The following is a 72089-nucleotide window of genomic DNA, read 5'->3' as shown; positions in this document are numbered from 1 at the left end:
AACCTTACTTAACTCACTTAATAGTGGATTCCTTAGGATTTTCTATAGAAAATATATTCCTTAGGGTTTCTATATAAAAAATAAAGTCATTTGAAACTAGACTTAGTTTTATTTCTTTCTTTGTAAACTGGATGTCTTTTATTTCTTTTTCTTGTCTAATTACGCTGTCTAGAACTTCCAGTGCAATGTTAAACAGAGATGGTAATAATGGTCACCCTTGTCTTGTTCTTTATCTTAAGGGGTGAAGCCTTCATCATTTCACCATTAAGTTATGACATTTGCAGAGAGTTTCTCCTTTGAGAGATGATACCTTTGATGAGATACAGGAAATTCACTTTTATTTCTAGTTCGTTGAATTTTTTTTCCACAAAAGGGTGTTGAATATTGTCAAATGGTTTTTCTCCATTGACACTGTCATGTAGTTATTTTCCTTCTACATTATTCAGATTACATAAACTCTTGATCTATCTCAGGCATATGCACAGCCTCTCTGGTCTCCTTCCTTGGGGATAGTATGGTTTTAGCCAATTCTCTTTAACTGAACTGCCCATTAAGCTTCAAGCTGGTTACCACACCTAGCTGCTAGCCTCCACTAAATTAATTGCTAGCTGATTTCTCTACTGTTTTTGACAACACCTTTGGTCATACATTGCTCCACAGTCTGATCCAATTAAAGCTGGGTCTTTTGCAGGGGTAGTCTTTGAGGCTTGAATTACCCCCAGGAGGGCTCTTCTTAGCTATCTGTTCTCTGGTTTTCTCTGTTGTACTTCTAGCTGCTCAACCATCTTCCTTGTTTTTATCAAGGACACTCCTCTTAATTGCTCACCTCTTGAGAACTCCACTGTTTTCATCAATTCACCATCAAGTTCACCTCTTGAGAACTCTACTGCTTCCCCACAATCTGTTACAAATAAAGGGGTGCTTTTCCTGATTTCTTTATTTAAGCTGACATCACTTGTCACTCTCTATCCATTTGCCTTGCTTCGTTTTTCTTCTTAACCCTTACACTGACCCAATGTTACATTACATATGTGTTTACTTTATTGTCTATCTCCACCATTGGGATGTAAGCTCCCCGAGGGTAGCTTAATGTCATATACCTAGTTCCTAGAAGAATCCTTAGCATACAGTAGACATAATACATAATGGGTGAATATGTGATGCAGTGAATAGTGAAGGAATAAATGTCAACAAATACCACTATCTATCAAAAGGAAAAGGGAAAATGCACAGAGTTCAGTATTTGCATACAGATGACTATTCAGAAAACCTTTGAAGTCTATGATAACACAACAGTGTTGAGAAAATGAAAAGTAGAGTGGGATAAGCAGGTCTAACGCCCCAAATGAAGATGAACTAAAAAAATAATAATGATTATAATACTAATTACAATAACAACACAGCTAACACAAACAAATGCTTAAAGTGGACCAAGCCCTATGCTGTGCTTGGGTCCTTGATATCATTTAACATTCACAATGACACTTTGAGGGACGTATTATTTTGCAGATGTGCATAGTGAACACAGAAAGGTTAAGGAGTAAACACAGGGCACAACTAGCAAATGGCAACATTTTGTGTCCAGACTGCACAGTTAGACTTCAGAGCCTATTTTACTAAGTAAGCTGTACTACTCTGTCTAAACATACATGGTACTAGGAATGGGGAAAATGACTGAAAGTAAAGGAAATAAAACCAGAATCTTCAGAGACTCTAACAGCTGCAGATAAAGGTGAGGTCATGTTAATATTAATTCTCAAATTATTTTGGCTCATTACATTATTTCATGGAATATGACTTCAGTCTCCCATGAAGTCCACTTTCTGTAGCCCCCCACAAAAGTTCTGAGGGATCCCCCTGAGGTATGTCACTTGTCTCACAATAATTCCAATTTCTGCACAGGTATTCACCGGGCTTGCACCACCTCCTGCTGAACTTCCTGGTCTTCATGGGGGTCCCATGCTACTCTGTGGTCTCCATCATCAATGCACTAATTCACAGGGCTAGAATCATAATGGTTAATGGGTCTGGAGCAGAAATGAAGACCATGCTCATGGCACTCACTCTGTGTTGCATTTTATCTGTAGTCAGGGAAGCCAAGCAATGCTGGTCATGCCCAGTTCTGAGAGTGTTCCTTGTAAACAGATCTTTTACCCTCCATAGGATTTACAACCAGGCCCATGGACCCAATCTTGGAAAGATACTTGAAGTTGCATCCCATTGGCCCATTTTCAGCCTTTATGTATTCATATAAACCTGCATGCAAGTGCTCCTTTCTCCTCTAAAACCAAAGCAAAAGCACTAGCACAGGTGTATCTATGGGAACAGATGTTCTTTAAGTGCTGTTTACTAATCATGATCAGTGTTGGATTTCAACACTGGTGCAGCCTCAGCTTAAATGGATCGCCCCTCTTATCTCCAAAGCTGCTGCTCCTGACATTACATTCTATTTTCACATCTTGTTAATATTTCCACCTTGTATATTATCTTAAGTTTGTGGCACCAGGGAAGCAGCTAGAAAGACCAAAATGGACACATGCTGCTTGTCCTTTCTAGGGTTCTAGTTTCTAAAACTCACTGCTGAAGTGTCCTGTTCGGAATTGTTACTGACTATGCAAATGAGCCCTTGGGAATATGCCTCAGGCTAGAGGAAGGGATTGCATGAGAACGCAGTTTCCTTACATTGCATACGGAGAGAGTAGCGTCTTAACTCTGAAGAATTAGAGCAATGTTAGCTCTGATGATAGAGTGTGGTAAAAACAATGTAAGTTCTGAAATTCGACGCACTGGGTATAGAATCCTGGTTCTTTCATGTCAACTGAATTCAGTAAAGATGCATTGAGTGCCTACTGTATATGCCAGCTACTACTAGGCACCACTGACAGCAGCAAGTGGCGGCAAATCACTTTAAAATAGATAAAAATAGACAAAAGGATGTACTAGGTCAAGTGTAGTACAAGTTTCCTACTTATTTGAAATTAGATCAAGTTAATCAAAAGTTCTTAAGCTTTCACTGAATTTCTTCATCCATAAAACTGATGACCATAATACTTTAAAAGATTATTTTAAGGTTTGGAAAAAATATATCTGTATATATATGTGTGTGTATATACACATGCATGCTTATACACACAGAGACAGAGAGAGAGAGAGAGAGAGAGGGAGAGAAGCAAACCCATATATCTTTACCAAGATTTGCCTTTTGTTAACAAAGTTAAATAACCTCTTGGAACATCTGCTGTAAGTCGAAGGATGCAGCATTTGCATCTATCTCCTCTTCTGTTTCAAGTTCCATTGACGGATGTGAAAAATGTATTTTAAAAGAAATAATTCCTAACAGTGATGGAAGAATATGAAAGTCTGCTATCAGTGAAGCAGAAGTCTTAAGGCATTGCAATTACAAAGGAATCAGAACTAAAAGAATAACCCAAAATACAGGTTAGAGACAAATGTCTCAGATGGAATCCCTTCCTCTCCAAAGAGAAATTTTAAAGTCAGAGTCCACAAATGCAGGTAAGACAGCCAGCAGAGTAGTTCATTAAAGGTCTTCCTTCAAAACAGCTGGGCTGGTTGGGACCTACTGCTTCTCTGCTCACACTGCCCACTGGGGGTGGGGGGAGCCCTGGGGATACTGTGGGCTGGACCAAGAGGCAGAGCAGAGGTAGAGATAAAGCTGCACCTTTAGGTAACAGCCAGGAATTAAAAATGAAAAAGGAGCAGTAGATACCAGGCTTTTCCCATAGATAGAAGCCAAGGCATGAGTTTTTCAGAGACAGTTCTCATACAGAGACCCTCAGAGAAGCATGTGGTTGAAGGAGAAATGAGGAACCCTACTCTACTCCCTTGGCCTTCTGCACACTCTGCCCAGCATCATCTCCAGACACCCCTCTAAACAAATACTACTAGTCCCACAGCCAGGACTTCGAGTCACAGCAGGGACACAAGAATGCTCCTTTGGGAATGAAATAGACTCCTAATCAACAGAGCTTTAAGTCTAAACCCTCAACTCAAAATAGGAACATAGAATTTCAAATCTTCAAAAATATCAAGAAAACTAATAACATGAAACGGAGGCACTGATATGAAAACACAAGAAATACACAAGGAAGCAGAGTTAATGGTGGGGGGGGGGGACAACGAAACACATTAACAAAAGAAGATTCATTGCTGTTATAAATCAAGACAGAGTTCCTGGAAATTAAAAAGAAAACAGTAGATGAATTAAATTGTGAAGTTGATATGAGTGATACATGAATTAGTGGTCTAAGAGACTGAAAGAGGAGTCTCCCAGAAGTCATTGCAGAGAAGAGTAGGCTGACATGTTTTGCAGAGGATGGCTCTGACTTTATGCAAAAAAAATTGTTATGTGGGACATTGCTACCATCAGCAAAACTAGTGTTCACTTTGTGTTTGGGAGGGTGGAGACAGGAGGGGTTTGAGACCCCAGTCGAGGTGTGTTTTAGTACTAATAGGGTTAGCTGTGTATTTCATAGGAATTCATTTTATTTCATGTTGTTTCCTTCTCTCTGTTGAGGTTTCATGTCTAAGAGAATGAGGGTATGAATCTGTCTGCCAATGTGAAGGGACCATCAACCTCCACCATCCACTGCTCAAAATGCTTTTCTAAGATCAGTGAGGCACTGGGTGGGATGGATGTGAAAGGCTTCCTGATATGAGTTGAACTATTTCTAAATATCTTCTGATGGATGACTGTAAATATAATCTATATAATCGGGAACTCAGAATAGGCTTCCTGTACCTGGTACCTATTGAGGAGGGGAAACAAAAGCAACATCTCTGCCGGGGCTGGAAACTCAGTGGATATAAGTTGCAAATGTTGTGTTTTATTAGAGAAATTGCTAATTTTATGATAGCAACTCTGGACTGTTTATACCATGAAAAACTCATAGATTGGTTTGCCACAATTTCATACCCTAGTGATGCCTCCACAGAGGTTATGAGAGTGTTATGTAAGATCATTAAAGCGGAGCCAGTTGGAGTGTGTGTCCCCAGTGAGCTTCCTGCCAAAACAGCCAAGTTAGAGACTTGTCTGAACCTATGTCCCCAAGATAGGTATTATCTGAAAGAACTTTCTCTGATGTGATAAATATGTGCTTTCTCCCCAGACTTCGCTTATGTGAATAAAGGTGATTTTTTTTTATTATGACAAAGTTTTCTAAAATGACTACGGCACAGAGAGTTTTAAAATAGATTTTACTACTCCAGGGAGCTTTGAGTAGCCAAAAAAAGGGGTCACTTCATTTGGGGATATTTTGAGGAAAGAGATGAGAAATTGATCAGGCAATAGGTTTCAAAAATCTCTAAAAGCATAAGTTTTTGTGAGATCATTTTGTTTGTAATGATTCAGTTAAGGCAGGAATTGTTGACTGGCTTAATGAGACCCTAACATTTTAAATGAGTGAGCATACAGCTTAAAATTCATTTCAGAACAAAGTGCCCTTCAAGATTATAACTGGCTACAGGCATTCATACTTCCAGGCAATCTGCAGTTACTCAGGCAAATTCCTGAGGAGTGTGGGAGATTTTTATGCACTGTGGCTGGCAAGAGAACAATTGTGAAGCCCACTATGTACCAGTTGAATAGATGAGAGTCTTTGAGTTAAAAGAGAAATTTGGGGTGCCTGGGTGGCTTAGTCGGTTGAGCATCTGTTGGTTTCGGCTCAGGTCATGATCTCATGGTCCTGGGATCCAGCCCCCCATTGCCTCTGTCCCCCGCACCCTCATTGGGTGTGTAGCTTGCTTGGGATTCTCTCTCTCTCTGACCAGCATTCAAATAAGATGTTTATTCTGGAAAAAACATTTAAATTAGAGGCTCTGTCCAGTTTACATACTCAAAGACAGTGCAGGGAAAAACATTTTTTTCAATCTGGTGAATTTCAGAATATCTATACCTACTCTCCCACAATCTTCCTGGTCAAGAAGTCAGAATGTCAGTGCTTTACTGAAATGTCTGAGGTTGCCTAAAGAGTTTAACAACTGGATTAAGATTCCAATGATTTGAAATCTTTAGCAGTCTGAACATGTATAAAACTGGATCATATATTACACTCTCCAGAACTGCTTCAACACTTGTTTGCTCTAGAACTATGTAGCTAACTACAGTTGTTGTTGTTAACAGCATAAGTTCACAAACTACATCCCACAGGCCAAATCTAGCCTGCTGTCTGTTTTTATAAATAAAGTATTATTGGAACACAGCCATCTGTGTATTGTCTATGACTGCTTTTGACTCCTAACAGCTGATTTGACTGGTTGTGGCAGAGCTCATAGAGCTTGCAAAAGCCTAAAATATGTATTATGTGTCCATTTACAGAAAAAGTTTGCTAACCTGGAACTAAAGCATCCCATAACAGGACACAAGCTTCCTGAAGTGCTCATTTAAACGAGGGCACAAGGGTGCTGGAGAATAATGTGCTACAAAATATGAATAAGCGCATCAGTGTGGACAACACTCAAACTAAAGTAGACTTTGTTGTGAGCCCATCCAGGGAAGATCCTAATGCCTGCTGGGGTCACTAGTGTGTGACCACCAAAGATACTGGCCACATTATGGAGTGTACCCACTGACATCCCAGTCCATTGGCACCATAGCTATAGGAGGTTTAATTCTCTGTATGTCTACATAGTTGTGATGCAGCATTGGCTGGTTGCAGACCAGTCTGTGCCACTGAGGAGGTGTGCCTTGGGCTACAGGAAGAACCTTGATGTAATGGGCATCATTTTTCATAAGTCCTATCCAAGCTGGAGAGCAGCCGCCCGTTCAGCAGCATTACCATCTGGATAGAGGCCAAGCAGGACCAAGATATACCACTTAGATTCGTATTTTCAAAGAAGGTGGACTATTTAATAAACAGAAAAGAAATGTGATTTATCTACGAAGGAGAGTTGTGGATTGACAGGTTTTCAGTGGAGCTCCCATTTTGTGTGGAGCTGGTATCAGATCCTAGAGGCCTGTTTTGAAGGGACATGCAGAGTGACTCAACATCCCTGCTTTCTGAGTCCTGAGGAGTTTTCTGGAATGTGGGATTTTCATGCTAAACTACGAAAGTTCTGGGCATACCAAGAAAAATTAGTTATCCTAAGGCTATTGCTCTTTAAAGGAAAGTTCTGGAGGAGAGTGAGGTCTGTATCATGGCAGTGTGAGTCGTTCCTTTTTTCCCTCCCCTTTGATTTACAAGTAATGGGGCATCCAGAACCAAGCAAAAGTGCCTCTGCACAGTATGCCAGGACACCTGGGACATCCACCCACATGTGCATCAAAAGTGGGTGGAGATACACAGATGATGCTCTGTATCCACGGGACTCATGAGCGTGGCCCACCCCCACCTGCTTCTATGGGGGAGGGGAGAAGTAACCTGGAGAGTACACAATTGGGCACTCATGGGAAATAGGGAATTTGTGGAGGGACAAGCCCACCTGATGGGAGAACTTGGCAAGCCTTTGGAGTTAGATAGAGACAATTCTGCAGTCAAAGAAAAGGGAGGAATGGGTGAGGCAGCCCCACTCCCAAGAGCTCACGCTGCCGGGCCCTGGGATTGTGCTGGTGGCAGCGTGGCAGCTGGGAGCAGCTACCTCTCCGGGCAGGGCAGAGGAGGTGGAAAAGTGATCACAGTGTGCAGTGTGGTCAGCCTGAGAAGAGAAACCAAAAACTTGTGTTATAGCACCACCTTCTGGAAACAAAAAGAAAGGCTTCTAATTGACCACTTGTTAAGCTGTTAGAATCCAAGAAAATGAAGCCTTCCATAAATAAGAAAGGAGTTTCCTGCTTTAAATGTGACAGCACAGGCACATTTCATCCAACGCTATGACAAATCACAGCAATATGGTATCACAAAAGGAAAATGATAATTCTCCAGGAACTCAACTCAAGACACGGACTACTGCAATATAACCAATAAAGAATTCAAAATAGCCGTTATGGAGAACAAACTGATGGTTGCCAGAGGAGAGGGGGGTGGGGATGGGCAAAATAGGTGAAGAGGAATGCAAGATACAGGCTTCCAGTTATGGAATGAATAGGCACAGCATAGGGAATACAGTCAATGATATTTGCAATAGCATCGTATGGTGCCAGATGGTAGCTACACTTGTGAGCATAGCATAATTTACAGAGATGTTGAATCACTGTGCAGTGCATTTGAAACTAATGTAACATAGTATGTCAACTATGCTCAGTTAATGAAATTTTAAAGCAAAAAACAAAACCCAAAATTTCCAAATAGCTGTTATGAAGAAATTCAATGAACTACAGAGAACTCAGGCAATTCAATAAACCCAGGAATAAAATTAATGAACAGAAGGACTACTTTACCAAACATTGAAATTATATTAAAAAAAAAACAACAACAACAGAAATTCTGGAACTGAAGAACTCAACGAATAAGATGAAGAATGCATTACAAAGCTTTGGTAATTGCGCAGATCAGATGAAAAAGAAGAATAAACAACCTGAAGGATAGGGATTCCACAATTGTTCAGGTGGAAAGGAAAAGAGAACTAAGATTTTTTTAAATGTGAAGAAACCCTACAAGAGATATCAGACTTATTAGGAGAGCCAATGTAAGGATAAAGAGTGACTATAGTTGATAGTACTGTATTGCATCTTTGAAAGTTGTAAAAGAGTAAATTTTCAAACTCCTCCTCACAAGAAAAAAATCTGTAACTGTGTATGTGGGGAAGGATGTTTACGAGACCTATTATGGTGATCATTTCACAATACATACAAATAGCAAATCATTACGCTGTACACCTGAAACTAATATAATGTTATGTGTCAATTATGCCTCAATAAAAAATTTAAAAATAAAAAATAAGTCAAGTCAGGAATGATGATGTTAGATGAACTCAATTTATAGTTGGGTTCTCTGATAAAAACACCCCCTTTAGCTGGCTATTTAATTGCCTGGGTGACATGTAAGAGAAAATAAATATATAGTTTTATATTTATATTTATATTTATATTTATATTTATATATTTAATATATATGTTCAATATTATCATAGCATGTCCAAACCTTGAGGTCCTATCCTAATGCCTATCATTAATGGGAGATAAATTCAGATTAATTTAGTTATGACAATTTAGCTATCTGGATCACTGTCTTTCTAGTAATGAGGAACTGGAAGAGCAACGGTAGATACTTACTGATTTTATTTATGTTGGGTAACACTGTTTTCAGGAAAGCAGAAGCAGAGGTTCTTTGTAGGTTCCACTTCCTCAGTTGGCCATGGAGACAGAAGTGTGAAAAAGTGAAAAGATAGTATTTCACACTTCTCATTTACTTTTATTTTTTACTTTCATTTTTAAGAAAGAGAAGGGGAGAGAGAGCTTACAAGCGGGGAGGAGAGGGGCAGATGGAGAAGAGAGAGAATCTTAAGCAGGTTCCACGTACAGTGCAGAGCCCGACACGGGGCTTCATCTCAAGACTGTGAGATCATGACCTGAGCTGACATCAAGAGTTGGACACTTACCCGACTGAGCCACACAGGCGCCCCTCACACCTCTCATTTAAATTGTCATGCACGTATAGGACGCTTTGGGTGTGACAGTAAAGACTAAATATAATGGGCATAATAATGGCCCTATCTTACAGGGTTGCCTGAGGACTATATAACATAATGTGAGGAAAATACTTATTGAAGGCATAAGTGTTCAAAAGATGGTAGCTAACAGGTTTATTAATCATAATCATTAATGCAACTCTAACAGAATACCAAGTAATAACAGTATTTTTTAACAATAGCCTTGGGAAAGCTACCATAATATTTCTGAGTTTTCTTTCCCAGCTATAAAATGAGACTAATGATTCCTACCCCTAAAAATTGCTGAGGGGATAATATTTTAAAAATTATGAAATTCTTATTTATTTATTTAATTGAGATACAACTGACACATACCATTATGTTAGTTTCAGGTCTACAATATAATGATTTAATATTTGCATATATAGTGAAATTATCACAATAATTCTAGTTAATATCCATCAAACACATAGTTATGAGTTTTTTCTCCTTGTGATAACTTCTAAGATTTACTCTACTAGCAATTTTCAAATATACAATACAATATTAACTATTTTCCTTATGCTGTACAATACATCTCCAGGAATCATTTTATATGAAATTTTTTCAAGTTTATTTTTTTATTTCAAGAGAGAAAGAGAGAGAGAGAGAGAGAAACAGAGAGAGAGAATGAGAGAGTATGAGCAGCATAGGGGCAGAGAGAGAGGGGAGAGAGAATCCCAAGCGGGCTCCTCACTGTCAGTGCAGAGCCTGATGCAGGGCTCAAACTCAGGAACCATGAGATCATGACCTCAGCTGAGATCATGAGTCAGATGCTTAATTGACTGAGCCACCCAGAAGCCCCTATGAAAAATTCTTAACATTAGCCTGGAACATACTAAGCATCCATCCATCCATCCATCTATCCATCAATCCAACCATCCATCAATCTACCTGCTAAGCAAACATTTATTGAGCATTTACAATGTGTTTTGTGCTATTGGGCTAAGTGTTGGTCAGTCATTGTAGATAAACCATAATCCCTACTTTCATAGATTTCATCTTCTGATGAACTATAAACAAAACATAAATATTGGCTCAAATATGGCTTTATTAATGTAGATAAATTAAGGTTTTTATTTACAAGTTGGGAATGTTAGCAAATGAGAGATAGTGTGTGAATAGGAAGACTTGTGTACCAAGGCAAAGGAATTTAAAGACAAAGAGGTACCGCCTAGCAGAGTGCTGGCCAGTGTGATGAGACCTACAGTGTTGCACAAGCAGTGGACAAGTTCCCCAGCAAAGGTGGAGTCAAACTAATAGTTTCTGGAGCTATGCTGCTAAATACATAAGTACAATGGTACAATAGATGATTGCTGAATAAATTAATAAATTCGTCCTGCAAGAATAAATGCACCGTGGAGATGCAGTAACAAAAATACAGGACTAAAACACAAGTGTTGAAAATACAGGAAAACATGGAATGAATTTTTTTTTTTTTAATGACAACAAAAATTTGGGGGCAGCTAAAGTAAAGGCCCACTATAACTGTCTCTTAAGTTTCTCTGGCAAGAGCTCACCACTCTTAGGAGAATTCTCTGTACCTCTCACTTGTGGAGTGTTAAGTAAACAAGGAAACCATCACTGATGATGAGTTCCAGGCTAGAGCTCCATCAGGTAGGTAGGCTATCCGGAACTAAGAAGTCAAATCCACCCTCAACTACAAATAGCAAGCATAAGGTCCAAAGCAAAGCAGTCAAGAGCTAGATGGATGTAGAAATGGAAGGTATGCGGGGCACCTGGGTAGCTCTGTCAGTTAAGCCTCTGACTTCGGCTCAGGTCATGATCTTGTGGTCTGTGAGTTTGAGCCCTGTATTGGGCTCTGTGCTGACAGCCCGGAGCCTGGAGTGTGCTTCAGATTCTGGGTCTCCCTCTCTCTCTGCCCCTCCCCCGTTCACACTTTGTCTCTTTCTCAAAAATAAATAAACATTAAAAAAATTATTAAAAAATAAATGGAAGCTAAGCAAAGAAATTAAGGTAAAGGTCAAGAGAAAATGTCTAAGACTATTTCTGTGAACAGGATTGGGATGTTTGAGGCTTATAATTGGGTGCTGGCCTGGCTTAGCCTGGAATAAAAGTTTTTGCCTGGTGATTCAGTTATTAGATCTATTTGGGGTGTGTGTGTGTGTGTGTGTGTGTGTGTGTGTGTAAATTATTGGTGAATAAATACATTGGAAATTGGAATTCTTCCCCCATGTTGTAACACTTCCTAAGTTATAATACCATTAGGTTTTCTTCTCTATGGGAGTTTAGTCTCCCTAAGTGTAGGGGCTCCTATTCTGCTTCTATTCTAGAAAACAAGCTCTGCTTTAAAAATAGTACTGTAGGAGCACCTGAGGCTCAGTCAGTTAACATCTGACTTCAGCTCAGGTCACGATCTCATAGTTCGTGAGTTCCAGACCCTCATTGGGCTCTGTGCTGACAGTGCAGAACCTGCTTGGGATTCTCTCTCTCTCTCTCTCTCTCTCCCTCTCTCTGCCCATCCATTACTTTTGCTTTCTCTGTCTCTCTCAAAATAAATAAACTTTCAAAAAAATAAAAAATAAAGATAGTACTGTAAAACTTGTTTCCTGAGAATTACATTGGCCTGGAATCTAGTCTTTTGTTGACAGGAAGTACAGATTTGTGGTGCGTTCATGTTCGCCCATAAAATTCATTTGTCAACCCTAGCAACACCCTAAAATACCTTATAAGATCCTGACATGCATATAAATAGGACATGTCATGCTCTGGGGGAAGCCAAGTGAGTGACATCAGTTATTCTAACAATAGAAGCATTAGGGTGTGGACTTCAGGGTGTCCCGGGTATAGCCCCATTTGTATATCAGTACATCATCATCATCATCATCATTGTCATTGTCATCATCACTGTGGTCATCGTCACCCCTTGTAATGACATTTCATTACAGGGGATAATTTTTTTAAATAACTAAATATAGTGTGTGGATGCATTAAATGGTGAAAACCTTGGGCCTCTGCACTGATGAAGATGTTTGATGGTCTCTGTTTCAGAACACTGTATATATGCAGCTTGAAATTCTCTTGAAGAGAATTTACTGGTTTAGACAAAGGTCACACAAATCATAAAACAAGCAACATTTAAAAAATTCTGCAGTAGGGGCATGGGCATTATCCCATTGTCCTAATTAGTAAAATAAGCCTGAGTGAGTCTATGTGGTCTAAGGATACCTAATTTACTAGATAAAAGAGAGGAACTTGAATCAGATTAACTTCCAAATCTTTGCATTCTACTGTGAATGCAGAGTCCACATTCTAATTCATGTCACTGGAAAGTTAAGTTGTGACAGCGTTATCTTGCACAGGTTACCAGAATGAAGATGAACAATATTCATTAGACATAGGTATGTGGCTTTTTCATCCAGGCATTTGGCAAGGTTGCTGTTGGCAATATTGACATTCTGGAAACACAAGCTGTATGATTTGGAGAATAACTTTTCTTGAAGGACACTCATGAATAGACTGGTTCTCAAATGGAAATTTTTGGATAGGTAGAGACCTTGAACTTCAGTTCTGTTCTGTTAGACATCTTGAATAAAAGTGTAGTAGTGAGATTTAGGATCTAAAAAGTTTTGAAAAACCTTGGAGCAAAATAATTTAGTAAAGATCAATGCAAAGGTCTTCTCTTGGCTTCAAAAGCACAGGATGGTAAGAGATGTGGAGGCAGTTCTGAAAAAAAAAGTAGCACATAAAGAGATATCCTTTCACAGGTCTGAGCGCACTGAAGGCATTTGGTGCAGTCCTGGATGAACCCCTAAGAAAGCAGTTAAATAAACTGAAGGGTATTGAAAGCAGAGAGGCCAGGAGGGTGGGGGAACTCAAAGCTATTCCACATGAGTATTCTGTTAACAGATCGCAGCCCCAGGCATGGAGAAGACAAGACACAAACTGGACAAAACAAATGTCACCTGGTACTTGCAGAGCTATTGTGCCGAAAAGGGTAAAATTTTTCCTCGGTGGCTATAAGTGGGGAACTGAAGATGTGGGTAGATAGTATGGTAAGACATTTCAGCTTGTAAGCAATGAATCACTTTAAATGTCAGCACTGTCACAAGATGAGCAGGCAGAGACTGGATGACTACTTGGAAGGGTGTTTCCAGTAACAGTGTGTATCTTCAAACACAGATTCTGAGCTTCACAGATCCCTCCCCTGCTCTTTAAATATTTGACATGCCATCATCACCAGCCTCATTTTTATATAGGGTCCCAATATTGGAAATCATTCCTTTTATGTTCTTAAGATGATTTTGAAGATCTACAGCAGAGTTCAAACAGAGTTTACTTTGCATATTGATTTAATAGGTAAGAGCAGGAAGCTCACAAATGCCATATGCAAATTTGTTCCAAATGAGCTCTAAAAATGGATTTGGAGCTAATTGTTCAGGCACGTATTTCACTGGGGATGAAGCACTGGCCAAACATATTTCAAAATGAGGAAGAGGATGTGTTAGCATCAAACCCAGGAAAAGGAGCAGTAGTATGCAAGTGATTCCGAAAAGGAGAACATTCCATCTGAAGCTTTAAGGAGAAAAGAGAACATTGCCTGAAGTCTTATTTGGAAACAAAAGAACTGTGAAAATAATTAGTGGCAAATAACTTACAGCACTGCATTTCCAGTATGGGTCATTTTTAAAAATAAAATTTTATTGTTTCAGCATAATCTAGAGACAGAAAAGTGCACAAATTATAAGGGTAAAACCAGATAAATTACCACAAAGCAAGCACATTTGACTACTGCCCAGATCAAGAGATACCACAGAAGTCCTCCTTCCAGTCATCACTTCTACTTGTGACTTATCCTACATCAGTTTTGCCAATATTTAAATTTTATATAAATGTAATCACTCAATGCCTTCTTTTGCAGCTGACTTCTTTATATTAATACAATGTTTGCAAAATCCATCCAAGTTTTTGCGTGTAGAATTACTTCATTCATTTTCATGGTAAGAGCAATTCTATACATTCCACACTGTCATTTTTGTAGTATATTTTATTTTTTTTATTGACCTCGGGGATGTTTCAGATTTGGACTGTTATACATACTGCTGTTAGAACTGTAACTTTTTTTGGTACACATGCGTATGCATTTTCTGTTGGTTATATATCTAGGAATGCAATTGCTGGTTCATGGTCATTTGGATATTCAGCTGTAAAAACACAGCTTTAGTGTGCCACTTTTCCACTCCCTCTAGCAGTGTATGAAAATTCTATTTATTCCATATCCTCTGCAACACTTGATATTCTGAGGCATTAAACTCTATTCAAATTTTAAATTTTAATTGTGAGGTATTAAATTCTATTTAAATTTTAGCTATCTGATGTACAGTTAGTGGTATTCCACTGCAGTTTTTGTTTGCAGTTCCCAAATCACTAATATGTGTTTATTGGGAAATCTTTTGCAAATTGTCTATTCGTATATTTTGTAGACGTAAACTTCATGTTATTATCTTTTTCTTATTGGTACTTAGTTGATGTGAGTCCTTTGTCAGCTTATGAACTACAAAAATCTGTTCCCACTCCATGATTTGCCCTTTTACTGTCTCGATGATGTCTTTGCTGGGCATAAAAATCTTATTTCAGTGTAGTTCAGCTTATCAGTATCTCTTTAGTGCTTATTGATTTTTGTATTCTAAGAAAAAAAAATTCTTTCTATATCCCAAGGTCATAAAGATACTTTTCTTTGTTATCTTCAGAAATCTTATTATCTTACCTTTCACATTTAGATCAACTTTCTATCTGGAACTGATTTTTATGTATAGTGTGAGGTAAGGAGTCAAGATTCATTTTTTCTTTCATTTGAATGTCCAGCTGACCCAGCCCCATTTATTGAAAGATCATTATTTCCTTCTGTTCTATATTACCACCTTTTTTGTAATTAAGTGTCCATACATGTGTGAATTAGTTTGTGGACTGTATACTCTTCCATTAGTCTATTTGTATATTATTCTGCTAATACTATATTGTCCAAATTATTTTAGATTTAAAATAAATCTTGATACCCCGTATTTTAAATTATTATTTTTTAATGCTTATTTATTTTGAGAGAGAGAACCTGTACGCATGAGGGGAGGGACAGAAAGAGGGAGAGAGAGAATCCCAAGCAGACTCCAGGCTGTTAGTGCAGAGCTCAGACACAGGGCTCAATGCGGGGCTTGATCTTATGAACCATGAGATCATGACCTGAGCTGAAATCAAGAATCAGATGTTTAACCCACTGAACCATGCAAGTGCCCCGCTTGATACCTGATATTTTAAATCTTTCAAATATGTCCCTTTTTTGTCATTGTTTTTGACATTTTAGACTCTTTACATTATCATATACACATTCAAATCATCTTGTCAATTTCCACAGAAAACACTTGTTCAAATTTTGATTAGAAGTTTAATAGAGACAAACCAAAAAACATACTCTTAACTGTAGGGAACAGATAGTTACCAGGAGGGAGGTGGGTGGGGGAATGGGTAAAATTGGTGAAGGGGATTAAGAGTGCACTTACTCTGATGAGCACTGAGCAATATATGGAACTACTGAATCACTAAATGGGACAATTGAAACTGATATGACATTGTACATCAATTACACTAGAATTAAAATGAAAACAAAAAAAGAAATGCATTGAATATAGGTAGCTTAGAGGAGAACAGACATCCTCACGATACTGAATCTTTTTATCTGAAAGTAATATATAGTCTTCCATTCACTGAGGTCTTTTTAAAATTTCTCTCAATGTTATACAGTACCCTACATAGAAGATCTGCTGATATTCTGTTAGATTTATTTTAATATTCTTTGATCCTAATTTAAATGGTATTATTTTAGGGGCACTTTAGTGGCTCAGACAGTTGAGTACCCAGTTCTTGATTTCAGCTCAGGTCATGATCTCAGGTTCATGGGATTGAGCCCTGCATTGGGCTCTGTGCTGAGCATGGAGCCTGCTTAAGATTCTCTCTCTCTCCCTTTGTTCCTTTCCCATGCTTGAACATTCTCTCTCTCTAAAAATAAATAAATAAGTAAATAAATAAATAAATAAAGGTATTATTTTAAAAATTGCATTCTCTGCTTGTGTGTTGCAATCATGACATATGATCGATTTTTTGCAAATTAACATGTAACTGTTTTGCTAAATTAATACATTTATTGTATTAGTGTGTCTGTAGTCTTTGGAAGTTTTATGTATAAAATTATTCCACTGGCAAATAAAGACAGTTTTATTTCTTTCTTTCTAATATTTATACCATTTTTAAGAAATATTTTATTTTTTTAAAAGTAGTCTCTATACCCAATGTGGGACTTGAATTTACAACCCCAAGATCAAGAGTCACACACTCTACATACCAAACTGAACCAGCCAGGCACCCCTCCAATATTTATACCTTTTATTGACTGTTTTGCCTCATCACACTGGGTGAGGATACTATGTTGAACTGAACATCTAATATCAAGAGGACAGCTTTCAATGTTTCTCAGTGACACATGATGTTTGCTATAGGATTTTGTAAATATCCTTCTATTCTTAGTTTGTCATTTTTCTTTTTTAAATCATGGATGGATGTTGAATTTTATTCAGAGATGTGTTTTGGTCTCTATTTGAGATGATCATATGACTGTTCTCCTTTATTTGGTTTATGTGGTAAATTGCATTCATTGATTTTTCACGTTAGACTATCTTGCCTTCCTGGAATAATTCTCATCTGACCATAATATATTATCATTTTTTTTATATCACTGGATTTGCTTTGCTAATATTTTTTATAGGCTTTGTGTCTATATAAATGAAAGTTAGTCTCTCTTAGGTCTTTATTGTAATGTTCTTACCAGTATTTGCTATGAAAACTATGATGACCTCAACAAATAACTTGGAAAATTTTTCTCTTTTTCTGAGCTATGGAATAGTATATGTAAGGTCGAGTTTATTTCTAAATATTTGGAGGAACTGATTAGTAAAATTGATGGACATGGAAATTTCTTTCATAGGGTTTTAGTTACAGATTCAATTCATTTAGTAGATACTAAATTATTTGCATTTTATATTTCTTCTTGTGCCACTTTAACCGTTTTGGTAAATTATGGCTTTTTAAAAAAATATCTATTTATATTTGACAGAGAGAAAGAGACAGAGTGCGAGTGGGGGAGGGGCAGAGAGAGACTGAGACAGAATCTGAAGCAGGCTCCAGGTTCCGAGCTGTCAGAGCCATCAGCACAGAGCCCGATGTGGGTCTTGAACCCATAGCCATGAAATCATGACCTGAGCCAAAGTCGGACACTTAATTGACTGAGCCACCCAGGCACCCCTAAGTTATGCCTTTCTAAATCATTTCATAGAAATTATTACCCCCAAACTGATATGATATCCTTTTGTTTTTATTTCCTTAACAATGGGATCTATAGTTAAGACCCTTTGTTATAAAAAAATCATTCTTGATATTGGTGTTTTGTGCACTTTCTTTTTTTCTTGATCTGTCTTTCCAGGGATTTGTGAAATTAATTAGTCTTTTAAAATGTATTATTAGATTTATTTTCTCTAGCACATTTGTTTTATGTTTTACTGATATATGTTTTTAATTTTATTATTTGTTTCTTTTTGCTCTTCCTTGGCCTAGTTTTTTTTTTTTATGTTTACCACAATAAGTTTATTTTTTTATTATTTTTTAATATGAAATCTATTGGCAAATTGGTTTCCATACAACACCCAGTGCTCATCCCAACAGGTGCTCTCCTCAATGCCCATCACCCCCTTTCCCCTCCCTCCCTCCCACCACCCCCCCCCATCAAACCCCATTTTATTCTCAGTTTTTAAGAGTTTCTTATGGTTTGGTTCCCTTCCTCTCTAACTTTTTTTTCCTTCCCCTCCCCCATGGTCTTCTGTTAAGTTTCTCAGGATCCACATAAGAGTGAAAACATATGGTATCTGTCTTTCTCTGTATGACTTATTTCACTTATCATAACACTCTCCAGTTCCATCCACGTTGCTACAAAAGGCTGTATTTCATTCTTTCTCATTGCCAAGTAGTATTCCATTGTATATATAAACCACAACTTTAAAAAAAAAAATTGTTAACATTTATTATTGAGAGACAGAGAGACACAGAGCGTGAGCAGGGGAGGGGTAGAGAGAGGGGGAGACACAGAATCTGAAGCAGGCTACAGGCTCTGAGCTCTCAGCACAGAGCCCGACGCAGGGCTTGAACTCACCAACTGCGAGATCATGACCTGAGCTGAAGTCGGTTGCTTAACCGACTGAGCCACCCAGGAGCCCCTAAAACACAACTTCTTTATCCACTCATCGGTGGATGGACATTTAGGCTCTTTCCATAATTTGGCTATTGTTGAAAGTGCTGCTATAAACATTGGGGTACAAGTGCCCCTATGCATCAGCACTCCTGTATCCCTTGGGTAAATTCCTAGTAGTGCTATTGCTGGGTCATAGGGTAGATCTATTTTTAACTTTTTGAGGAACCTCCACACTGTCTTCCGGAGGGGCTGCACCAGTTTGCATTCCCACCAACAGTGCAAGAAGTTTCCCGTTTCTCCACATCCTCTCCAGAATCTATAGTCTCCTTATTTGGTTCATTTTATCCACTCTGACTGGAGTGAGGTGATATCTCAGTGTGGTTTTGATTTGTATTTCCCTGATGAGGTGTGACGTTGAGCATCTTTTCATGTGCCTGTTGCCTCAGCCTAATTTTTTTAACTAGTGGAAATGGATACTTGGATGATTTATTTTCAGCTTTTTTTTTTTCTTTGACAGGAAGCAGGGTTTATTGTGGCGTGAATAAGGAGCAGGCAATGTCAAGGTTCTCATGAGTGCAGAGCCTACCATTTGTCCAAGGGGCTACAATTAGGGATGTATTTGACCAAAGCCATAGCCATCTGGGATAAGCTACTTTTCAGCCATCATGTCTTCAAATTCATTCACGTTAAACTTAGTAAAGCCCCACTTCTTGGAAATGTGAAACTTCTGGCAGCCAAGGAACTTGAACTTGGCCCTGCATAGCGTCTCAATCATATGCTCCTTGTTCTGTACCTTGGTACTGGTGGACATGATGACTTGGCCAATGTGGACCCTGGCCACTGTGCCCTGGGGCTTTCCAAAGGCACCCCACACACCTGTCTGGAGCCTGTCAGCTCCAGCACAGGACAACATCTTGTTGATAAGGATGACGTGGAAGGGATGGAACCGCATTTGGATGCAAAAACCATCTTTGCCACAGCTTTTCACCATGTACTTGTTAGCACACATACAAACAGCCTCCAGGGCTTCAGAGGAGAGCTGCTCGTATTCCTCTGGCACTGTGTGGCCACACAGTGGGAACTGCTCCAGTTCTGCCTTCTTCTGCCCAAGGTCAAAGATGCGGACCTTGGCATCAGGGACACCTCTGCAGAAACAAGACGCCGCTTGTTCTTACAATACCAGTAACACCGGGGTGGGTGGTGGCCCATGGCAATACCACTGGGCCCATGGGCCCAGTGCAAGCCAAAGGAAAAGAGGTTATTTTCAGCTTTTTCCTCCTAATAAAAGCATTTAAGTATGTCTATAGCTGTATTCTAAAAGTTTTGATACGTTGAACTTTCACTATAATTCAAAGAAAAATATCTCCTAATTTTCATTTGTATTCATTCTCTTAGTGTTTGAATTACTTAAAAACTAAGTAATTAAAGTTTGAGTACTTTTCAAACATAAAATTTTTAATATTATCTTGTTTCATTATTGATTTCTATCCTAACTTCACTGTTGTCAGAAAATGTGCTCTGTATAATTTTACTTTTTGATATTTTTTAAGGTTTCTTTTAGATTCATCATTTGGTTAACTGGCTTGGCATTTGATATGAATTTTGCATTTGCTGAGTATAAGGTATGTAAATAAGGTCGTTTATTTATTGCATTGTTCAAATCTGTATCCATGTTGAATTTTTGTCTGTTTGGTGTATCAGTTACTAAGAGACATCTGTTAAAAATCTCCCTATGATAATGGATTTGTCCATTTTCCTTTTAGTTGCATCATTATTTTGCTTTACATATGTTGAAACTCATTATTAAGTGTAACAAATTTACAACTATAATATTTTGGAAATATTAACTCTTTTATCATAATAAAATTTCCTGTGTTTATTGCCAATAAAGTGTCTTGCCTTATAGTCTAATTTGCCTGATAAATATATAAAATATAGATAGTTATATTGGCCTTAAAATTTTTTTTCATTCATCTATTTTAGTTTTTTTTGTGTGTGTTGCATTTCAAGTGTGTTTCTTAACATTTAGTGTCATGTACTTTTTTTCATGTGGTCTAAAACCTTTGTTTGTGATTGCTCACTCATTTAGATACTATTATATTAGGGGGTTTGTATAATTCTTTATCTTATTACCTCTTTAAATATTGGTTCTGCCTAATTCTTTCTCTTCTCTCTTTCTAGGACACCAATTCTGGGCATGTTAGGACTTTCCCCTGTGTCTTCTGTGTGATTTTGTGTAATTTTTATCCTTTCTTCCCTCCTCTGTTCTTCAATCTGATATTTTCTTCTGATTTATTCTAGCTCCATTTTCTGTGTCTCATCTTCTATTAGCCCCATCAATTGAGTATTTTATATTATTATTTTATTTTTCTGTTTCCGAATTTCCATTTGAATTTTAAAAGCTAGATTCCCAAAAGAAATGTAAAATTCTCTGCATTTCACCTTATTTCTTCAAACTATTAATCAGTTATTTTTTAAAAAAAATTTTTTTTTTCAACGTTTATTTATTTTTGGGACAGAGAGAGACAGAGCATGAACGGGGGAGGGGCAGAGAGAGAGGGAGACACAGAATCGGAAACAGGCTCCAGGCTCTGAGCCATCAGCCCAGAGCCCGACGCGGGGCTTGAACTCACGGACCGCGAGATCGTGACCTGGCTGAAGTCGGACGCTTAACCGACTGCGCCACCCAGGTGCCCCTTAATTAGTTATTTTAAAGTCCTTCAATCTGTATCTCCTTATGCATTTGTTTCTATTTTAGGTTTATTTTCGTGATTTTGGTTATTAGGTCTTATCTTCTGACATAAGTATGCCTATTAATGTCAATTGAAACTTGAGGAACTCCCCTCTACTTGCTAGATGGGATGCTGCCTGATTCATGGGTCATTTAATAAGACCAATTATAGGGGTGCCTAGATGGCTCAGTGGGTTAAGCATCTGATCTTGATTTTGGCTCAGGTCATGATCTCACAGTATGAGATTGAGCCCCACATGGGGCTCTGCACTGACAGCACAGTGTGGAGCCTGCCTAGAATTCTCTCTCTCCCTTCTCTCTGCCCCCCTCCCCCAATCTCTATATCAAGTTAAACAAATAAACTTTAAAAAATAAAGCCAATTGTATCTTCAAATTATATATATATATTTTAACAGAACCTTGAATAATACATGCAAAAATTTTCAGAGCTAATTTACTGATTTAGAAAGTGTTATCATTTTCTAGAATTTTTTTTTTGGCTCCAGAAATTACTTTTTTTAAGTGTTTATTTATTTATTTATAAAGGGAGAGAGAGTGTGTGTGAGCAGGGGAGAGGCAGAGAGAGGCAGAGAGAGGCAGAGAGAGAATCCCACACAGGCTCCATGCTGCCAGTACAGAATGTGATCTCACGAACTGAGATCATGACCTGAGACAAAATCAAGAGTGGGAGGTTTTAACCGGTTTTAGCCACCCAGGTGCCCCTCCAGAGATAACTTTTGCTCATGGTAAGAGGGAGGCTGTTAAGATGATGATGAATCCCTTAATCTATTCACTGATTATCTATTCACCTAACTAATTTAGTAGATTAGAAATTTGGCTCTAATCTTGTGATGACATAGCATTTCTAGTTCATGCCTTCTCCAAAGGTGAAGTCCTGTAAAGGTCCCACTTAAAAGCTTGACTATAAGGGTGCCACCTTCTTTGTGGTCCTTGGACCCTAATTTTGCCCCTAAACAGGTGTCCTTCACTTCCGAGCTTCCTAACTACCCCTTTCTGCTCAATTTCTCTGCCTCTCAGTGGCCACTTACAAATCAGAAACACCTTGAGTGAAAACTAGAATTAAAAATCAGGTTCACCCTTTGTACTTCTCTTTTCCTGGGGATTTTGCTTTTTCAGGTTCTCATGACCTGGCCAGCTTTCTATAGCCTTCAAACCAATAGGTTTTATATTCTATCCTTTTTTTTTCTTTTTTTTTTTTAGTTGTTCTTAGAAGGTGGGTGTGTCTGGAACAGTCTTCTCTACCATTACTAAAAATTAAAATTCCTGCAGTTTGAGTTATTTTGAAACATATAACATTTTTACTCCTATAACACAAAAAGGGCACACCTGCTGCAGCTGAAGACTTTCCAGACAAAGAGGCCTTCCCTTGAAACTAAAAAACAACAGTCAGATGCACTAATAATACTAGGCGTAAAACAAGAAATGTGAACAATAGGAAACAGGGATTGCAAACTGTTTGCCTAGAATATTCTTCAGCATTTGACAGGAAACCGAAAATCATCAGAAATTACCAAAATCATAATTCTAATTAGGGCCTTGAAAGTAGAGAGAACCCAGGGATGGTGTGTTTGATGCTCGCTTTTCTCTTTTTTCTAATGCAGAAATGTCAAATTAGAGCTAAAAACTGGAGTATATTTAAAATGTTGATATTTAACAAATTAGCATTTTAACTCACAGATTTCTATGCAAAATTATCATGTAATTTACACAATAATTATAATATTTCTAGACTATTACAGTGCTGCATAATAAGCTAGACAAATTAGAGCAGTTTGAGGAACTTATTTTTCTTTCAAATACTTGCCGTTTATCTCTGTGACTGTGTGCTTATCTTCTTTTGGAGATAATGTTAAGAGTCTAAAAAGCAAGGCTGTGGACAAATGTACTCCCTTACTCTGCCACTCTAATGGTCTCTGCTTGAACCATCCTCTCTCTCACTCTAAGTAAATCAACTGTTCACTGTCATATCATAGGCAATATTATATATCCATGACAGAGCTAATCACCAAAATACATGATAAGAATAGTAGTTCTAGGGGCGCCTGGGTGGCGCAGTCGGTTAAGCGTCCCACTTCAGCCAGGTCACGATCTCGCGGTCCGTGAGTTCAAGCCCCGCGTCGGGCTCTGGGCTGATGGCTCAGAGCCTGGAGCCTGTTTCCGATTCTGTGTCTCCCTCTCTCTCTGTCCCTCCCCCATTCATGCTCTGTCTCTCTCTGTCCCAAAAATAAATAAACGTTGAAAAAAAAAAAAAAAAAAGAATAGTAGTTCTAGGTTCCCAGTGGGTGACAGAACAACTCTGTCAATTTTCGAAGGGAAATACTACATATACAATCTTTCATCCCAAACACAACACACAGTTTATCTCCCCTTTTTGTTTTTGATAATATCATTTTTTTTCCTTAATGGATTCTTACAGTAGTCCTAAAACCTTAATATTTCTTGACAGTTGGCCTTGTTGTCATTTTGCAACCTGGATTACTGTTCATCTTTTTAAGAGCCTGGGTTTTCAACGCTAGTGTGTTTGAAATAGTTTTGAGGTTTTGTGGTTGCTGTTGACGCTCTTACGGAACTTCGAACACACCAGTTTCCTTTTGGTTTAGTGAACTGGCTGGGCCTTTCGAATGCACTCAGTCCATGGAAGTGGCCAAGCAGACTTATTACTAGAAAAGAATCCCATCTGGAATTCAGACAGGTGGCCCATCTCAGTACCTCCCCGAGAAGTCTGGCTTTTTCAGGTAAGTGCGGAAGACCTGGAGTGGGGCACTCATGAATGAAGGTTATGCGTGAAGAGAACATACTGAACTTACCATTGAAGTTCTAATTCAGAATCTTCAGTCTCGCTGTACAAAGCAAGCTTATTTCCTCTTGATCACAATTCCTCCTTTAGAAATGGAATTGTCCAGTTCTTGCCATGTAGTACACACTGCTCTGAAGGTGACACCCAGTTTTTATATGTGGTCAAAAATGAACAAAAGTGGTTTTGGAATCTGTCAAGAAAAAGAAAAAAAGAGAGTCTTGTTAAAACCATCATAGAGGCCTTTGGGCATTTGATATTGCATTTACATATTATTAAAATGTTTATATTTTAAGTGTTTTTTTCCTCTGAAAAATCTTTAAGCTCTATTATTGGTAATATTCTCACATATGGTTTAAAACTATTCTGGCAGCCTTAATCAATAGAAGAAAACAATCAACAGCAGTCAGGCACTTTGAAATTTCTAAAAGAAGTATATTCAAAGTAACATGTGTAATAATGGTTATTATGATTCTTTTATCCTATTTTTGCAGTACTACATGACAGAGGGAATCTGAAAACAACTTTAAAATCACAGAATTGCAAGAAGTATTGTACTTTAAATATGTGAAATAAATATAATGTAAACTTTAAAAAAGTAAGTCAGTAATATACAACTTGAGTTTGAGTTTAATCTTGCTTAACAAATTTGTAATATAATTTTGGATGGGTCACTTAATTCCTGGATTTCAACTTCCTATACAACTGCATAATTATTTGTCTAAGAAATTTTATTAAGGACTCCAGATTTACAACTCCTTGTTATATTTTTTATTGGGTTTAAGTCAATCAATCAGTCAATATTTTAACTGATCAACAGGGGTAATGAGAAGAACAATAAATGAGGAATCAAGTGGTATGAATTCTAGTCTTCTGTTTTCTAGTAATTGGCTGAGTGATTTAGAAAATATTTTCTAACCATTTTAGGCCAGGGCTTGCCAAATTTTTTCTATAAAGGACAAGATAGTAAATAATTTAGGTTTTGCCATCCAGGAGGCAAAATTGAAGATAATATGAAACCATTCAAAAATGTAAAAACCATCTTTAGCTCACAGGCGATACAAAAATGGGAGATGAGCTATATTTGGCCTCGGGGCCATAGCTTTCCAACTCCTGTTCTAGGCAATGATTTCCAACAATTATAAAGTGGAAGATGTAGGAGTTTGTGGATGATACATAGGGTGATCCACCAATCCCCTAAAGTTGTATACAAGAGTCTGAGTGTATGTAAATATGCTACTTCTTAATGAGAAAAAAAGCCCACATATTTCATCAGATTTTTGAGGGGTTCAAAACCCAATTTAAGGTCAAGGACCACAGGACTAGATGATTCCTAAAGATGCTTTCCAAATCTAAAATTCAATGAAATGTTTATTGGATGTCTACTATGTCTAAGCCACTGTGATAACACTACAATAGATGTTATTAGCACATTATGACCAAAATAACATGTCAAAAATATACTAAAGAAGATTGTAATATGCACAAATCAGTAATATCCTTCCAAATAATAGCTTTGACAAAAATTCTGCAATTAGTCAGACATTTTTTGAGATATTACTTTGCAAAGTGTCTTCAAATCTGGTATGAATGATGTCAAAATATTAATCAAATATTCTTATGGTCTTATCTTATTTTTGATGACAATGGTATTAGTCATGATAACCATAATCGAATTTAACCTAAGCAGAGTTTCTTTCCTAAAAATATGACTTCTGTAAGATCAGGAACTATGCATTTTTCATCCTTGTATTTGGGAACAATGTTTGCCACATACTAAGTGCTCAACATCTCTGGAATGTATATTTGAATGAATGAATGAATGAATGAAAAGATAATCCTATTATGGCACATAATTACAGACACATTGAAGGCCTAGCACCCAAAATGCTCTAAAAACAATCATTGCTAAGGCCAAAGATTGCTTCTCTTTTCAACTTTGGACATAACCGTGATTTCAAAATACATGGTCAACTAAAGATTGCAGTTCCTGGGGATTAAGTCATCTTTTTTAACAAGAGTGAAGTTTGTTGAATTTAATTCACATGTTACAGATGTTCCAGTAACCTAGTCTGTGGGAGGGAGTGATGGAGAGTGGTGTTTGATTAAGGAATAGCAGCATGCTCAGCATCTGAGCCCTTCCTGCTAAGACCAGGTAGTTGGTTGTACCAGCTAGAGCATTACACGTAAACAGGCAATCCAAAACTCAGATCTAATAGTACTTACAGTAACACTCTGTTCTCTGATAAAGAAGTTCAGCCTGATTTCCATTGCCTTGCCAAATGATGATGCCAAAATCTGAGCACCACTCACTTGGGATTCCCCACAGCTACACAGGGTAGAGAATGACTTGCAATTGAAATGTACCTCTCTTCTCTATCTAGGAATAATTTCATTTTATGAAAGGGGAATTCAATTTACAATAGCTGGCTAGTGATTCATTCACTACTCTAGGGAAATTTAAATCTTAAGATTTAAAAAATTTAAGAAATGTTAATGAAAAGCCTGCGCAGTCCTGTATACATTTGGAGTTATGCCTGAAATGTCCTTATTCAAAAAAGTGCATCCCACCTCCTTCCCTGCTTTCACTCCCCCTCCACTGCAAAAGCTGTTAGGTAAATAGCAACAAACTATTCACTTTGGGATGTAATTACAGAGCATGCCTGTGCAGTGTCATGCTGCATTAAATAACACCACTTGTTCAACTGTTAGAGGTTGTGCTAAAGTCATATTCCTGGATCTCCTTAGGGATTGAGATTAGTCCTACATAGAGTCCAAAATTCCAAACCTTCATAAATGGGATCTCAAATATATAACCCAATTATATTTAAGGTCCAAGGTCTGGCTTAAGTTATGACAGGAAGCTCCGTCCCTTCCTGAAGGATTTTTGAGATATTCTGGGCTGTGCTTCAGTGTTCTATAAGCCCAAAGCAGCGGGTGCCTCTCATCTGACTGCTGCCCTGGGATCTATCTGCAGATCACTTCTGCACCTTTCTTTCTTTTCTTTTCTTTTTTAAAATATTTATTTATTTATTTTGAGAGTGATCAAGCAGGGGAAGCGCAGAGACAGACAGGGAGAGAGAGAATCCCAAGCAGGCTCCGTGCTGTCAGCACAGAGACTGATGTGAGGCTCGATCTCATGAATCATGAAATCATGATCTGAGCCGAGATCAAGAGTTGGATTCTCAACCAATGGAGCCAGCCAGGCACCCCACCTCTGCACCTTTCTGGCTGGCTTCATTCCAGAAAGTGAACAGGGCACCTCTGGTTCCCTCTCAAACACAACTGACTTGAATCTGTAACAAATTTTTCTGCAAACTTTTTCTTGGAAGGACTAGATAATAAACATCTTAGGTTTCATAGACCATACAATCTCTGCCACAACTACTCAACTCTGTAGGTGTCATGCAAAAGCAGCCACAGATAATACATAAACAAGTATCGGTGATGAGATAAAAACTTTACTTATAAAAACAGGTGGCTGGTCCACCGGCTGTGGTTTGCTGGCCTGTGAACTATATTGAAGGCTTGATGATAACTTAAAAATTACAATTTTGTAGAAGGAAATGAAAAAGTTAAAGTTAGGATCACCTGATGTGGGCATTACTACTTCTTTGTGGAGGTATCCAACAGCTACCTCTCATTAGCCCTGGGGTGTGGCCATGCTACTGAGGCCTACTCATGATTCTGGGGCAGAACACTTCTCTCCTTACCTTCACATCAACAAATTCAGGTTTCTCCCTTCCTATGTGAAGCTCTGTTTAGAGTGTATCAAAAATAAGTTTGTTCCATAATCATCTCTAAAGAGCAAGGCCCATTGAACAGAAATGCAGTCCATCCATATATGAAGCATCTTCAATACCTTCTAGTTGTACTACGAGAAAGCTCACCAAAATTATCCTTTCTTGACTAAAGCAAGTGTCTGTCCTAAAGACAAATTATTTTCCTGTTTCTTATTTTTATTTTGCTAAAGAATACACAAAATTTACCATTTTAACCATGTTTAAGTGTACTGTTCAGTTGCATTAAATATAGCTACATTATTATGCAACCATCACCACTATCCATCTCCAAAACTTTTTCATCATCCCAAACTGAATCTCTGTACCCCTTAAACAATAAATCCCTACTCTCCACTCACTCCCTGGTAACCACCATTCTACTTTCTGTCTCTTTCATGTTGACTATTCTAAATCCTTCAGATGAATGGAATCATAGTATCTGCTCTTTTCTGGAAAGATAAATTATTGGTTCTATTGTTAGAATCACATGAAAAAATAAATCACCTGTCTATTCTGGCTCCCAGCGATCTCTGGTTTGAAAATATTGGGGTCTAGTCTGAGAACACCTGACACGAATTATCTCCCACTATTCTCCAATCTGTTCCCCCTGAGATATTATTAGAATATCTCATCTTTCCCCAAATGCATATTACACATTATCTTCTTTGTAAAATTGTGATCCATACCTAGACCACTGCTGCCTCATTTTCCCCTCTGGGACTCCTAGTTGTCAAAACCAGCACAGCAACTACGTCTTAGGGCCTTCACTGACATTGACAGATGGAAATGTTCTCCTCTTTCTGTGTCACCTGATGTATTAGAAAAACCACCCACTCTTTCCCTTTTATGGGTGTGTCCTTTACTACTAATACAGAATACCTCAATTCTGACATTTCTGGTTAACAAATGTACAGAGCCTTCTCTTCCCACATCAAGTATTTCTCCACAATACCAGCTGTGGCCTATAATTTAACTCGATCTGACACTGTCTACCTGGAGATAGAGTCAGACCCCACAGGTTAAAGGCCAAGTCCCAAAAAACTGCTCCCAGCCTGCTTCAGATACCAATCACAAGTAGTAGGTCCTCATGGTGCACATCACTCTGTCAGATTTGGCTGCAAAACAGTCTTCCACTACTCCCTTCTCAGATTTGATTAATTTGCTAAAGCATCTTACAGAACTCAAGAAACACTTAACTTACGTATACCAGTTCATTAAAGGATATTATAAAGGTTACAAATGAACATCCAGATGAAGAGATACATAAAGCAAGGTCTTGGGAGGGACCCTGAGCCCTGGAGTTTGTCCCTATTGAGTCAGGGGAGATGCCCTGCCAGTGCGGATATGTTCACCAACCTGAAAGCTCTCCAAAGCCCCTACTTTTGGGATTGATCAATTATGAACTCCATTTCCAGTCCCTCTCCCCTCTCTGGAGGATGGGATGGGACTGAAAATTTGGGATTTGGTCTTTCTGGTGACTACCCCCCCCCATACAGAAGCCATCTGGGAGCCCACCCGGAGTCACCATGTTCTGAGTGCTCTTATCACTTAGGATTTTACAAGGAGTTAGGAGTTCTGTGTCAGGGACTGGGGGCAGAGACAAATATATGCGTTTCTTATTATTTCACACCTGTACAATGGCACTCATGTAATTTATCACACAGTGCCTAAGACTATTTTAATGCAAGTCTTCTCTTTCCCCTAGGTTGTAATCTCTTTGCAGAGCACTGACCATATCTAGTACAGACTTTATTCTATGCAGGAGCCTGACTTAGAAAAGCTTTAGTTGGGATTTGCACATGATATGCAAGAATTAAATTAAAAAATTTCATCAATCCACTCCCCCAGTCTCTCTTTCCATACACCACATTATTTACAATATATCCTAAAAATATCTCTACCAAGAACAAAATTGCTAAATTGGCCTGTTTCAGATCTCTTCCCATGAAGCAAATGTCAAATAAAACTTTTTCTTGTTTTCAGGAAAAAAAAATGAATAGTAAAATAGGGATTATTATCTACTTCGTTCTTTGTTAATGTTATAGGTAGAGAGGCATGTGGAAATATTCAAAGATGTTTATGACCCCTTCTGTCTAGGAGACAATAATATATTTGGAAAGCTACAATTTATCCATGTAAAACAAATGCAAAGATCATGTCACCATGAGGATCTGTATTTGTCAAAATTTTTATGGCTTCTAAGCAGGAGATAGGTATAATAATCTTTATTTTACTACTAAATTTTTAAAGAAAATTTAATGAAAACAGTGTGGAGGTTCCTCAGAAAATTAACAACAGACCTACCCTATGACCCAGCAATAGCACTGCTAGGAATTTACCCAAGGGATACAGGAGTGCTGATGCATAGGGGCACTTGTACCCCAATGTTTATAGCAGCACTCTCAACAATAGCCAAATTATGGAAAGAGCCTAAATGTCCATCAACTGATGAATGGATAAAGAAATTGTGGTTTATATACACAATGGAGTACTACATGGCAATGAGAAAGAACGAAATATGGCCCTTTGTAGCAACGTGGATGGAACTGGAGAGTGTGATGCTAAGTGAAATAAGCCATACAGAGAAAGACAGATACCATATGGTTTCACTCTTATGTGGATCCTGAGAAACTTAACAGAAACCCATGGGGGAGAGGAAGGGAAAACAAAAAAAAAGAGGTTAGAGTGGGAGAGAGCCAAAGCATAAGAGACTGTTAAAAACTGAGAACAAACTGAGGGTTGATGGGGGGTGGGAGAGAGGAGAGGGTGGGTGATGGGTATTGAGGAGGGCACCTTTTGGGATGAGCACTGGGTGTTGTATGGAAACCAACTTGACAATAAATTTCATATATTGAAAAAAAATTCAATGAAAAGAACTTGAAAGTTTAATGTCAAATTTTGTTCAGAGAAAAAGATCTAAAAGAGGCCAATTCTAAGATGTTGCTCTTGGCAGAGACATTAACAAGAAAAAAGTGGTTAGATAATTTTTGTTAGATTGCATAAAAAGAAAAAGAATGTTGAGTAAAAATCATTAGCCAGATGATGTATAGGTAGCTTGTATAAGTAGCTAGTTTTCTATACCAGGTCTTAATACCATTAAGACTTATTAGAAAAAAATTGAAAGCATTTTATCAGGAATACTAATTGCTTCCCAAAAGAACATAGTGAAGTGGATTACACAGAAAAGCTCTGTTCCAGGTTAGGTTTAGATAATTTTTACTTTATGTTGATAACGACAAAATCAAAGATTAAGGTCACCTGGATACTGTTGCAGGTCAGGGAAGTGAATTTTGTTTGCGTTTTCTCCAGCAGCCTCTGTATTCGGGCACGAGTTGCATGATGTGGACTCTAAGAGCTGGGATAATTTCATGAGTAGGAAGGTCAGTGAAGACAGAGGGGTCAGAAGGTTGGGACCCTCAACTGAGACTTGATGTGTGAAATTTGAAGGACTGACAAGGAATGTGGCAGTCCATTACATTAACGCAGTGATTCTCCAGGTGTGTCTGTATTGGAAGCACCTGAACAACTTGTTAAAAGCACCAATTTCTAAGTCTCCCCATAGATTCCGATCCAGTGGCCTGAGAGAAGGAATATTCAGAGAGACGATCTGTGCATCCTGGCCCCAATACCCAGTACTGTGCATACATACAAGAGAGGCTATCATAGGGGGAGATATAGGCCTTATTCCTTTTAGCTATGCTTTCTTTGTAAAAAATCATGAGTCTTTCGGCCTTTGTATACTTCTAAGTGGCAAACACATCTGCCATGCCCCACACCTTGGTCAACTCCAACAAGCCTCAGCTTTTGTGTCCGTAAAAGAGAGATCACATCTAACTCAAATGAGAATTGTAAGGATCCAAAGTACTGACATATGCAAAATGCCTAGGACACAGTATTATTCAATAATTATCATCTTTCTTCCCTCCTACAACCACTGTAGAGTTTATAGTTCCTACAATAAACCTGAAACTATTCTCATCTCACTGTCCCATCTGTCAATGACATTCAATCAAAGACCACGTGGATACCTATAGTTTAAAAACTCTGGTTTATTACTCATTGCAGGGAGGGAGAAAACACACCATGGGGGACCACGGGCTAACTCAATAAGATAGTGTTAGAAACAATCTATCATAGAATTTGGGCTTTGATGGAGTGAGTTAGGGGAGGGTTTCAAGAAGTAGGGGTTGGCGCTATACTGGATGTTGCCAGAAAGCAAAGGCAATTATATGTTTCAGTCATAAATTTTAACTAAGGAAGGGGATGTATGGTACTTCATGTGTGGCCCAGCGACCTTGTTTTTGTCTGTGTTTAAACAAAATTATACAGAGGCCTTTCATTGTCTCGTTTTATCAGAGTGACACTCCTGACTGCTCTCCTTTGCTCTTTTTCACTTCTGAAATGAAACGGAGTATAGAGGAAAAGCTGATATTCATTTTAATACCTGTTTAAATTTTTTTTTCAACGTTTTTATTTATTTTTGGGACAGAGAGAGACAGAGCATGAACGGGGGAGGGGCAGAGAGAGAGAGAGACACAGAATCGGTAACAGGCTCCAGGCTCCGAGCCATCAGCCCAGAGCCTGACGCGGGGCTCGAACTCCTGGACCGCGAGATCGTGACCTGGCTGAAGTCGGATGCTTAACCGACTGCGCCACCCAGGCGCCCCTTTTTTAATACCTGTTTAAATGAAGAGACTGAACATTTATTGACATTGCCTATGTTTGACATCATGCCAAGCTTTAATTCTTTCTATCTCACAGTACATATTCTATATAAGGTGGGGTTAGAAGCCAGATCAGATACGACTTCTAATTATAAAAGCTTCCAGTCTTATATGCTGTTGTCTTGTTGGCACCACTGGAACCCATGAATGAATTCCTGCCCATCTAAATAAATTGATTTCACAGGGCCTGGCTGGCTCAGTTGGTGGAGTGTGTGACTCTTGATCTTGGGTTGTAGGTTCGAGCCTCATGCTATTGGCGTGGAGCCCACTTGGGATTCTCTGTCTCCTCTCTCTCTGCCACTCCCCCCATCATGTCCTCACCCGTGTGCACATGCTCTCTCCCTATAAATAAAATCTTTATAAATAAATAAGTCCTTCAATTTATAATCAGAGACTGGAAAAAACTTTTTTTTTTTGTTAAAAAACATAGTAAATATTTTTGAGTTTGTAGGTCATATAGTCCCTCCCATGATCGCTCAACTGTCATTGTAGCAGGAAAGCAGCCACAGATCGTACATGAACAGATATGCGTGGCTGTGTTCTAATAAAACTTTACTTACAAAATCAGCTGGCAGATGGGATTTGGCTCTTAACCTGTAGTTTGAAAACCTTTTATCTAGATTATAAGCAGTCAGAAATCCCAAATCAACTTGGATTTTTTTTAATGTATTTTATATTTTGTTTTGTTTTGTTTTGAATTTTGTTTTTTTTTTTTAACGTTTATTTATTTTTGACATAGGGAGAGACAGAGCATGAACGGGGGAGAGTCAGAGAGAGAGGGAGACACAGAATCTGAAACAGGCTCCAGGCTCTGATCTGTCAGCACAGAGCCCGACGCGGGGCTTGAACTCACAGACTGCGAGATCATGACCTGAGCCGCAGTCGGACGCTTAACCAACTGAGCCACCCAGGCGCCCCTGTATTTTATATTTTGAATAGTTAAATGTGTATAATAGGAAAATATGTGTAAATATAAATTTGTGTTTTATTTTAATAAAACTGCCAAAAACATTTGAAATAAACTACCAGTTTCTGAGCATGACAGAATCAGGACGGTGCCTCCTATCATTTGCTTCTGTGATCCTGTATAGTGGGAAGTGGAGCTCAAGAAGCCAGAGGGCTTATCTAACCATTATTCTGTGCTTCCTTTCCTTGCTCCTTGAAGGAAAACTCTTGGTAGCTAAACTGAAGTTCAGAGAGGTTGAATACTTGTCCTCAGTTATCCAGATGCTGGTAGAGCTGGTGTTAAGCCTTATTTGTTTCATTATACCCTATGCCTCAATTTTAGTAAGTTATTGAATTGGTGACTTAGGGGCATAAAAAGAGAAAGAGAAAGAGTATATGGTCAGAATAAACATAGGGCAGAAGGCATGTTGTTACAGTTTGACCTTTTGAAAACTTAAGGTTTGGGAATAAATGCAGAAACTGGAATTCAGTACCAAAGCACTGGAAAAACATAGTATGTCCAGCCTCAGCACCCAATTCCCTTTTTATAGATTTCTCTTTTAGTAAGGCATAACATCGTGTCCCAGTTGAAAGCAAAAGTCACCTATCACCACTGTATCAGGTTGTCTCTATCTGTGACTTGTAGGTAGAAAGATGGGGTGGGCATCTTGCAGGAGATGTTTCCCCTCTGAACCTCTCCAACTACACACTATGCCGCTGCTCTTGGTTAAAAGGAATTTTCAATTAGAATCTCCCATTCCCCAAATGTGCAGAAAAAAATACAAGTGTGTATGGGTAACTGGCACATGAGCATTTGTATGACTTTATGTTTAAAATAGAATATCACACAATGACATTTTTCACGCAAATTAACAGTCATAAAACTTACACATGAATTTATACCCAGCTCCTATATATTTCTATGGATATAGCCCACTAGATAATATTCTTTCTTTTAAGAAGAGTCCAGCCTATGTTCTTCTTCTCCCACAAGCTTGGTTTAACCCCCCCTCCTTAAATAACAATTAAGAAAATGGTACGCCATAATATTTTTTGATTTATTTAAATGTGTTGTCACAGGAGGAAAGGAGGTGAGTCTTGCTTTGGGACACAAGGGGGACATTTGCTAAGCACCGTTATATCTCTGCTCACCTCTGGCCTCCCTTTTATCTCACCTAGAGCTGCCAGATTTAGACAACAAAAATAGAGGACTCCCAGTTAAAGTTGAATTCTGGATAAATGATAAATAATTTTTTAGTATAAGTATGTCCCAAATATTGCATGGGATACTTGTACAAAAATAATTATTTGCTGTTTATCTGGAATTCAAATCTAACTGGTTATCTTATATTTTATTTGGTAATTCTACACATAAATACTTAAGGCTCAGTTTTCACATGGTGGGTTGTCTGGTTTGACAGAATTGAATTCAATGTCCTGTTCAGCCACATATGAGCCCTAGTCAACCTACTTAACCTGAAGGTAATAATTCATGTTGTAGAGAGTTGTCATAAGGATTACAAGGAGAGAGTGCAAATAAATCACTCAGGTCAGGGCCAGGAATAGGCAGCTGCTCAACAAACATTGGCCAAATGTTTATTTCCTTTTCTTCCTTCAAATTCTTTCAACTCTTCCCCTAAACTCTCTGATAAGAGGGTTTTTTCCCCTTTTCCCTCACAATAGACTGTACCTATTTCTATTACAGCATTCATTGCATAGAACTGCAGGCCTGTTTTGTAATCATGATGATACAGACATATCAATTCCTTCCTCCCTTTTTTTTTTTTTTTTTTTGTTTGTTTGTTAGTGTTTGCCTGCTGTAGCTTTTTAGTACTTTTTCTTTCAAACTTTCTAGGTTCTTTTATTTAAGGTGTGTCTAAATAATGGGATTCTAGTGGATTTTTAGACATAAAGTCTGATAATCTTTTTTAACTATAGAGTTTGTTCACTGAAATAAATCATTACTGAAACGTGCATCTATTCCTACTCTTCAGTGTGTTACTTGTGTATCTTTTTGTAGGTTTCATTCTTCCCTTCTTCCCTCTACCTTTCCTTCCTTCCCTTCCTCCTTCCTCACTTCTTTCCTTCTTTCCTTCCTTCCTTCCTTCTGTCCATCCTTCCTTCCTTCCTTGTCTTCTTTCCTTTTTAACCAATTGAACTTGCCTTTTCTTCATTTCATTTTTCCTCCTTACTGGTTTGGAAGATGCACATTATATTTTTATTCTTTTAGTGCTTTCAAAGAAATATGAAATTTCATATTATTTTCAGAGCCCTAAGTTAAACAATATCATATTTTCCTCTCAAACACAGATCCTAGAACACATCGACAGAAAACCTCCTCTCAAGTTATATTTTTGCCCAGTATTTTAGTTTTGTCTTATATTTTACCCCGATAAATTAGATATTATTATTGCTGTTTTATATAAAATCTGGTTAGATTTACCCATATATTTGCAGTTTCTTTGATTAGAAATTTTTTCCTCTGTCACTTCTTGTATAAATTTCCTTCTTCCTTAAATATATTCTTCTACATGTTCCTAATGTAAAGAACTAGGTGTTACAATCTGTCAATTTTTATTTGTACAGAAGTCTTTCTTTCATCCACATCCTTGAAAGAATTTTGCTGGGTATACTTTGTACATCAGTAATTATTTTTACTCATTGTTTTTAAGATACTATCCTACTGTATTCTGACCTCCACTGCTGCTTATAAGAGCCCACTTGTCTGTATAAAGGATTTTCTTTTCAGGTGATCTATCTTCTCCAATGGGCTGTCTAACATCAGTGGCTCCTTTTCTTTAGCATTCTGCATTCTCACTTTGCTGTGTCTAAGTATGGATTTATCTCTTTTTCTTTTCATTCTTTTTTGAACTTACTGAACCTGATGATAGTTATTTTTCATCAATTCTGGAAAAGTCTCAGTAATTATCTCTCAAAAAAAAAAACTGCCTTTACTTTGCTCTATCTTCTCTTCTAGAACAAATTCAGCCTCCACATCAACTTTTTTTTTTGTGGTTTCAATTTTCTTGATGATAACATAACATAGTTGCTGAGTAACAAAATTGAAGCCAGGCTTTCTAGGTCAAATATAATGGCTCTATCTCTTCTTAGATATAGAAACTTGTGCAAGTTACGTAGCCTCCCTATGCCTCAGTTTCCTCATCTCTAAGGCAAGGAAGCAATAGTATTTCTTTATGGGATTATTATGAGAATTATAAAAGAAATTATATGTAAAGTGCTAAAAAAGGTATACAGTCCATTTTGTCTTATTATTTTTCTTTCTGTGCTGTACGATGAAGAATTGATTCACATCCATTATACAGCTCACCAGTTTTTACTTTCTTTGTCAAATATGTCCTTTGGGATGCTGGTTCTATTGGCATATTTTTCATTTTCAAAAGTACAATGTTGGTTATTTTTCAAAATGCCTGGTAAATCTTTTTAATATTTACTTTTAATTTACTCTTGTATGTCTTTACACATTTATACTTGCATTGACATTTGCTTCTCCCACGTACCTTCTGTGAGACACCAAGAAACCCTAGGCCACTTTGAAAACTGCTTTTATTGGCCTATCCTCAATGTGTTGGGAAAACATATTGAGGGAAGGGATAGAGCAAGTTCTCTCACTTGATACAGCTGATTTGAAATGACCAAGAAATGTGGGTCTGACAAAAAAAGAAACAAGAAAAGCTGAGGTCAGGTGTTCAATTTGAGATTGAGACAGTGGTTTTTATCTTTGATGCCCATTAGAAATATTTGGAAGGCATTTTAAAAATATGGGTGCCGAAGCTCGTCTCTAGAAGTGGGAGCCATGCGTCAGTGTTTTCCCACAACTGTCCAGGCAAGTCTATTGTGCAGTTGGCACAACCAGAGTACCATGAAAAAAGAAACCCTGAAACCATTCCAGGCGTTCCAAACAGGGAAGGACATCGTGCAGAGGATCAGATGCTACAGCACCATTGGGAGGGCTTAGAGAGTAAAGATTAGGGGCAGTTGCTTGTTTTTGTTTTGTTTTCTGAAAACCTCAGGGAAGATATAGCACAGGAATAGGAATCTCAGAAAACTGCCATTGAAAACTACAGCTGCTTTTGATCCAAGGAGGGTGATTTGGAGGAAGACTAACATCCTCCTCCAGAATGGCTTATCTGCTCTCTACAGAAGCCCTTGGGCCTGCATGCTGTTTCCAAAGGAAAGGTGACAGCTTCTCTTTAGTTTCACTTTCAGATTGTCACAGGGACACCCCTTCTTACTAGTAGCATCTAACACTAAACTGTGGCCAGGAAGTCTAGGAGATACAGAGCAGGGGGTTAATGGTGCAAATCGGTCACCAGATTGGGAATCACTGGACTGTGATAAGTAAACTTCCAAAGCTCAGAACACAGAGGTGCTCAGGGCTCTCAGTAACTCTGGACATCAAAATGCCTCCAAAAGCATTTTTTTCCAGATTCAAGAAGAAGGCTCAAAGTTAAACTCTCCCAGTGGAGAGAACTTTTCTTGATCCTCCAGATCCCTGTAGGTACCAAGAGGATGTAGGAATATCTTTTTCCCCCTACAGTGCCTTAACTTTTCTGGCAGGACTAAAGATTTCACAAATAAAGGGCAAAAAAAGAATCTAAGTCAACAAATTAAAGGCAACACTTCGAATCTGGTATTCAAACGGAGGGCTTAATGATGAGTACCGTGAAAATGCAACTATATAAAAAAAAGAAAATGCATCTGATACCAAAGCTCATATTCTTTGTTCTTCATGCCATTGCCTTTTTCTAAGCAAGTGATGGTGTGAATTTTGTAGAGTTCTTTTTTTCATTTTTCACATGAATCATCATTGAGCACAGACTCTTGCAAAGAAACTGGGCATGGATGAAGGAAAATAAGAGAGGCCCCTTCTCATGTTGGTGGCTCTCCTCCTGTTCCCTCTTTCTGAGAGCGACCACCCACCTGGTGTGTTTCCTACTTCTCTCTCACTCCTACAGAGTCTCCCTCTTCCTCTTTGTCTCCTATGCTTCCCCAAGCTTCTTCTCTTCTTCTTCCTTTTATCTCCTTCCTGTCAAAGTATCTGGCAAGTAGAGCTGGGCAGAAATGTGGTTAGATATGTGTGGGGTTTCTCAGGGGTGGGGTGACCACAGATTCTGTGTCGAGGGCAAAAATATTACCCTAGAGGCAGACAGCTGCACCCTGAAACTCCTATACCTTCTCCTGTCATAATAATATTGAATGCTTACTGCTTGCCAAGGTGATGGTACTGTGTTTAAATATGGTGCTTACAACCATGATTGACACATATTTAGTACCTTAGTGCAGTATCATCCCTAAATTTTCACAACACACTTGCAAAGCATATAATCTTATAATTCTCATTTTATAGATGAGGAAATAAAAGTTTAGAGAAATAAAGTAAGTTGCTCGGTTTCAAATAGCTAACATCCAGATCATGTGGTACACATCCCACCTAATTCTCAGTTTCTCTGATTATTCCTCCAATCCTGGCATTATAACTTAAGAAGGACATTGATAGACTAGAGTGTCCAAATAGTCTGGCCACATGAGGAAGGAAACCATACCATCTTTATCACCTTCATTAATGGTGAACATTTATAAAGTGGTAAAGTGCCACCTCTATACCTAGTCCTCCTGTGTGTTTTATGTAGATTATCTGCATGCAAGTGAAACAGTACAAGAACTTTATGAAATATGCCACATTATAACAATCCAATTCACAGATGAAGAAAATGAAGTATAGAGATATTAATTATGTAACTTGCCCAAGACAGCCCAGCTAGTAAATGATAAAGGCAGGACTCCAGTGCCAAAGCTTGTAATTCTACAGAAGGGTATAGAGGTTGATAGGAAAGAAAGAAGATAGGAATATTTCAGTTGATGAAGAAATATCATTTAGAAAGGAAAAAAAAAAAAAAAAAACAACAACAACACTTAAATTGTAAACCTCCCAAGAATAGAACTAGAACTATGGTGGGGTTTTTATAGGGAGGTAGACTTCTGTACAATATAATAAAGAACTTTCCAGCAATTACTTTTGTCCAATAATGCTACAGACTGCCACACAAAACAAGAGTATGGAATCTATGGCAGTGGAAGTGTGGGGATGTGAAAGAAATTTCCTAAATTGAAAAGAACACTGGAGAGTGCATTACCTCTTAGATAATATGTAACCTCTAAGATGCTTTGGATCTAAGAGTCAGCTTATTTAAACCATCACAGCAGCCTAGCAGATAGAACAGATAGAAGGTTGTAATTTTATAAGTGGCCATATTTAAACATGATGAGGAAAAATGGTTGAATCTGAATCTAGTCTCTGATTCTATCAGCATTTCCTCAAACTGTCTCCTGACAGATTACCTGGCAAAAAAGCCAGCCAAAAGCAGCCTGTGTTCCAATTAAGCAGGACTTGTTGTTCTTCCAGAATTTATTTTTGTGTTAGGAAGACACATTTCTTCCTCCACAGTTTAATGGGAGTACTAACGGTGGTAACAAAAGGAGATGTCATTTGCAGGGAGTAGTGAAAGCTAATACTGACCTCATAAGACCTGGGAAAATGAGTAGTAATGTCATGTCTGAGAGGAACACTGTGTGTGTGGAAAGTCATGTGTCTCTCCCAGCAAAAGACAGATTACTTTAGGAAAATGGTGAGGGGGAACAAGGAGGCAAGTGTAGGGTACTAAACCCATGCAAACAGGGTCCTTTCCTTGCAGAACCACTGGAGTCATTATGCAAGGTTAGAGCAGGAATAAGATGGCAAAACCCAAATGCCTTTGTTAAAGTACATTCACATAAGTAATAACAATGGCTACCATTCTTACATTTCATAGATTATAATGCATGTTCAAATATAGTATCTTACCCCAGCCTTCCCAACGTTTTACACACAAAGGAAACTGAACCTAAAGGCTTACAAGGATTCTTTCTACATAGTGTCTCATTTATCATCCAAATGACCTTAAGATGAAGTTCTTATTACACTATATTTTTAACTAAGCCAAGAAAAACTATATTAAATGCACAAGCGATAGTACCTATTCTGAGTGTATCTATGGCTGTTGTTTTGTTTCTATCGTCAAAGTCATTAACATCAGGCAATTAAGAAATATAGGGACATTTATAGAACTAATGCTTAAAAAAAATTTATGATTATGAAAATAGTATTCTTATTACAAAAAATGTTTACAAAAAACACTGCAAAAGTGTGCGGAAATAAATTAAAATCATTCACAATACAACTGCCCAAACCAACTACTCTTAAATATTTGATACAGTAATTTTCAACAAATATATATATATATATATATATATATATATTCAGATTATGCAGAGATCAGTGTATAAACAGTCTTCTTTATCACACGTATCTTCTATTTTATTTAATATAAGCATAATTTCAGAGGCTTAATAGGTCATGTGGGTGTAGCATAATTATTTTTTTAAGTTTATTTATTTTGGGAGAGCACGCACGAGCTTGAACGAGTGGGAGAGGGGCAGGGAATAAGGGAGAGAGAGAATCCCAAGCAGACTCCATGCTGTTCAGCACAGAGCTTGATATGGGTCTCGAACTCACAAAACTGAAATCATGACCTGAGCTGAAATCAAGAGTCAGACACTTAACTGACTGAGCTACCCAGACACCCCAAGATCTTACCATTTTAATTTTCACTTATTTGAAAACCATTGATGTCAAGTCTTTTTACCTTGTCAACACAATTCATTAAAGGCACAGATGAAAGAAGTATCTGTAAAGGGCAATCCTAAGCTAGATGTTTCCCACCAAAAGTGAAGATCAGATCACAAGTAGCTGCCAGTGGGCGTGGTAAGTAGCTAAGGGCTAAGGGCGAGGGAGGCTTGGGTATTGAATGTGAGGGCAGGGAGCACAGCAGCAGGGACTCAAGTACATCTGTGTCTGTCAGCTGGCCACTTGTACTTCTGCTGGAAGTATTTCTTATTGAGAGAGCAGTTGTTGAGTGCCTATGGTGTGCCCACAAAGCTAGCACTAACACTCTCTAGGCATTTGTTTCACAGCATGGGTCCTCTGCTCACAAAGCCCTCTCTGCAAGGGGTAAAACAAGGGTTGGCTCCAAGTAGACAAAGTGAGGGCACTTGAGGATCTAGAGAGACCCCCCCCTCCCACTGGCAATGCTTCCTCTGGAAGCATTGGACTTAACCATATTCACTCTTCATAATAGAAAATGGAAGTATATCTATCTTTCATGGTTTGTATTTTGGAGGAGGGAATGTTTTCTGGCTTCATTCTTTTTAGATTACTGATTATAGAAAAATTGAAATACACAGCACAGTAGGGAGCAATGAACCCCCATGCACCCATTACCCAGCTACGACTTGGCTCACAGCTGCTCTGGTTTGATTTCTTCCTCTCCCAGCCCCTACAACTCTATCAATTTGAAGAAAACCCCAGATGTAATATCTTATCCATAAATACTTTGATATGTATCTCTAAAGGATAAGGACTCCTTTATTTTTAAAAAATTTTTTAACGTTTATTTATTATTGAGAGACAGAGAGAGACAGAATGTGAGCAGGGGAGGGTCAGAGAGAGAGGGAGACACAGAATCTGAAACAGGCTCCAGGCTCCGAGCTGTCAGCACAGAGCCCGACGCGGGGCATGAACTCACAAACCGCGAGATCATGACCTCAGCCGAAGTTGGACACTTAACTGACTGAGCCACCCAAGAGCCCCATGGACTCCTTTAAAAAAAATAACTATAATACAATTATCTTGCTCCAAATAATCCCCTTAGTGTTATAGAAAGCCAGTTATTGTTCAAATTTTCCTGATCACCTCATACTTTTTTCAGTTGGTTTCTTGACTTGGGCTCCAAACAAGGCCTACACACTGCCCTTGTTGATCTGTTTATTACATCTTTTAAAATCTATAATTCTCTTCTCTCCCTCACTTTTCTCCAACAGGCAGCTCTGGCTTCTTCTAGAGGGAAATTATATTTAAAGCCCATGATCCGGGTGACAGAGATCCTTATTGTTGTTGTGATGGTCATTATTTCTGGACTGAGCTAGGAAGTAGTAGGAAGGTATTTTTGTTTTGCTTACACAATTTTGATTGCTATTTACTTATATATATAACAGGATAAATTTTTTTCCTCCTGAGTTTCAGAATGCCATACCTGTTTCATCAAATATCCCATGTGTTTATTATAACTAGTGGTGTTCTAGTTTCTTTAGGGTGAGAGTGGAGATGACTTACCACAGATCTGGCTCTCAAAGTCTTCCTTTACACTCTATAACAGTCATGGATCAAAAGGGGAAAAAAAGCAGGGGGAGAGATTGATACTATTTGGAGTGAAATAGCAAAATGACAGAGCTCTAAAGGCCCTACTGACATCATCCAAGTTAACCTCTTCATTTTGTGGACAGAGGGGTGACTTGCTCAAGGTGAATTAAGTCAATAGTCCTCAAATATGAACATGGCCAAGAACCCTCTGGAAAACTTGGTTTAAAAATTGATTGCTGAGCCTCAGCCCAGAGATTCTTGTTCAGTCAGCCTGGATAGGGCCCTAGTGAAGTTGATGCTGTCAATGCACAGACTAACCTTGAGTGGCACCAATCTAGAGGCTTCCTGATAAATGACCAAAGTGAGCATTTCATTGGCTACAGCTCTGTTAAAAGTACAGATGAACTCACTGTGAGCTACATGGTAAAACACTGTGAGCACATGCTGGACAAATCAGGTCATAGGGTCTGGAGCAGATGAATTATGAATTGGCTAGATACCTCCCCAAATCTACTGGGTATCTTCAATTTTTCATCAGAAATTAATTCCTCTAGGTTAATTTCTCCTTAAAAATCTGGTTCTTAAAATTCTACCTCTGCTAGCAAATTTAAGCCATTGATTTGAATTTAAGCCTATTTGAAACACCACCAGGCAATTTTATATGAGTCTCCTAACTGCAGGAAATCTTTCTCTGAAATCTCACAATTTCTGCCTGTATCCTTTTCTTGGCCCTGAATACTTTCTGCAGGATATGTTTAGATCTTCTTGAATGAGGTATGATCTAGCAAACTAGGTATCCTAGACATGCAAATTTCCAACTCCAGATAAAGATAAAATTATTTACCTGAATAATAGCCTCAAGGTTTGATTAAATACAGCCAGAAGTGTCAGAGGTCTGGAAATCTCAGTCCTCTGTGTATGATGAGAATAGATGATAGAGGGGCACCTGGGTGGCTCAGTGGGTTAAGCATCTGACTCTTGATTTCATCTCAGGTCATGATCTCACAGGGTGGATCAGTGGGTTAAGAATCCAGCTCTTGATTTTGGCTCAGGTCTCTATCTCATGGTTTGTGAGATTGAGCTCCAAGTAGGTCTCTATGCTGACAGCACGAAGCCTGCTTAGGATTCTTTCTCTACCCCTCCCCTGCTCACCACATGTGTATGTGCACATGTACGTGTGTGTGCACACACTCTCCCAAAATAAATAAACATTTTTAAAAAAATAGATGACAGATACCCAAAAGGCAGGATAAATACCATTACTTCATAACAACTCAGCAATCTCGGAATAACTACCTTATTCTTTAATAAGGCCACCTTATTCAAGATTCTAGAGGCTTTGTATTACAAGTTTCCATAGGTTGTGGGACACAAGAGAGGAGTGACTGAGTTCCTGCCTGTGGTCCCTTTGATAACAGTCACTTTTTCACCTCCAAATTTCTTAGGCTTGCCTAAATAGGTGCATATGTTGTTGTATGGAGAAGGACCCAAGGGTTAGTATTGGTGGTTAAGAGACTCAGGTTACTCACATGTTTACCAGTGGGGAGTCAATAAGAGAGGTACCAAAAAGTTTGGAAGAAACAAAAACAATAAAAGGTAATATGGTGATTGACTTTCCATACTTAATATTACTTTTGTTTGCACCATAAAAACTAGACTGCCATTCACTCTTCATATCACCTTTCTCTTCTTCTCTAGATAATGTATAAGTCATGAATCAAAGGACTTTTTTTTTTTTTAAAGCATACCTTGACACCTGAAGGATGGCAAACAGTGGTTGCCTTTCTGATGGCAATGAATAAGCAGATAGGCACAATACTTTAAAAAGCAAGATGCCTCTTAAGAAGAGTGTAGTCAGTTAGCTATTGCCAGCAAAATGCTTGCAATAAGTCATTCCAAGACTCAAAAGCATAAAGAAGCAATCGTTTATCTTTATGGACCTACGTACTGGCTAAGGGTCAGCCAATTGGTCTAGGCTTAGCAGGGTGGCTCTGCAGATCTCATTTCAGCTTGCACCCACTTCTGGTGTCTGCTGACAAAAGCTGGGCTCTATTGGATGGTTTAGTTCCACTTCATGTGTCTTTCACCTTCCTCCTGGGACCAGGGGCTAACCCAGCATGCTCTTCTCCTGGTAATGGCAGAGACACAGGGAATATGCAGAGACATTGCTTCTTAAGGTCTAAGCTCAAGACTGGCACACTGTCACTTTTACCTTAGCCTATTTGCCAAAGCAAGTTACCTAGCCAAACATAAAGTCATGGGGACTGGGAATACAGGCTGGTCCTATAGTGGGAGGGACTGCAAAGTCACACGTCAGAGTGTGTGCACATGGGGTGGGAGAGTGAGGAGGTAGGCAAATAATGCCCCTGCCACAAATATAGTGTGTGCATGTTATCAATAATTAAGTCCAATATTATTACATATTTAAAAATTCAGATAAAATTCCATTGGACTCTGATGCTACTCTATAATGTTTTTTCATGGTTAACTTGTTAAAAAACACTTCAGCCAATACATCCAAGGGTATCTGTTAGGTCTCTTGTTTAGATTTCTCTTCCTCTTTTGCTGCCTAGAGTGTTTTAATTCTTTTCCTGTATTCCACATGGTGCCAATGTTACACTTGTCGGTGTTGAGACTTATGAGTTAATGAAAGTTCCCAACTTCATAGCTTCAATTGATCCATCACTTTAAGTATATGCTATCTCCAGTATATGCTGTCTTGCTGCTAAAGAACCTCCAATTCATGGTTCAAAGTACCCATTAGTTATATATTTTCATGACTGAAACCTTATTTCTCTACTTGAATATTCTGTGTAATTTCAGCTACAATTTATTAACAAATTCTTAAAGCAAGACTCTATAGTAAGCCCTTTATATCTCTTTGTTGTCTCATTTAACACTTTTGCAATATTGATAATATAATATTCCATTATATAAATGGGGGAACTGAACCCAGGGAGATTAAATAAATTGCTTAAGATCAAACTAGTAATTCAAATATGGTTGTGTTCAGCTGTAAAGCTAATGATTTTCCTATTCTTTTCTTTTTTAAGCTTATTTATTTTGAGATAGAGACAGCATGAGTGGGGGGAGGAGCAGTGAGAGGGACAGAGAGTGAATCCTAAGCAGGCTCCATGCTGCCAGCACAGAGCCCGATGCGGGGCTCGAACTCATGAACAGTGAGATCATGACCTGAGTCGAAACCAAAAGTTGGGACGCTTTACTGACTGAGCCAAGCAGGCACACTATTTTCTTTTGTTTTTTTTTTTAAGTTTTTTAAAATTTATTTTAAGAGAGAGATAGAGAGCAAGCATGGGAGGCGCAGAGAGAGGAGACAGAATGCCAGGCAGGCTCCACGCTGACAGCACAGAGCCCAATCTGATGCAGGGTTCAAACTCATGAACCATGAGATCATCATCTAAGCCGAAATCAAGAGTTGGATGCTTAACTGACTGAGCCACCCAGACGCCCCTTTCCTATTATTTTCTGAATGACTTTTGTTTCATTCCCCTCCCCCATCACCTGCCACCTACCCCCAACCTGGGTTCTAGATGCAGTTAAGGTTAGGTTTTATGCCAGGTATTTTGGTGGCAAATATTGTTGGGAATCCTTTTTATTCTCTTGAGAGCCCATGGGTTTGGCAGGGCATGTACTATTATCATTATCCTCTATAAAGCTGAGAGGGCTAATACTTTGAAGTAAAGAGATTTAAACAATTAATAATCCACAGAGCTGGGACCTAGGCTCAGGCTATTTTTCTCTTATATCACCTAAATTACTACATTTAATCATGGTAACTGGAAAAAATGATAGTATACATTTTTGCTAATAGAACTAGCCAGATAACTTGATTCCAAAGGACTATATTTTCCTATAAGGTTCTAGAAGAATTTGGGAATAATAATAGTGAGAATTCCTCCCACTGTAACAAAATAATTACAAATATCTTGGTAGAAGACAGTTACTATGCAGTTTTATAGTCTACTAGGTTCTAGAGTGTTATATGTGTAACAGAATTTTTTAATAACTTGGAACTCTTGGTAGCTAATTGCTGGTTACATAACTTCTTGGACAATTAAAGTTAAAGAATAATCCTAAAAGAAGCCAAGCAAACTTGAATTTATCCAAATAACCTTAAATAAATCAAATTGAAGTTTCTTCCTTTACATTATCCTCATTTTCCAATGAACATTTTTTAACGTAAAAATCTGGCCCAAGGAATCAAGAGTTTACTTTTCTTTGTGTTTTCATCTGCCATTTTTGTAGCAAGCATTGTTGCACCATGGTTTGTTACTCTGATGTGTAGAAACAGGATGTAAGCTATTACCTTATTTGTAATGACAAAGTTTCACAAAACTATATGAGTCCTGATTTGGTTAGTCTTCTCCTTGCAAAAGCTGGAAGATGAAGTTTCTTTCCTGAGCATTATCTAGTTTTATCCTGAGTTCTTCAAAACATGTTATTACAAGAATTTTTCATTATTGATATATTTCAGTTTTGGGAGTTTATTTGTTTGTTTGTTTGTTTGTTTGTTTGTTTTTAAAGACTTCTAGATGGGGAGGAAAAGAACGGGAAATTATTGAGATTTATGGAGTAGCTGTTCAGTGTTTAGCTCCATGCTGGGTGCTTTACATAATTTATCTCATTCTTGGTCCCATATTACATATGAGGAAATAATGACATTTTTAGTAATGCAAACTGAAGAGAACTCTAATTTGACTTTTTGTTGTTGTTGTTGTTATCAGATGGGCTCAAAATTTGGGATTTTTCCTCCTGTTCTCTTTTCCTCCTGTTCCTATATGTTATGTAAGAACATATTTCCTATACCAGATACCTATGCTTGTTTCTTGCCAAGCCGTATCAACAACATGAGCTTACTGTAATGTTGACTTCTGTTATGCCAGTAAAATGACCACAGCACTTCTAAGTCTCAAATATACATACCTCTAAACAAGAGAATTTGCCTTTGCCCAGCATAGCCAGAAAGAGTCCTGAAATCTTTCCAACTGGACCATCCTAGGTCATACCTCCATCTTGAAGCAATAATTATGATTAGGTGTGAGCTGGGGGATGAAATGTACTGCTCAGTTTACCTTAGCCCAAGGCTAGAGTCCCATCTTTGGAGTTGAGACATGGAGTCAACGTCTTCAGAATGACACAGATCCTAAAATGGAAATGATGGGTTTTGAGGAGGACAGAACTGATGTCTGAGGAGGCAGACAAACACAACCATCCACAACATCATTCATTCTTTCAATGAGCCATGCAGACACCAGTCTTGCTAAGAACTGAGGGGAAAACTAAAAAAAATTAAACATAGTTCCTTCTCTGGGTATCTATATATTTATTATGTAGAGGGAGGAGCCAAATCAAAAAGCTATACTAAAACTTGCAATGATGTGAATCAAAAGTGATACAACTATTAGAGTGGGAAAGATCATTACGTTTCTGGAGCAATAACAGAAAATTCTTGAGGGAGTTGAAAGATGACTTAGAACATAAAGGACTAGTTAGGAATTTTTTGGGTCATGTGTGATATATTGCTGGGAAAAATCAGGACATAGGAAAAAGTCAGCTTTGTTAGGGAATGGGATGGACAGAGAAATTAGAAGAACAAGTAATAGTCAGGGCTTTAGTAGAAACGTAGCACCCTAAAAAACAAAAATTACCCTATTTCATTGTTTTATTTGGGATTAGTGTTTTTAATAAAGACGGTCAAAAAAATAAGTATGTGAATGAAAGTATGATTTCTTGTTGGCCTAAAGTGGTAACTTCTATATTCTTTAGCTGAGTTAGTTCTTTTGCTCAGAGGCCAGTACAAATTGGTTTTTTGTTTGTTTGTTTGTTTGTTTAAATGGTTCCTTTCTTAAGAATTTCTTTTTTAAAAATGTTCATTTATGTATTTTGAGAGAGAGATGGAGAGAGTGCGCATGTGCATGCATGTGTGGGGGAGAAGCAGAGAGAAACGGAGAGAAGATCCCAAACAGGCTCCACACTGTTGCTATCAGTGTGGAACCCAATGCAGGGCTTGATCTCAAGAACCATGAGATTATGAATCAAGAGTCAGATGCTTAACAAAACTGAGCCATCTAGGAGCTCCCTGCCTTCTTAAGAGTTTCTATTTAAGAATGAAGTTTCCATTTTAGTTATTTGCTTGTGTCTCATGTGTTATAAAAGAGCACTTAAAGTTGCTGAAATTTTGGCTAGATTTTCAACTCAAGCTGTGTATCTAAACATTAAAGTGAAGTTTTCCCTTATAGACTGGAGATTGATAAAGTGATAAAGTGTTTCCCAAGGGGCCAAGGGTGTTATGAGCATTCATTAGAGCCCAGCTCTATAGAAGGTGCCTAGGAAGGTATATGGAAGGTCGCCAAGGTCATGAGCCTCAATTTTTCATGATGGGTATGATTAAAAGGGAACAAGGCCCTGTCTAAACCATAGGGGGTGTCTGATTACAGATGGACCTTCCTAATTATGTGTGTATGACTATGGTTAACATTTATGTCATTTCTTAAACACATGATACCTCTCAGCAGGGAATGTGGCCAGAAAATATAGATTGAGGCCTTGTGAGAATGAGAAGCTGCTTTGAAATCTACAAAAAGGAAACACTATGCTTCTTTCCTCTAGTCTACAGTATATGGTCTAAAATAGAAGCAATTAAAGAGAAATACAAATACATCTTTTACTGTCACCTCCCTCCCCCCTCCAAAATTAAGTAGATTGAGGACATCTCTGAACAACAAGGACAAAATAATCAAAGCTTACAGAGAGGTTGTATATTTGCTGATTGAGGTGTTCATGGTTTTAATGAAGAAGACCAAGTTGTTCATCAACAAACCTTTCAAAGTTTGGTGTCTGTCTTTTATGGCTCATGTTGTTTCATCCCCTGACATTTTCTGTCTTCTCCTTCTGTCCCCTACTCTCTTTTTGTCTACCAAATCCTTTCCATCCTTCAATTCCATTTCACAAGCAGCCTCTCCGTGAAGCTTTCCTGGATTTCTCCTTCTCCCAGTTTGGCTTCTCTCATCACTCTGCTCTCAAGGCACTCTCTCATTCTACCTTCATGTATTTCTACTACATGTATCTGCCTCTTTCAGGAGAGGATAAGCTGCTTGAGGGCAGGACTGTGTCTTCTTTTACTTTGTGCCCCTAATTCATTACTATATAATCTTTACACATCTCTTGGGAACATATATGCACCTTAAATATAATTGTTCCAAGGTAATATACCAGGAAATCAGTTTCTGCTCTCATAGCCTTGCAACGCATGGTTTCTTCTCTCTGGGATAAAATAGATTAATTACATTGAAAGTTGCCACCATTAATAGATTTATACCTAGTAAGGGAGGTAAAAAGCCTTAAATTCAACAAATATTTAACAAAATATTTAGTGTTTACTATGTATCCTGCATCAGACTAGTAATGGACTAAACAGCTATGGTCACTGTCCTATGGGAGATTCTTGCTTAGTAAGGGAAATGGTCAATCAATATACAAAACAACAGGCACTTTTATAGTTAGATACTACATTAAACGTTATATAGAAAGTGAATGGTGATTCAGGATGAAATAGAAGCTTTAGGAAAAAATGAGGGTTAGAAAATCATTTCTGCTAGTGAGCCTTGATTTGAACTAAATGGAATGATGACATACGCATTCACGGAACTTCTTGAAAAAGCCTCTCATGGGCAAAGGAAACATGACATTTGCCCTAAGCAGGAATGAGAGATGAACTAATGCTAGAACCTCATCTACCTAATGTGGGTTCTTCTGAGATAACAAGGGTGAGAGAGTATATGAAAATACTTTGAGGATATTAAGTTTCAGATGCCTACCACAGCATGGAATTTGAAGATACAGTATCTCAAGCAGAGCACAAATTCACAATACTCTTTTGTTGTTGCTGAGAGACAGAGTGTGCATCTGCATGATTAAGAAGTCAGACAGAAGGGGTGGGGGGAGAGAGAGAGACTGAGAGAGAAAAAGAGAGAGAGAATCTCAAGCAAGATCCATCTCCAGCGCTGACCCTGTCATGGGGCTTGGTCTCACAACCATGAGATCATGACCTGAGCCAAAATCAAGAATTGGATGCTCAACTGACTAAACCACCCAGGCACCTCCATAACACTCTTCTATTTTAAGTTTTCCTGGTAAGTTTTGTAGAGGACATTACAGAGGCCTGAAGAGTAAGCTTTACTATTTATAAATGGGGAGTTTCATCCGATGAACTTAACTTTCTCCTGTAATCTGGGAAGGCTGTGGTATGTAGCACAATTTGTACTTGAATATGTCCCCACAGATCTGGGTGATTCTGACATTACAGACCCAGAGGTTCTGCCAGAATTAAGATTTCTTCCCCTTGTGATAATGTAAACATTAAAATTATGGCCACCTGTATTAGTGTCATAACAAATTACCACAAACTTGGTGGCTTAAAACAAAAGTTTATCCCCTCACAGCTTTGGAGCTGGACATCTGAAATCAAGGTGCCAGTATGGTCATACTCCCTCTGAGGGCTCTAAAGAAGAATCCTTCCTTGCCTCTTCCAGCTGCTTATTGACTCCAGGCACTTCTTCGCTTATGGCTGCACATTTTCAATTTCTGCCTCTGTCTTCTCATGGCCTTCTCCTCTTCTCCTGTCTCTCCACTGTGTGTCTTTTTTAAGGACACCTGTCATTGGATTTAGAGCCCACATGGATAATCCAGGATAATCTCATTTTGAGATCCTCAGCCACATCTACAAAGATTCTTTTACTAAATAAGATCACATTCATAGACTTGGATATATATCTTTGGGGGCTGGCCAACATTCAATTCCCATCTCACTCAGAAAGTATGGGAAAGACAAGGCATTTCTACTCTCATTGTACATGGCAGTTTTAGCCATAAATAAATGAATATAGAATATTAACAGTAATACTAGCATGTCATCTGTGATGAAAAAACATCATCCACGGGAAAATATTTAAGCCAAGTCAGTGACACAAGTTTGAGATCTCTAGTGAATTCTGCCTTTCCCCCTCAGCCAGTCTTGGAACTTTAAGGTCTAAGTCCTTTCTGAATATTCTATTTTAAAGCCCTTCAGGACTGAGGTTAATTCTGTGGCCAGAATCCAGAGAAGCTGCTGATTTGCTATCAGGTACCTTTAAGAAAATGAAGAGTGAACCAGAAAGCCCCAAAGAAATGCCTTTGGCTGCTTGGTAACCAGGACTACTACAAAGTAGTTCTGTTGTTTGAGATTAAGGTGGCAGTCTGAATGAGCTAAGAGATGGAGTAAGGCATGACTGAAAAAGCCAGGTCTTTGTTGAGTCACAGGATCTCAAGATTGGTCATTTTATTTGACCATCAGATGCAGTGATGAGTCTTCTGTACAACAATCTGCCAAGAAGCTTTCTGATCCATAGTTAGATATCTGGTGGCTCTTCCTTCATCCAGCATTAATAATAGCTTCCTCTATTATAAAATGGATTTTACCCTCTGTTTATTAATAGACAAACTGGCCTTCATTTTCCTGTATAAAGGGCCAAAATGATCCTAGTGACTTAGTTCCTCTCTTCAAAAATATTAAAACTTGGGGCACCTGAGTGTCTCAGTGGATTAAGCATGTGACTCTTGATCTCGGTTCAGGTCATGATCTCACAGTTTGTGACATCCATTGAGCCCCACATCTGACTCTGCACTGGCAGTGTGGAACATGCTTGGGATTCTCTCTCTGGCCTTCTCCATCATTTGCACACTTTCTCTCTCTCTCTCTAAATAAGCTTTAAAAAACTTTTTAAAAATATTGAAATTTACCTTTTGCCACACATATCTGAGAGTCATGAGTCACTGTTGTAAGAAGGGTCTAATATTGTCTAATCTTAGAGTTCACCTTGGCCATGGTTAGAATGTGCAGTTCAGGGGCAGCTGGGTAGCAAAACAGGAACAAAGAAGCTGAGATTTAAACACAAAACTGAGGAAATTAGTGGTATCTCTTACTCTGGGGATTTCAGCAGGATACTATTTCAGCCCCTGTGGGATAGGGTGGGGAATAAACTTTGAAAGGAAGTGGTAAGGAAATAAGAACATAAGGCAAAGATTGAATCCTTCCAGGGATTCTATTAGAAATAAGTTAAGGATGAAGAGAAGCAGGAACAGCCCTTGGAAACAGGGGCCAGCAGGAATAATAGAGGAAGTAGAGCCTAAAGAACTTTATAGTCAGGCTGAACCAAGATCTGAAGAGTTGGCTGGTCCTGGGAGGGTCATTGACCTGAAAGCTACAACTAAATTAACGGGTGAAAAGAATTAATGGAGTGAAAGAAAGGAGTGCCAGAACATGGAGAAATGGATGGGGTTCAGGGAGGCTCAAGATCTAGGGAGGCTGTGAAGTTAATTAGGAACCAGGGAGTCAGAGGAAAGATGTGGCATGATTCGAGCCTGGCACTCCCAGGGGAGGGGTGTGTCCCAGCTGTTTATCCCGGGATTCCTGGGCACACAGCAGCAGATACTTGCAGATACCAGCCCCTTGTGCCCATCGATGGTTACACATGGACTTCCCTGGGCTAGATCTGTCTGGGGTTGAGCAGTTTGACAAGGCCCACCATAACAATCTCTCAGTACGATTTTCCATCTCAAAAAGGGTGGGGTGGTTAAGGCCATAGTTCGAAAAGTAAAAAGGAATTAAGAAAAAGTTTCAGGAGTCTATCTTTAGGACAAATTAAATTTTAGTAATTAAATTTTAATTCAGTTTTTTCTATTATATTGCAATCTGATGAACTGCTTCGCAAATATTGACTTTAGAGAATGTTGAGTGGACCTATTTTAATTACTTCTCCAAGTCTCTTGCTAGTATTCAAATTAATTGTCCTTAAGTACTCTGGTCACAAGACATAAACAAATGCAGTGGAGAAACAAGGATCAACTGTCTAGCAGATTCCCCAACTCCGAGGAGAGCAGCGATGCAGCAGCAATGGAATGCCCACTTTTTTGTTCAGGAGGACTCTACTGCTACAACCCAGTGAAGTGACACTCAGCATTTGGGCTCTAGTGCTGCCACTTGTTAGCTGAGTAACCTGGGAAAAGTTGCTTAACCTTCTTGAGTCTCAATTTCTGATCTGATACTTGGGATAGAAAATACCCATGTCCTAGACTTCTTAGGAGGATTATACATAATGTATGAAATTTCCATCACAGTGTCAGGAACGGAGGCAGGGCAGCTATCATAACCAACACACTGTGTTGAACAGACATACCCGTTGTTGATAAAAAAACATACATTCAGAGGCACCTGGGACTAAAGAAGGGAGGAGAGTGAGCCTTGGCTAATTTCTGACTAAATTCTCTGGCTAATTTCTCAGCAGCTTTGACTTGAGGAAAGTTCTTCTGAGTAAGCTTATATTTTCCATTACCCTTGAAGCTATGGTACCTTCCTACCACAGATGTTGGTAATTCCCAAATGAAATGCCATCTTTCCCTTAATGAAGAGGTTCAACATTCTCTAAAGTAATTTTCCATTCCTGGTCCTCCTAGGTGTTCTGTTGGCCATTGCATCTTGACTTGTTGGTAGATTATATTCAGCTGAGATCAAGGATTTCCCAGAGCTCTATTTAGATATGAAGGGGAGCCATGGTTTGAACAGAAGAACCTGTAGAACTTCTGACAGTTTTCTTTCATTGTTGGCTTTGCTCGTTGAGGGCTGAGAGTATAGTGTACGATCAAGAATTCATAGCACATTTTAATACCTATAGGCCTAGAGATGTGTGCAAAGTTCTCCCCAGGAATGGAAAGACCTCACAGATTTCTCCTTATTTGGGGAGAAAATAGGTGGTAAATAGTGTGCCAAGATGGCTTACTAACCAGTGTAACTCTCGCTCTGTACAAAACCTCTGAGTTTCAACCTCATGGGGTTCTGACATCAGCTTTCACTTCCTTTATGGGTAACCAGAAGTTGTGAAGTCAGGAACAATGTTTAACAACTCAATTAACTGGAGAGATACTAGCTCAAACCCAGAATGTTATTGTTGGCTGGAATTGATTTTTTTGATTAGTAAGACTACAGATGTAACTTTATTTGACACTGCCTAAGCAAGCATTTTTTATAATTTTAGTTGAACACCCAGGAGACTCCTTTCAAACAGAAATAGAATAGCAAAGATGAGGACTGTGAGAGAAGGCAAACATACACACACAAATGTAGGGGGATTTTTTTTCATGTATATTACTTAGGCATATAATTCTCTCAAATGGATTTCTATTGACCTGACATTTATGTTTTGTTGTTTTTCACACTGCCTCTGGTATTTCTGGAAAGATTTTTTTTTTTTCTTTTTTTAGCTACCCTGAAGTTATCCTTAATGTGGAGCTCTCATTCCAGAGTCTTTTCTCAAAATATTTTGGATAAAATCTGCTTGATTTTTCCCAGAGTGATTACAGTGAATGCTCCTATTTTTTTTTCAATAAACATAACAAAATGTAATTTGTTCCGAGGATATCTCACAGGCAGGGAAGCTGTTTGTCCATCAACAACCTTTTCTCATTGTTCCGCCTCTTCTACCTGGGCAGAATATTCATCCTGGCTCCTAACTGATATCCTTGAAGAAGTATCCTTGGGGGAGGGCTTCAATCATGGCTCTGCCACTCAGAAGCTGCCTTTCATGTCTCTGGACCTCTGTACTCTTTCCATAGTGGTCTTGTGTCATGAAAACAGTTCTGGACTAGAACAGGAGACCTGAGGTTTAGATAGTGACTACTTTGTTAGATTAACGAAAAGTCCCTGTGTGGTCTGCAGTGTCTTCCTCTGTTTAAATGGTGGTGATCTCTAGATTTCATTCTGATTCTAAGATTTTGTGATGTTGTCTTCTGATCCCTGGTACAGGTGTCCCTCTGGCCCTGGTGACACAGTGGTAAATCACACATCTTTTGTGGATCTTTCATTTCTGGGGACAAGGATGGGTGTGAAACATAATGAGGAAAAAGCGAGACAACAGTGACAAGTGCTCTTGTTCTCTCATATTGAATGGATTCACCCACAGGCCCATCTGTGCAGTGCGGTAGGAGGAAGTGAATCCAGGGATGGAGTGGGAAGCAAAGAGGAATGAAGTGTAGGGTCAAAGGGACCAGGCCACTGAGCTATCTGTCTAGCCAGGACCCTTACGTTACACTTCTCTTCTCTCCTCCCAACAGGAAGGGAGGAAGTTGCTTAGCACCATTGTTTCTGTCTTAATTCTTTACCTTGTCAGTAATAATTCTCTTTCTCCTTCTCATTACCATTTCTCCTTCTCCTCTCCCCTATCTCATTACTCAGTTCAGATAGTTTCTCTCTTTCTAAATAATGGCTTTATTGAGATATTATCTGTATACCATAAAATGCACTGTTTTAAAGTGTACAATTCAGGGGTGCCTGGGCGCCTCAGTCAATTGAGCATCTAACTCTTGGTTTGGGCTCAGGTCATAATCTCACGGTAATGGGATTGAGCCCCATATCGGGCTCTGTGCTGGGTGTAGAGCCTGCTTGGAATTCTCTCTCTCTCTCTCTCTCTCTCTCTCTCTCTCTCTCTCAAAATAAATAAGATAAACATTAAAAAAGGGTGTACAATTCAGTGGGTTTTAGTATATTCACAGAAATGCATACAATTCTTTTTAGTAAGTAGAGGAAGGAACAATATAGTGATTTCAGAGGTGTCTACACTAATTTTCTCCTTTTTAAATTTGTCTCCTTACCATTTTTTCTTGTTTGTTTTCTGTTTTATTGTTTCTCCTCCCTTCCTTTGCTTAGATTTATTGGCTTTACTGTATTTCATTTTTCCTTATAATTTGTAAGGCATACCAACGTCTATTCACCAAGTTGACCATTCTTAAATTTCATCAAAAGTTTAAACTCATAGTTTTTGGATTCTCTGCAATTAAATACTACCTTTAATCCCTTCCCCAATAAAACAAAAATCTTAACATAGAACTTTTCCTTTTTATTTTCACCACCCCCACCACGCTGAAACCATATTTTAGTTTTGTGTGGTAACATTATAGATTTTGCTGTGTTTCACTTATATTTTGGTTCACTATTCTATTTTTGGAATCCCATAGATCCTTTCTCATTTTGCTGGAATTTATATTAATAATTCAGGAAAGATCTGAGAGAGGTAACCTTTCTGAGTGTTCATGTATCAGGAAATGCTTTTCTACTCTTCTGAATGCAGGTTTGGTTGCAAGCAGAATTCTAAATTCAAAATCATCTTTCAAAACCATTCAGATTCTTTTCCCCCCAGCATGTAATATGTCAGAAGTCAAATGCTGGTTTGTTTCTAATTCTTTTATAGATTATCTGTGGTTTTTTTTTTTTTCTCTATGGGAACTTTTAGGATGTTTGGTTCCATTCATTCAATAATTATTTATTAAGAAGCTACTAGGCACAAAGCGCTATTACAGATGCTAGAGGTAAAAAAAGTGAAAAAAAACCAGAATTCTTTGTCCTCAAGGACTTGATTCTAGTGGAGGCAACAAGAAGACAAACAAACAAACAAACAAAACATATGGTGGGTCAGTGATAAATGCTGTGGAGAATGATAAAGTAGAAAAAGGAGATGAGGTGTGCTGTGTGAAAGTGGAGTATTGACATACTAAATATGAAAGCGAGGAAGTGAATTACTGAGATGACCTTTGGCCAGAGACATGAAGGGGGTAAAGGACAGATCAAGCTGTGCAGATATCTGGGAAGAATACTCCTGAGGAGGAAACTTCATGTGCAAAGGCCCTGAGGTGAGAACATTCCAGGGAAGTTTGAGAAAAAGCAAGGAGTTATTATGCCTAGTTGGAATATACCAATGAAAGTGATAGTTGTAGGAGATAAGATGAAAGAGAGAATGTGGGGGATGTGGGGTTAAATTCTGTAGGGCCTAATAGACCATTTTTGAAATTTTGATTTGAGTCTGAGTGAAATAAGAAGCCATTAGAAAATTGTGATAAGAAGAATGGCATTGAAAGAGCATGCTGGTTGCTGAGTTGAGAATAGACAACAAGGGAGGCAAGAGTCAAAGAAAGGAGAATTTATGGGTTTGTCTAATATTCCTAGGGAAAGATGATGCAACTTGAATCACAGTTATAGCAATGTAAGTGGTGAAGAGTAGACATATTTTAGATTCTACTTTTCATAATTTTAACTTAGAAATAATGTTTTAGGAGTTTATTTTTAAGTAATCTCTACACACAACATGGGGCTTGAACTCACAACCTCCAAGATCAAGAGTCACATGCTCCACCAACTGAGCCAGCCAGGTGCCCTTAACTTAGAAATAATTAAAAAAAAAATTTTTTTTTAATGTTTATTTATTCTTGAGAGAGAGAGAGACAGAGAGAGAGTATGAGTGGATGAGGGTCAGGGAGAGAGAGGGAGAGACGGAATCTGAAGCAGGCTCCAGGCTCTGAGCTGTCAGCACAGAGCCTGACGCAGGGCTCGAACTCACAAACTGTGAGATTATGACCTGAGCTGAAGTCGGATGCTTAACCGACTGAGCCACCCAGGTGCCCCAGAAATAATTTTGTTTATACCTGTTAAAAGCATAAGAATGGTACAAAGGACTCCAATATACCCTTCACACAGATTCCCCAATTGTAATAATTATCACATTTGGTTTTCAATTTATATATATGTATCTATGCATGCATGTATGTGTATGTATATATACATATATAGATACATATATATTATTATGATTTTTTGATCTATTTAAGAGTAAGTTGAAGACATGATGCCTTTATGATATATAGTGTATATTTTCTAAGAACATGACATACTCTTATATAATGACATAGAATGATCAAAGTCAAGAAAAAAACATTGATGCAATGCTATTATTTAATCTAGAGACTGTTCATGTTTTGCCAATTGTCTCAGTAATGTCCTTTATAGAAAAACATCTGGTACAGTAGATTATTTTTAAGGAGGAAGGATTAGGGTTGGTTAAGGAGTGTAGGTGAATTTGGGGAGAAAAAGAAGAATCAAGCATGACTGTCAGGTTTTTTACTCAAGCAACTGGAGAATGTAGTTGCTATTACCTGAGCCTGGGAGGGTATCAGGAAGAATGGTGTATGTGTGTTTGGGAGATGGGGAGGAAGAGCACAGTAGTTCAGCTTTAGATATACTAAATTTGAAATGTTTGTTAGACATCCAAGTGGATATGTGAGTTTGTCTTCTGTGAGCTGAAATTCCATCCTGATGTGCCTAATGTGAGTCTTTTCTATTAATTCAGCTAAGCACTGGTTAGATCCTTCAACATAAAGACATCATCTTTTTTTACGTGTAAGGAATGTTCTTCGACTCTTTATCTGAATGTTTCATTCCATTCTGCTATTTCCAGATGATGTTGGAACTTCTAAATTTGCCCTAGGTGTTTCTTAGATTCTTCTTCTTTTTTTTTTTTTTTTAAGAGAGAGAGAGAGAGAGAGAATGAGGCAGGGAGAGGAGCAGGAGAGAGAGAGAGAAAGAGAGAGAAGCTGAAGGAGGCTCCACACACAGCACGGAGCCCAACATGGGGCTCAATCCCACAACCCTGGGATCACAACTCCAGCCAAAATCAAGAGTTGGATGCTGAACCGACTGAGCCACCCAGGCACCCCTCTTAGAATTTCTTTTACATCTCCTATCTCTTAGGCTTTTTGCTGTTGTTCCAGCTGTGGGAATCCTTCTGAACATTCTTACAAGCTCACTAATTGTGTTGGTTCAGTACATCTTTTATTCAATAACAACTATAATTGAATTTCACATCATTGTCTTCTCTTTGACAGTATCAATTACATTTAAAGTTACTTTTTCCTCTTTTCTCTTTCAGAAAACTAACTAGACTCTCAGTTCTTTGCCTGAGGGGTTTAATGACTTTTTAATATGGCATTTGTTCTCTTAAAATATTCAGTGACTATTCCTGTCCTTTTATCATTGATTTGATATGAAGATGTCACTATTTGCTAACGGACATACTTGAAGCACACAAAGTCTTCTCCAACCCCAGAGTCTTCAATTCTGTTTAGTCTGGGTGCAAAAAATTCCCCAAAACTCCCCTAGGTGGTACCAACTTGCACCAATCTTTATGATATTTAAACTTGATCAGCATAATAGCCTCCTAACGGTATCACTCTTTTTGTCTTGCCCCACTTCAATCTTTTCTCCATTCTGTTGCCAAAACCCAGCTTTTGGAATTGAAATATTAAATGCATTTTACATTTTAAAATTTACATCTCTCATAATTTTCAGGATAAAATAGGAAATCCTCAGAGTGGCAACATGACGGCAACATGATGACAAGTGTCATCTACAGACATTTGCCTGTATTCTGCTTATTTGCCTAATGTTCCAGGCACATCAAACTACAGGTGATTCTCTGAACATGGATCCATGCTTTTTATCAGCCTCTTGTCTACACCTGGAGTGCTCTACCTCTTCTCTGCTTCTGGAACTTCAAAACAACCTTCAAGATGCAGCATCTGTTGTACATCTGTGCCCAAGAACTACTCTATTGCCACTACATTCTGTCTCCACTGTGTTAATCACTCCCCTTTCTGAATTATTGGTGCATTTTTAAATATACCTGTAGGTGTTATAAATAATTTATGTACATCTTCTCCCCTATCAGATAGAAAGAGATTTAAATGCAGAGGTGTGTTTTATTCACCTCAGAATCTTCACTATGTACTATATATACATAAGAAACATCGATGCGATGCTATTACTTAATCTATAGACTGTGGCAGGGAGTCCCTTAAATGAAATGGAAAATCCCAAGTTGATTATAGCTGCTTTTCTGTTTAGAAAGAAGGGGATCTGGGACCTGATGTCTATGTACTCATGAGGATGTGGACTAATTAATGCCATTTTGTAGGACCCTAACAATTTTTTAGGACTCTCACTTTGAGATTGGTCTCTGATGTTGGCTCTACCATGGATTCCTTATAAAATAGCCACAGAGGCCACTTCCATGTCTCGCTTTTGATATTAAAGTAGTCCTCGAGTCTTGGGCAATGACCAATGAGGCCCAAGCAAGTATGTGGGAAGGGAAATGCCAAGACACAAGGAAACAGCCCCCAGCCAAACCACAGGGTAAACCCAGGAGTTCTGCTATGCGTGGGTTGAGGTGAAAACAGAACAATGAAGAAATCTTTCAGGCAGAGCAGGGGAATCCTGGGGCTCTAGTGGCAGAGAAGCTAGGTACAGAATGATAAAAGGCCAGTGGCAGGGATCTAGCATGGCATGCTAAGAAGTTTATACACCTCCAAGAGACAACGGGAGGCCAGGGGAAGTTTTTAAATAAGAGATATAAAACCGTTTATCATACAACCTAGACTTCAGTGTCCAGTGTCCAGCTGTATGTTTGGGGTCTGTGGAGAGAAGAAATGGCCTAGAGGTTTAAAAGAGAACATTCTAAGAATGGCATGAAGGTCTGTAAGTCCAAGGCACAGGATGAGGAAACAGGGGTAGGGAGAAGGTCATAACAGGAGGTTCACCTTGAAACATAAGTTAGGGTCAGATTGCAAAAGGTTTTATGGCATGGTAGATGTCATACTTCATTCTTTTCACTAAAAGGAACGAAGAAGGATTTTAAAGAGGGGAATGAAAGAGGGCACAGGGAGACTGGTTTGAGGCCAGGCTTCTTGCTGAGCATCAGGGTTCAATCACAGATAAAGAAGAGACCCGTGTTCATGGAGAAACAGGGAGACAATCTTACTCCCTTAGGAGAGTTTGCTCTGGGTCTATAGTTTATTTCTGGGATCTTGACATTAATTACTGGATTAGATCCAAATGGGGCCCTATCAAGAATATGTTTAATAAAGTCAAAGCAGTCTTTTACCATTATTTCACTCATTCAGTTAACAACTCGTGCCTACTATTAAAAAAATGTTACTTCTGAAAGAAATCCAGTGTCTAAAACAAGTACACAAATGACTAAAATAAAGAATTAAACTAGGAATTAATAAAGCAGTGAAGAAAGGAATGAGGCACCTAAGTAAAGCATTTTGAGAAAGCAGCTGAAATGTCTAAGGGGCAGGAAGGAGTCCTGAAGGAAATGGAACCTGAGTTTAGATCTCAAGGATACACAAAGGGGATTACATAGGATAGAATATTTCGAGAAGAGGAAAAACGATGAAGATATATGGATGAGATATCTAAATAGCATCAGCAAATAAATGTTAGAGATGTTGTTTAAAGCAATTTCCTGACTCCTTGTACTAGTAATGGATTATCTCCATGGAAGTGCAACTATATCCCTTACCATCTTTCAGGTCCTTTTTTAAAAAAAAAAGAAAAATTATTTTAGAGAGAGAGAGCAAGCACATGGGCAGAATAGGGCAGAAAGAGAGGGAAATAGAGAATCTGAAGCAGGCTCTGCACTGTGTGCAAAAAGCCCGATGTGGGGCTTGAACCCACATATCATGAGATCATGACTTGAGGCCAAATGACTGAGCCACCCAAATGCTCCACCTTCTTTCAGGTCTTAAAGAGATCGGCAGCACTTTTTTTTTTTTTTTTTTAATGTTTATTTATTATTGAGAGACAGAGAAAGACAGAGCATGAGCATGGGAGGGGCAGAAAGAGGGGAGACAGAATCCGAAGCAGGCTACAGGCTCTGAGCTGTCAGCACAGAGCCCGACGCGTGGCTCGAACTCACAAACCATGAGATCATGACCTGAGCCAAAGTCAACACCCAACAGACTGAGCCAGCCAGGCACCCCTGGCTGCACTCTTTAACAACAGTTCATATTATATTAGACAATCAACTAGGTAAATAAAGACATTTGTATAATTTCCAGGTGTAAAGACTTTGACCCCAGGAAAATAGGTATACCCTCTGACCCATCAAATCCACACCTAGGTAAATTTCCAACAGAATACATACTTATTTTTACAAAAGATATTTATAAGAATGTTCAGAGTAACGTTATCTATAATAGCCTTATAACTGGAAATAATACTATTATCCATCAAAAATATAGCTGTGACATATTCATACAATAATCTAACATACCACAAAAAAAATGAACTAAAACTATACACGTGAATGAATCTCAAAGCATAATGTTGAGTGAATGAAGCTAGATACACACAAACAAAGGACATTAAACCCATATAAAATTCAAAGTTGATAGACCTACTCTGTGGTGTTAGTTATGAAGACAGAGGTTACCTTTGGTGAGGCTATGTTTACTCTTAAAATTCATTGAGCTATATACATACAGCTGAGCACTCTACTATATATGCATGTTAGTTTTCAATAACGATATTTACATTCATTTTAAAAATTCATTAGTTTCTGTGGATAAAAGGAAAACATGATTCTTCTGTAGTTAGTCTTGTTTGGAGGCAGCGTAACTGAGAATTACGGTCTATGTCATAAATGCCATAATAGAAGCAAGCGTGGTGCATTTTCCATGGGGCCAAAGAGGAATGGCACACTATCTGAATTGCAAATGGAGATTATCAAAGGCTTCCTGAAGGACACCCTGCTTCTGTGGATTCTTTTTTTTAAATATTTTTTTAATGTTTTATTTTATTTTTTGAGAGACAGAGAGAGATAGAGCATGAGCAGGGGAGGGGAAGAGAGAGAGGGAGACACAGAATCCAAAGCAGGCTCCAGGCTCTGAGCACAGAGCCTGATGTGGGTCTTGAACCCACAAACGCGAGATCATGACCTAAGCCAAAGTCAGAGGCTCAACCGCTCAACCAAATGGGCCACCCAGGGGTCCCCCTGCTTCAGCGGATTCTTAAAGGAGAAATAGGAATTGATCAGCTTTGCCAGGGTTGTTAACTGAAGACAACAAAATCCACTTTAGCTGGTGCAAGCAGGTGTCTAGGGGCTCTTGGGTGGCTCAGTTGGTCAAGTGTCCAACTTCAGCTCAGGTCATGATCTCACAGTTTGTGGGTTCAAGTCCCACATTGGGCACTGTGCTGACAGATCAGAGCCTGGAGCCTGCTTCAGATTCTGTGATTCCCTCTCTCTCTGCCCCTCCCCTGCTAGTGCTCTGTCTCTCTCAAAAATAAATGAACACTAAAAAAAAAAAAAAAAAAAAAGCAGGTGTCTACTCTGTTAATACTTTACACAGTATCTTGTAATGTCTGGGAACTAGGGAACAGAGATCATAGCAGTTTATACATAAGAAAGAAGGAGTATTTGAGACAAATGACTCAAATAAGACTGATTATACTTTCTTCTCTCAGAAATCAGTCCAGATTCTAGTTCAATAGCTGAAGATAATGATGGACAGAACTTACAGTGACACATTTACCATTAATTCAGATACAAACACAATTATAATTAAATGTTTACTTGAAGGAACTACTTTTCAAAGGGAAGAATAAAAGGGAAATACAAAGATTACACAGCACATAGAACAAATATAACATGAAAGAATCTTTTAAGTGGGTCACATGGAAATTCTATTCCATGCCCACAAAAGCAGGTTTCCTGGGGTCAGGTTATTATTATTATTTTTTAAATTAGTTTTATTAAGGTATAAGTTATATGCCAGGATATTCACCAACTTTAAGTGTGCAATTTGTTCAGCTTTGACAAATAACTAGAATTGTAACCAACATGATATAAAACATTCCATCTCTGCATAAACTCTCCCAGACCCCTTTGAAGCCAATCCTACCCCTGTTACCTGTGTCCTAGACTACACTCACCTTTTGCCTCATTAATTTTGATTTTCTAGAAAAAAAAATGTACAATATGTAGTCTTTTGTGGCTGCCATCTTTTATTTAGTTCAGGGTTTCTTTAATTTTTAAAATTATCTCCCCCTTAAAGAACATTTTTAGCCATTTGTTACCTAATTGTTTCTCCCCTCTTTATGAAGTTTTCATGCCATAGATATACTCTTGTCCATTTGTGTACCTATGTATATTTGTGTTTCATACATGGAAAGATTTTTTTCACACCTTAAGAATGGACTTCTGAGAATATATGATTTACATGTACACCAGCATAATGGTTTTGTAATTCATCAGTGGTTCATTTTAACTGCTGGGTAATTTTGATTATATGAAGAGACATTCGTGAAGTGAGTAAGAATAACTGCAAACGTGTTACAAAGATCAGGTACTAAGAGTATAATTCAATTACTGCTCTTCCTCAGATATGATCCTCAGTCTCCCCGGTGTCAGTAAACAGATCTCTAATCACACAATTGTTCAAGTTAGAAATCTGGGAGTGACTGAGATACTTCCCCCCCCCCCCTTCATTTCCCTGTATACAATCCATTAAATTCTGTCAATTTCACCTCTAGATCATTTTTTTTTTATTTTTTTTCAACGTTTATTTATTTTTGGGACAGAGAGAGACAGAGCATGAACGGGGGAGGGGCAGAGAGAGAGGGAGACACAGAATCGGAAACAGGCTCCAGGCTCTGAGCCATCAGCCCACAGCCCGACGCGGGGCTCGAACTCCCGGACCGCGAGATCGTGACCTGGCTGAAGTCGGACGCTCAACCGACTGCGCCACCCAGGCGCCCCTCCTCTAGATCATTTTTAAAATCTGGTCTCAAGGGATCAGATTTTGCCATGACCCAGAACATTGCAGACATGGAAGGATTTTTTTAAAAATGCTTACTTATTCCGAGAGAGAGAGAGAGAGAGAGAGAGAGAGAGAGAGAGAGAGAGAGAATGCATGCACGCACAAGCAGAGGGGGGTGGTGGCAGAGAAAGAGGGAGAGAATCCCAAGTGGGCTCTACACTGTTAGCACAGAGCCTGATGGAGGGTTGGATCCCATTACCCTGGGATCATGACCTGAGTCACCCAGGAGCCCCAGGATTTTTTTACTCTGAAAGAAATGGGAAACCACTGAAGGAATTTAAGTAAGAAAAGAAATGACTTAGTGTAACTAAAGGATTACTAACTCTTTCATTTAATAAATAATAAATTAGGATGTGGATAATGGGTTAGAAGGGACTAAGACTATTTAGGGAAAGGATCTTTTCAGAGGAAAAGTGATAGTGGTTCTTCCACGAATTTGAAGGTGTGGGAATGGGAGAATTGGGAGATATGCTGTGTTTTCAGTGGGACCCATGAGAATTTAGCCAAGGCCTCACTGCTAAATTACAACAAAACTATGGTGAGAAAATCACATATACACTCCTATTGTTTATTGCTGCTTCGATGTAGTTGATTTTCCTTGACCAAACTATTTAGCATCCTAATGAATTATGAATACTCTTGCATCATTTGCTGATGAGTTGGAAGGAATTAGAGAATTAGAATCATACTTAAAAGAGAAATATTTTGTACACTTAATGCATCTACTCAACTTTCCTTCCATGCTATAATTTTTCCCCACTGGCTGTCACAGTAATAGTATCCATGTGTCAGCTTCAGATGGTCTGCAATCCAGTTTTATGCAAACTGTTTTGACTATGTACATACATACATGTCTCTGGGGGCCTCTCGATGAAGTCTTTAACCTATTAAAGCTTAACAATCAATGACTTAACTATGTTTTCAGTCTCAAGTATACAGATATGCATATGACATAGTCTTTATTCTTAAGGTACATAAAGTTTATATCATATACACAGATAAGTGACAAAGTCATATTGCCAATGCTAGGAAGGAGGTATGAACAAAGCTCTGGAAGCTTTGTCAGTTATATTGGTGTTTTGTCTCTTCTAGGCGACTTCTGAAATATGGCTGACCACAACAGTTCTTCCTGCAGTCCTATATTGACACCCCATTTAACCAGGCTCTACTTCATAGTGCTCATTGGAGGACTGATGGGCATCATCTCTATTTTGTTCCTGCTGGTGAAAATGAACACGCGGTCGGTGACTACCACAGCAGTCATTAACCTGGTGGTGGTCCACAGTGTTTTCTTGGTGACAGTGCCTTTTCGCTTGACATATCTCATCAAGCACATCTGGACATTCGGGTTGCCCTTCTGCAAATTTGTGAGCGCCATGCTACACATCCACATGTACCTCACATTCCTGTTCTATGTGGTGATCCTGGTCATCAGGTACCTCATCTTCTTCAAGCGCAAGGACAAAGTGGAATTCTACAGAAAACTGCATGCTGTGGCGGCCAGTACTGGCATGTGGCTGCTGGTGATTGTCATTGTGGTACCCCTGGTTGTTTCTCAGTATGGAAATTCTGAGATGTATGATGAGAAACACTGTTTTAAATTCCACAAAGAACTTGCTCGTGGCCATGTGCAAGTTATCAACTATATGATAGTCACTATTGTTATAGCCATTGCAGTGATTCTCTTGGTCTTCCAGATCTTCATCATTATGTCAATGGTGCGGAAGCTACGCCACTCCTTGTTGTCCCACCAGGAGTTCTGGGCCCAGCTGAAAAACCTTTTTTTTATAGGAGTCATCCTTGTTTGCTTCCTTCCCTACCAGTTCTTTAGGATCTATTACTTACATGTGGTGGCACAGTCAAGTGACTGTAACAACACTGTTGCATTTTATAATGAAATCTTCTTGAGCGTAACAGCAATTAGCTGCTTTGATTTGCTGCTCTTTGTTCTTGGGGGAAGCCATTGTAGACAAAAGGTAATTGACCTATGGAATTGCTTTTTGTGCCGCTAGCCACAAACCACAGTATTCAGAATCCCTTTATGTTGGGAGTAAAAATGGGCACAGAGAGGCAGGAAGCGTTATTTCCTTACTTGATTAAAACCATGCCTTGATGCAGCCAAACAAAAAGACTATAAAATGTCAGAGCATTCATTCCAGTTCTTATTTAATCCCTGCCATCTCTAAATGATGTCTATAGAAAGACTAGTGATGTTCAGTCCTCTTGGAGCTGCACTACAGCATTATTTTCCAGTATAAAATGTCTACTTGGCCCATGTAGGTACCATGGGTTTAATGGTTTCTGAGTTTCACCAGCTTATTTTGGTTTCATCAGTTTGAAACATGGTCTTTTTCAAGCTTTGGACAGATTTAGCCCTCTAGTTCTTTTCATTCCACTTAACCTTAGGTAAATTAATCCTGGCAATGAATCAGCCCCAAAGGCACAAACTCTACTTGGTTAACCAGATAAGATGTCCATTCAATTCCCACCCTGACAAATAACAGATAAGGGTGGAGAGCAGTAAGACATTTTTCTAGATTATCATAACTTTGGTAGGAAGTCACTTATCTAGCAATAAAGAGAAACAGAACTCCTTGCAGCCTTCTGCGGTAACAAGGCTATCTATATTTGTCCTTTAAAAAGTCAAGTTTAAGAACATGGGATCGACATCCTCAATAAATCCAAAAATCATTAAAAAGTTTACTAAACATATATAAATGAGGGTGAAACTATAAGTTAAATAATATTCCTCACCAATATGCTGGTAAGCATTAAAATGAGTTCCTAAGGAAATGATTAATTTTTTTCCCTTTATGCTTTTTGAAAATAACTCTAAATGTCTTGAGCCACAGTTAATTTAGATTTTCCTTGGAAACAGAATGTTATACATTTTAGAGTTCCCTTCTACCCTTAAAGTTACAAGTCTTTAAACAAAAACAATATTCTTAAAAAAGACCTTTTGAGAAATCTAAATAAAAATTAATTTAAGGGGCACCTGGGTGGCTCAGAAGGTTAAGTTGGCCCTTGTCTGACTCTTGACTTTGGCTCGGGTCCTGATCCCATGGTTCCTGAGTTCAAGCCAGATTCCACGTTCAGACTCCATGTTCACAGCATGGAACTTATTTGGGATCCTCTCTCTCTCTCTCTGCCTCTCCCCAGCTCATGCTCTCTCAAAATAAATAAATAAACTTAAAAAAAAATTAATTTAGACTATGAGATTAGGCTGCTAAGTTGATACATAGGTTTGTGGGTTTTTTTCCCTTCTTGCTCATATTTCTACTATTTTTCCCAAAGTTTTATAATTTTGAAACTCTCCAAGGAACTGACGCAGTTTCATTTTTAATGCTTCAGAAAACCTAAAGTGATTGGTGCTAGGGATAAAAGAATGGAATGAATTAAGGTAAGGTTTTTTTCTCAGCAAAATAAATGTTCAGAATTTAAAGATTTCTCTTAATTTGTTATACTCTATGGATCCACAAATTTATCAGATGAATAAGAAATATCCCTGTGAGTTTCTATGATCACTAAAATTACTAAGTCATAGAAAATAATTTTGAGGAAGACAAAGCAGCAACATGCTGTATCGATGACTTGTTACCAAAATTTTCCTGTTTTGAAATTTCTTTTATTTGTTCTTTTTAAGGTTATATTTCCTTTATTTCTTATTTGCCTTCTTTTACCATTTTTTCTTAGTTTTTTTTTTCCTTCTCATGACTCATAAAAGTTGTAAGGAAATTTCTAAGATCTACAAACGTTTTAAGAAAATCTGTTACATCCATAAAATTTGTAGGAAAATAATTAGTAAAATATACCAAAAATAAATAGCATAGAATAATACAAATAGTAAAACATTAAAATTTCCAAACAGTTATTTACAGAAATTACATCAAATTTCTTTTCTTATATATCTATGTCTTACTATCATAATATCTGCTAGCTTGTAAAATAAATGTGTTATAACCTCTTCCAGGTTTTTAATATGTTAAGCTCAGACATTATGCTTTTCCCTATATTATTATATATCATAATAAAGGGCCTATTTCTGTGGACCTCTTTGAAATATTACCCAAAATATAGAAATGCAATATTCCATAACATAAAATAACTTAATCATCAATATTTAGAAAATAAGTGGACATTTTCAATTTGTCTGTTTGCTGTTTCTCATTACTATGAAAATGAATCTCATGCAGGAGTGGGGGCATTACTGGCCTCTCTGGCCATTTTTGAATATCCAAATCATAAGAGTATACTACTGGCAATTGTGGCTGGGGTCAGAGACATTTTGCCTTGCACACAACTGTCTGTATAATAAATAATTACCAGGGGGCGCCTGGGTGGCGGAGTCGGTTAGGCGACCGACTTCAGCCAGGTCACGATCTCGCGGTCCGGGAGTTCGAGCCCCACGTCAGGCTCTGGGCTGATGGCTCAGAGCCTGGAGCCTGTTTCCGATTCTGTGTCTCCCTCTCTCTCTGCCCCTCCCCCGTTCATGCTCTGTCTCTCTGTCCCAAAAATAAATAAACGTTGAAAAATAAATAAATAAATAAATAAATAAATAAATAAATAAATACCAGGTCTCACTGTGTATTTGAATGCTCTTCCAGACATTTATGAAGTGAAACATATGTAAATAATAATTAGGGCAGTTAGTCAGGTTTTATTCTATTTTCATAAACGCATAGTGTTTTTAGGTATAGTTTTAATTTTCTGAATTTTCCAGAAATGTAGCTACCATGGCATGGATATTGAGGAAAGATTTTATTATGTTTTCCTCAGAACTTTACCAAGAGTTGTTCATTCCTTTGGAAAATCACATTATCAATGGTGACACCATCTATGGCATTAAAATACAACAGAACAAACCTGCAACCAATATTTGTAGCTGTTGTATTCAGGTAGATACTAGAAATAGGTGCCAACATCAGACTGCCTGATTTTGTCTCCTTTGGTGATCATGTCTGAGCATTTACACATTGAAATATATTATATATATATATATATATATATATATATATATATATACTACTTTATTACAAATAACTGTCTTCTTCGTTATTCATTTGTTACAGTTAGAACATTATATATTTAACACTGTAAGAAGGTTATATTATCTGTGAATTTTGTTTTAAAATGGTAAAAGGGTGGGGCGCCTGGGTGGCGCAGTCGGTTAAGCGTCCGACTTCAGCCAGGTCACGATCTCGCGGTCTGTGAGTTCGGCGTCGGGCTCTGGGCTGATGGCTCAGAGCCTGGAGCCTGTTTCCGATTCTGTGTCTCCCTCTCTCTGCCCCTCGCCCGTTCATGCTCTGTCTCTCTCTGTCCCAAAAATAAATAAACGTTGAAAAAAAAAAATTAAAAAAAAAAATAAAAAAAAAATAAAATAAAATGGTAAAAGGGTTACCAAATATTTGCAATAAAAAGGTTTGGGATCTGCAATCATTGAGACCAACTGAGCCAGCACAGAGTCAATTTAAAAGGGAGATTTATCAATTATGACATTATGAACAGAAAAAATATTCTTATATTTCAGGAATACTTAAACCTCAGGTTGATTCAATTCTAAACTATTTCATTTCTGCAGTGATTAAAAGAGTAAATGTAACTTTTTAGAAAATATATATGTGTATTTTCTTTTTTGATAAGACAAAGGCACTTCCCTTTGAGGGAACTCACGACTCTCAAATTGGCTCATGGTCAATATCTACCAGATTTTAAACCCAGGGATAATGACAATTTTTGAGGCACCGACAGAAAGATTGTTTCTGGCATCCGTCAAGAAAAGCTCTCTACTCAGCCTTTGTTCATTTCTTATTTTTCCTCTGAAAAGGTCTTTGGGTCCCTTTCCTCCTTAACCTGACATAGATTAGGTAGAAAGAAACTATTTTGCCTGTAATTTTTGTGTGGAATGATTCAACAAGTGGTGAAAATAAGTAAATCCTCCTCTAATCCTCCTCATTGGGGCTGCCAGTAAAACTGCTTTCCTAAGCTAATAAAGGGGTTGTGAAGGAGGGCACTGAGCCAAGACATTCTCAGTCATCAACTCTTGAGTGGAAGGTCAGTGAGGTGAAACTGTGAAATTGCCATTTATTAGATTATGCAGATTTTGCTCACATAACCTCTAATAAGATGAGGCATGGACTGAGGACTCTCACACCTTTTGGGGGTGACAGGAACAGGAAATTCTCTTTGTAATACGGGCTGGTTATAGCACTTTGGAGATAGTTGGTAACAAAAGCCCTATGGTAACAGGGCACAGTGATGGTGGATTTGCTTGGATAATGCCAAAAAAGAAAACCCTGAAGACTCCCCCCAAAAACTGTTATAATAAAGGAAATCAGTAGTTACAAAATACAAAATCAATAGTCAAAAATCAGTTGCATTACTATCTACTATCAACAAGCTATCAGAAAAAGAAATTAAGACAACAATCACATTTACAATTACGTGAAAAAGAATAAAATACTTAGAAAT

General features: G+C 38.3%; 1 protein-coding gene and 1 pseudogene across 1 annotated transcript; one reads left to right on the top strand and one right to left on the bottom strand.

Annotated features, from left to right (window-relative positions):
• Window positions 1–19209: 19209 nt before the first annotated feature.
• Window positions 19210–21300, bottom strand: LOC121028481 (60S ribosomal protein L10-like; annotated as a pseudogene).
• Window positions 21301–24221: 2921 nt separating this feature from the next.
• LOC121028479 (probable G-protein coupled receptor 141) lies at window positions 24222–67759 on the top strand. Its single transcript, XM_040472235.1, has 2 exons — window positions 24222–24319; window positions 66714–67759. Exon 2 carries the CDS (start codon window positions 66728–66730, stop codon window positions 67631–67633), a length of 906 nt encoding a protein of 301 aa, XP_040328169.1. The 5' UTR covers window positions 24222–24319; window positions 66714–66727; the 3' UTR covers window positions 67634–67759.
• Window positions 67760–72089: the final 4330 nt, after the last annotated feature.

Source organism: Herpailurus yagouaroundi, unplaced genomic scaffold, assembly GCF_014898765.1.
Source record: "Herpailurus yagouaroundi ecotype Mexico unplaced genomic scaffold, PumYag 100, whole genome shotgun sequence".
In the NCBI taxonomy this organism is placed as follows: Eukaryota; Metazoa; Chordata; class Mammalia; order Carnivora; family Felidae; genus Herpailurus; species Herpailurus yagouaroundi.
This window is presented reverse-complemented; position numbering and strand designations above follow the sequence as displayed.

Bases quoted from the DNA above. Each gene is read 5' to 3' on its own strand.
- LOC121028479 (XM_040472235.1), top strand. From the start codon at position 66,728: ATGGCTGACCACAACAGTTCTTCCTGCAGTCCTATATTGACACCCCAT.